At 42.9% G+C, this 70,916-nt stretch overlaps 4 protein-coding genes across 7 annotated transcripts; 2 read left to right on the forward strand and 2 right to left on the reverse strand.

Annotated features, from left to right (window-relative positions):
* Nucleotides 1-14,924: 14,924 nt before the first annotated feature.
* LOC146636502 (protein FAM43B) lies at nt 14,925-19,552 on the forward strand. Its single transcript, XM_085350860.1, has 3 exons — nt 14,925-15,239; nt 16,845-17,555; nt 17,767-19,552. Exons 1-3 carry the CDS (start codon nt 15,224-15,226, stop codon nt 17,850-17,852), a joined length of 813 nt encoding a protein of 270 aa, XP_085206986.1. The 5' UTR covers nt 14,925-15,223; the 3' UTR covers nt 17,853-19,552.
* A 387-nt stretch (nt 19,553-19,939) lies between these two features.
* Nucleotides 19,940-23,596, reverse strand: LOC146636503 (uncharacterized). Of its 2 annotated transcripts, XM_085350861.1 has the most exons (9): nt 23,582-23,596; nt 23,190-23,261; nt 23,040-23,111; nt 21,649-21,842; nt 21,324-21,393; nt 21,043-21,208; nt 20,590-20,787; nt 20,328-20,416; nt 19,940-19,978 (listed from the first exon to the last, which is right to left on the reverse strand). In XM_085350861.1, exons 1-9 carry the CDS (start codon nt 23,594-23,596, stop codon nt 19,940-19,942), a joined length of 915 nt encoding a protein of 304 aa, XP_085206987.1. The 2 variants fall into 2 exon arrangements, with proteins under 2 accessions (XP_085206987.1, XP_085206988.1); XM_085350862.1 differs by lacking the exon at nt 19,940-19,978 and having other exon boundaries at nt 20,301-20,416; nt 21,324-21,387.
* Nucleotides 23,597-24,343: 747 nt separating this feature from the next.
* Nucleotides 24,344-30,671, reverse strand: man2b2 (mannosidase, alpha, class 2B, member 2). Of its 2 annotated transcripts, none has more exons than XM_085350864.1 (19): nt 30,493-30,671; nt 30,252-30,398; nt 30,011-30,116; nt 29,476-29,648; nt 29,269-29,384; nt 28,988-29,165; nt 28,237-28,435; nt 27,917-28,107; nt 27,595-27,766; nt 27,298-27,434; nt 26,474-26,727; nt 26,176-26,367; nt 25,788-26,031; nt 25,598-25,708; nt 25,318-25,510; nt 25,018-25,164; nt 24,817-24,929; nt 24,596-24,713; nt 24,344-24,498 (listed from the first exon to the last, which is right to left on the reverse strand). In XM_085350864.1, exons 1-19 carry the CDS (start codon nt 30,625-30,627, stop codon nt 24,398-24,400), a joined length of 3,027 nt encoding a protein of 1,008 aa, XP_085206990.1. In that variant the 5' UTR covers nt 30,628-30,671; the 3' UTR covers nt 24,344-24,397. The 2 variants fall into 2 exon arrangements, with proteins under 2 accessions (XP_085206990.1, XP_085206989.1); XM_085350863.1 differs by having other exon boundaries at nt 27,298-27,437.
* A 129-nt stretch (nt 30,672-30,800) lies between these two features.
* smim20 (small integral membrane protein 20) lies at nt 30,801-32,563 on the forward strand. 2 transcript variants are annotated; one of them, XM_085350866.1, is made up of 4 exons: nt 30,801-30,965; nt 31,521-31,577; nt 32,194-32,281; nt 32,434-32,563. In XM_085350866.1, exons 1-3 carry the CDS (start codon nt 30,857-30,859, stop codon nt 32,235-32,237), a joined length of 210 nt encoding a protein of 69 aa, XP_085206992.1. In that variant the 5' UTR covers nt 30,801-30,856; the 3' UTR covers nt 32,238-32,281; nt 32,434-32,563. The 2 variants fall into 2 exon arrangements, with proteins under 2 accessions (XP_085206992.1, XP_085206991.1); XM_085350865.1 differs by having other exon boundaries at nt 32,194-32,563.
* Nucleotides 32,564-70,916: the final 38,353 nt, after the last annotated feature.

Below are 70,916 nucleotides of genomic sequence, written 5' to 3' on the forward strand. Positions count from 1 at the left end.
GTGGCAGAGAAAAGGACATTAAAGAAACTGATGGACATTATGGACAATGCTGGGCATCCTCTGCACACGGCCATAAACAACCAGAAGAGTCTGTTCAGTGACAGGTTGCTTCTCCCCAAGACAAGAACTAACAGACTTAAAAACTCCTTTGTCCCACACGCCATCAAACTGTTTAACTCCTCTCTGGAGGGGAGAGGGAGGGGAAACAGGAGGACAAAGGAGGGGGGAACAACTAAGCTGTAGTGCCTCTTCACCTCACTGTACAATACCTTGTGCAATACTTTTTGTAAATAGTCAACAGTGCAATAGACTCAATACTTGAAATGTGCAATTCACTTGTATTTTTATTTTTTATTCCTATTTATTCTATTTATCCCCTTTGTATATTTTATTTATATTTGTCTCTGTATTTATATATGTGTGTGTGTGTGTGTGTGTGTGTGTGTGTGTGTGTGTGTGTGTGTGTGTGTGTGTGTGTGTGTGTGTATATATATATATAACAGTTCTGTAACTGTAACTTTGGTCGTTGCTGTGCTTTTTTTGGAAGTCGAATTTCCCAGAGGAACCCACCCGAGGGATTAATAAAGTTCTATCTTATCTTATCTCTTATCTTATCTTAAAACATTCCTTTTAAGCTTATCTTACCTGCGTTTCACACAGACTACACAAAAACTACAGCTGGCTTAGTCAAGTGTGAAATCTGGTTTGAGCTAATAATTAATGAATGATTCAGAGGTCATCTCAGCGAGGCTGCTGTATAATCTCACATTAAGGCTTTCTGAGCCTATATGTTAACTCTTTGCATGCATTACAGTATAAATAAAAGCGACTGTGGTTTGCTTGAGGGCTAAAAATACATTTTGTTAGTGATTTGTCACAGTACACGGCTCTATGCGGAGTAGTGGGTGGGGAGGAAATGAGCAGAGAAAGGGGGATTTTGTTGGGCTGGCTTCAAATTTGTTCTCCTGGAAAAAAAAGGCAGCCTATGTGTCTATTAATAGCTGTGTGGCTCTTTAAGGCTGACTAACGTACGACGCAGGGAGAAAAGCGGAGCGCTGCCAGCGTTTTCATCAGCGGCCTCTCTGGAGCTGCTGATGACGTGCTTCAGACGCCACTGACCGTTTTTACAGACGCACTTGAGGACTCACAGGCAGTCAGAAGCAATAACACTGCATTAGTCAGTGCAGTGTGAGTGGGAAAGAGGCCACTGATTGGGCTCTACGCCGCTGACAAATGCTACAAAAACCCTGAAAAAAGCATTGGTGGTGCGCAACAACACAACTCTCATGTCATACTTATTTAGCTGTAGGTTACTAGTGGTGTAGAGAAAGTAATTATACAAAAGCAGTATGCAGTGTCTTTACGTCACAGCATTTTTTTTAGCTTGGTCCCTGCAGCTTTGGCCAGGAGCTGCTTATCTTAGGAGAGATTTGTATACTTTCTCTGCCTAAAGGCAACAATATTTATCTATTACAACATCTAAAGCTCATTTAAATTACATGTTTGCTTGCTAGTCAGGCCAATATCCTTTTATAGGCAAGTCCTGAAACTTGGTAGCCAATTTGGATTAGATTTAGGCAGTCATATGAAACTATAATGTTTAATTTCAGAGGTCACTGGGACACAAACGCATAGAGGTTTCAGTCAACATATCAAGGCATGATTTGAACATGATTCTTTAACTGGTACCTTTTTCGCTCTTGGATTGGCTCTTTGGGGACAGAAGCAGTACAACTGCCATCTTTAGCTTTGTAGATTTCTTTCTTATCAGGTTTCTTCGAGTGTCACGTCTCATAACGTGCATTTATACCATCTCCGGTCAAGCTAGCTGTTCACCTTATCGTCATTTGTTATGCTAAGCTAAGCTAACTGGCTAGAGAGATAAACACAATCTTCTTCTCAAATAGTTCATGAAAAAAGCAAAAAGAAACAAACAATTTTTCCCAAAATGTCAATCTATATCTTTGAACATGAGTTAATTCTTGAAGTGTCTTCATAAGGCTTTGGATACACACACCCACAGGCCTAGAGACTGGTTAACGACTACTGGTTATAAGAGAAACACATGTATTCTGCAATTAGTCGCTACAGTTTTCTGGCTGTCACCAAGAGAAATTGATCAGAAAGAGCATACCACCAAAAATCTTCTTGTAAATGTTTTGGTTGCTAGCAGACTGCCACAGTCGACCTGACTAGCCTGCAAAAAACTCTCCATTTGCTCACTGAGCTGTAGTGAAACTTGAAAAAGCCTTTAGTCTTTATTTACGGTTTATATCGCACTTTTCACAGGGTCAGTACTGCTTACTGAATAGTTTGTGAACATTTGGACACTAATCGGTGTATTTCATGTAAGCTACATGTGGCTGTGCCAATCTGCTAGCGACCAAAGCAGATTGCGGCAGCACCTCCTTTCAACTAATTTCATGGAGGCAACAGCAAACAGTTGTGAAATATACACTTTTTCCTAGTGACCAGCGTTTAGTCGGGGCTCCCTGACCACTTGTAGGCCTGTTGACTGAGGCTTTAGCAATGTATATCACACAAACGCTTGCTAACTGCAAGGAGGATGCTAGATGGTTGCTGTCTGGTCTCTAGGCCTGAGTGACATCTCTTAAACTCCACTGGTGGCATGAACACCATTTTTCCAAAAAAAAATCCCCTCATTAGGTTTACATAACAGTGACTCACAGCTTGTCCTGCTCATTAAACCATTTAACTCTTTGTCGTCCTTGAAGAGGCTGCTCACATCGAAATGACGTTTGTCATCATAAGACAAGGATGATCACTCAGACCAACTGTATGTGGTAACGTGCTTCCCTGTAAGGAGATAAGTGAAAACGATCTGCTAAAAGTACCACCCCACAGCATAACACAGTCACAAGATACCCTCGCTGCAGGAGTCAGGCTATTTTTTTAATTTGTGGCTGTCAGTGCAGACATTTGAAACATTTTCCATTTTCACTTCACCTCCTTCAAGCTCAAATTAAAGTCAAGCAAATCTAAAAATGATGTCATACGAAAAGGTCAATCAAAAAAAGGAACAAAAAGAGGAACATTTTTGGTTATGACCAGTGAATGACCAATTAAAAAAAAAAAAAAAAACAGCGGCTGCACAGAATTTCATAACTGATCTGCTGATGGATCATCAAAGGGATGTAATGCACCAAAACACAATGAGCACTCACTGAAAGCTCCTTCCTCTTCAACGAAATCCTTCTACTGACATATTACTGCCATATTGTGTTACATTGTGCCACATTATGCCAAACAGTCCTTTAGAAACAATGACATAAATAGAGATGGTTGCATTGATTTTGCAGATATTTTTAGATAAAGTGTCAAAGACACATTTCCGGGAAGTTGTTTAATTTGGGCGATATCCAGAACATGTCTATCATAATAGCTGGCGCCAAGCTACAATAAGGGTTTTGATCTCTTATGACCTCATTTTAAACAAGTGATGCTGAGGTACAATTTCATATTGGAACAATGTAATTATAATAGTTATAGTGCATCCAGCATCCGTCTGGCCACTCTACCATACAGGCTTGATTGTTGGAGTGCTGCAGACATGGTTGTCCTTCTGGAAGGTTCTCCTCTCTCCGCAGAGCAACGCTGGAGCTCTGTCAGAGTGACCATCGGGTTCTTAGTCACCTCTCTGACTAAGAGCCGTCTACCTCGATGCTCAGATTGGCTGAGTGGTGCTTCCAAACTCTTCCACTGAGGCCACGGTGCTAATTGGCCACCTTCAGTGCTGCAGAAACTTTTCTCTACCCTTCCACAGATCTGTGCCTCAATACAATCCTGTCTTGGAGATCCACAGACAATCCCTTGGACTTCATGGCTCAACTTCATGTGCTCTAACATTCACTGCCAGCTATGAGACCTTGTATAGACAGACGTTTGCCTTTTTAAATAATTTCCAAACATTATAATTTATTACAGGTGGACTCTAATCAAGATGTGGAAACATCTGACCGATGGTGAGGGGAAACAGGAAGCCCCTGAGCTGACTTTTGAGTGCCATAGCAAAGGGTGTAAATACTTATGTACATGTTATATCTTGTTTTATACTTTTAATAAATTTATAAGAATGTTATGCCAACTTTTATCACATTATGGGGTATTGTGTGTAAAATTCTGAGGTGAAAAATAAATTTAATCCATTGTTGAATAAGTCTGTAACAAGTGAATACTATACTATACTTTCCTGATGCGCTGTATGTACTTCTCCAAAGTGATTACTGTGGAAAAGTACCATCTTTTATGGCAAATACACCTTTTGAGACAGTTAAAAACTTTCATTCTTTTTAACTGGTAAAATTGTACCATTTTTAATAAGGACATGATGCAAAGTGATGGTGTTAACCGTCACTCGCTGTCATCCAGCAGTCACAAGCACTAGAAGAACCCAAGGTCTTCTGTTTAGAATAATGAATAGAAGACGTCTTACATAACACTGACATTATTCACACCCCTGAATAAAAAGAGAATTGATGGCATTTTTATGCCAACTTCAGAAGGTCAATATGGAAAAAGCTTTACAGTCAAGTCCTGTTAGTGTCATTACGCAACCGTTTTAAGAGGAAGGGAAACATTAAAAATGATTTCTAATGGGACATTGAATATGTTGTAAGTTGTTTAAAGATGTCATGAACTCAGACAGTATCCTGTTCAGGGTGGAACAACACCTTTCAGTGATAGTAGCCAGGACAGGCTACAGCTAAAAATCTACAAGCAGGTGGGCTTTGACAGAAACTAATCTTGGCTTTGAGGTAGCGACTGAAGCAATGAGGGTGCAGGATACAGGAGGGTTATTGACATATGACATGGTAGTACTTTCCTAGGGTTGCCTAGGCAACTGGAACTTGCATATCCGCTAGTGTCCAACCATCAGCTTTAAAGATAAACGCAACAAATGAATCGTTCGCTGTGTAGATGTGGCTTTAAGGGCAAAAGTATGGCATTGTGTAATAATCCCATCTTCATTCTCACCAGCTTCATCCCTGTCTTACTGATATTTTGAGAATTTTCAGACCGTGACTCGTGAGGTTCAATTATTTTATGGCACTGCTTCTGCATTTTGGTTTAGCTTTGGTTAAATTCTGTCACGTTTTGTTCCACTGACTTTATATTGACCTAATTTCAGGATCAGACGATTTTTTTTAAATAAAACCTTATAACTGAAGGAGGTTGTACTTTCTTTTTTCCATGACTGTATACGTATAACGCTTTAAGCCTCAACGAGTTGTGATAAACATGGTAACTTTCGCAAAAACGTAATCGGTCTGATGGTCTAGAATTCAAAATGGTTATCACAAAGATAGCTGGACGTGTTTTTCTATAAATGTGCTCACATTTTGTTTCCTGTTTCCGGTGACCAATGACTTCATTGCTCACTCATGTGGTTTGGATGGGTGGATCTTGAGAAAAGGGCAAAGAGTTCTTCCTGCACAAGATCAAGCCCAATCACACACACACACACACACACACAGGCCTTATGAACTAAACATCATAATTGCCTGTCAATACTAGCTGTTTCCCCCGTCCTCCCCCATCTTCATATCTGGGACTTCAGATCTGGAATTGATCTTTTAATTCAGCTCTAAGGAAGGAAGTGAAGCTCGTTCAAAAATGTTTACTTTAACAGTTCAAACGTGGGTCTTAACCATGTGACCTGGATTACGTTTCAAACAGTAAGACAAACAATAGCTTGATGAAATCAAATTGTCCCAGTACACTGGAATTCAGTTACACTCCACTCACAAATAACGGTAGCCAGAACAGGAAGCCACCTCCTCTTCCTGTTTAGTCTAAATTCTGATTGGTCCCTGAGTTTAAGAGCATTTCCATAACAAAGCAGTCAACACCATATTCTTCAAGTTCTAAAAAAGAGAAAAATAAGCAACGGATGCGGCTGAAATAAAGACAAAACAAAAGAGGAACCAGAGATTAAACATGCCTCCTTCAGCTTCCATAAACTCCATTTTTGGACTTTTTGTGTGTGTGTTTTCAAAATAAGTGCCCTCAATAATAAGCTCATGAGAAGGAAAGCAAAGCCAAGTTCAGGGAAAGTATTGTGATAAAATCTATTCAAGTGGCTCAGTGTCTTTTGTGGTGCTTATCATGAACAGGTAACTGAGAAGTGTCTCAAGTTTTATTTTTTCCGGGATGTTACATAATTGGCCAATCTCTCTTTTTGGTATAAAGTTTCATGGTGGACCAAAATGCACAAGAAAGTCTTGAAAATACACCTCATGATATGAGGAATTCCCCCAGACAAACCCATCTTCCTGTCTGACCTAGGGGAGTTAGGCTTAATCTGCACGAGTTTTTTCAGACTGAGCAGGGAAGAAAAAGGAAATGACATCATCAGCAGACTGATGTAACCCTCATATAAAAGATTACTAGGTGAGTAAAAAGCAGACATGGTGTCATTCCTTCTGCTCCACACGGGCCCATTAAAATGCCTTATTAGGACATCTGTGTCGGAGCGGTCAGCTGGCAGATGTTGGTTTTTGTTGTCACTTGTTTTTTTTCGGTCAGCCTATCTTTCCTAACATCCCTCACACAGCCCTGAGTCATGTGATTCCTGTGAAGGTCAGGCGACTTGGCTACTTTCTCGCCATGGGACTCTCGCCTAGTGGGATGTTCGGTAGAAGATTAAACAATAGCCCTGCAGGTTCATTTTCGGGAAATGATAAATAGACAACTAGCTTTCCTGTAAATCAGAGAAAGAAAGGGATTTATTACTCTGGCGTGCCTCCATGCCAGTGTCCAGGTAAAGATGCAATTATAGCTCCGGGTTTCACATGGTAAGCTCCTGGCAAACCCTAAATCTGTGCTGTTAGTCTGGGATAAATTACAGCTTTCAGTCCCAACACAAACAACTAAGTGTTATTTATAGACCTGAGTCTCATATGTCTAGTCCAGTGATAACTCTTCTTTAAACCTCCCAGCTTCCCTTTCTGATCCCAGGTCTGTCAAGAGGTACATTTCCTGTCACCGTTTCATTCTTAATTAATAGTCAAAACCGAGGTCTACAAAGTTTACAGTCAACAGCAGCATACGTAAAAATGTATTGCTAATGCAAACATGCAAACTGGCCCTGCTGTCAAAAATGTTAAGCAGTCTCTCATGTTTGCACACAAAGGTAAACCTGATAAAACTTTGAAACAACAAACTCTCTGAATTTGTGTGTTGTTGCTAATTTATGCAGCTTTTACAGTGCACTAAAAATGCCCACGAATAAAAATATAGCAGGCCACAGCATTTAAACCACTTGCCTGAAATAGTGTAAGCCCCCAGCCTCTTTTTTTTTAAAAGGCTTGATGCTTTTTAAGACGTTTACACAGAACTTCTGGGTCTAACATTTAAAATTAGCATGTCGTGTTAGCATTTGTCTCAAAGCACTACTGTGTTTTAGGTGAGAGTGTAGTTCTACATATAGGCACAGTTCTCACAATGAAAGAGTTAACATACTGATATTTAGCAATAATGTTTACCGTTTCTAACTATCTTAGTTATGTTTGTTAGCATGCTAACATTTGCTAAATAGCACAAGTGCTACATCACAGAGTAGCATGTAGTAGAATAAGATGATTTTAGAGCTTGGATTTAATAATGAAACAGCTAGATTTAATGGTTTTGAAGCATCTGCACATCTTTATTATCAACGACTATGTGAGATATATGACTTGGTTATTGGATAAACAAGCTGCAATAAGTTAATACATTTCAATCTGGCTTTTATAGAGCTCACTCCAATGAAACAGCTCTTCTTATGGTTTCCAATCAACTCTGCTGAGACTGGACCCCAGCGTTTGATCATTAAACTGTGCTCAATTGACTGACGTACTGGGTGTATCAGCGTTAGCTTTTGAGTGGTTCTAATCATATCTGCCTCACAATTTTTTCCTGTAGCTACTCCTAAGTTCTCTTCCACTTCCCTCGTCTACGGTGTGCCACAAGCTTCTGTTTTGGGGCCTCTACTCTCTCTGTTACATCTGCTCCTTCTTCAGCATATTTGGAGTGCTTTTAGAGACATTTTTTATCACTGCTGTGCAGATGACATTCGATTGTATATCTTTTTTAAGTCCCAAGATGTGCTTTGACTCTATTAAAAGTTATGTGGCTGATAACTATCTCCTGCTTAATAAAGAGAAAACAGAAGTCAATGTTTGTGATCCCAAATGAATTATGCCTTAATCTTGTTCTCCTTGCTACGTTTGCTAAATCTTCTTTAAGGAATTTGGGGTAAACACTATTGCTTGAGCTCTATTGTATCTTGCTCTGAAATGGAAAAACTGTTATTTGTGCCTTTATTTTGCCATTCTACATATTGTAATTTATTGTTCACCTGTCTTAACAATGTCTGCAGGTTATTCAGTACTTGGATATTATAAAAGTCCTTTTAGCCACATTGGTAGCCATCTTGGTAATGTCTTTATTTTATTTGGGCAGCTCTTTTTAATTCTTATTTAAATTTCATTGGTTAGTAGGACATGGAGCAACTTGTAGAGACTGACCAGTCAAATATGATCCATACTTTGCTAGCGCTGTCCCAAAATACGATTTTAAGAAGACTTTTCCTCCTGGCTGTTATAATGCCATGTGAGACTTTAGACATTTCTCTGATCTTACGCTACATAAAAACTATATTTTATTGCATTGTGGTATTAACCTAGCAAATACCCTGCTATTTTCACAGACTACAAACAGTAAACATCAGCTCCATAAACATCCTGCATTTCCATTAAAGCTTGCATGAGGCATATCTTAACTACAAACACACTGACTTACATAAGCTAAGTAACATCCTGAGGAAATTACCTCTCCCTTAAAACCTACAGTATGGGTGTTAGCTTCAGGCCACAAAAAAAGAAAGAACTAAACAAAGAAAAGGGATTTGTGTGAGGTTAAATAGATTTTCAACTGGCTATACAACAAATATACAGTATTTTAGCCTCCTCAGACTATACATTTGTGATGTTTCAATCCTTGTCATATGCTGAAACACCTCATTTCTTCTCTTCCTTCTTCTTAAACCATTTCCTTTAGTTTTGGTTAAATAACAGTAAAACCTGACTGTGAAGCCAGACTGTAAAACAAAGCCCCACCAGTAACTTCTTTTGAAAAACAGAGTCACTTCCTTCTGAAACCAGAGGCCTGTTTCACTTGTCCGGGAAGGTGTGACCTGAAGCAGATAAAGGATTTTTTTTACCTCCTGATTAAATCACTCTGAGTGAAAGACCACCTCTCGTCACTTAAATGTGTCAAACCCATAAAAGTATGTAAATAACTGTTGGACTAATTGCTTCACTTTTATTGCGCCACAGAAATTCTGTGTTATTTATATTTTTCATGAGTAAAGTTAGGCCATGTTACTGATACTAATTACCTTTCCAAATATGTGATCACTGTAGTTTTGTAATAAAAAATGTATTTAATATTTGTATTTAATTTATGGTTTTGTTGTTGTTATTGCATTGCATTGCGTTGTGACCTACATAGGTTTTAGGTTTGTATCTTTTACGTTATATTAATCTTTTATGGTTTAATTTTATACCAACCAGGACTTCTGAGAGTAGCAAAACATAAGGGGACAACTGGTCGTACTGTTTATGTATTAGCCTATCAAATAGGGCTGCCACAAACGATTATTTTGATAGTCAACTAGTCACTGATTATTTTTGTGATTAGTCGACTAATCAGATCATCATCCATTGGAGGTAAAACGTACAGCTTATTGCACCAGCAGCATCTGCTCTTATATAACTATCATTAGCTTACAGCTTTAACTGTTTAAGGTATGTGCTAACTAAAAATAAAGACAAGATGATAGTTTATTAAATTTTAATGAAATTTGCAGATTGTTTCGGTGAAGTTTAATAAACTCCTTGCTATCTAAAATATAACAGGACACCGGAGTAAATTCTCGAGCATCTCACACTTCTGATGATCAGCTGTCTGCTTGACGTTTATTCAGCTGTGTAAAAACTATAACTTTAATCTCAGCCAAACCGATTTACTCAGGAACAAATAAAATACTAAAAAAGCCAAACAATAACATTTTAAGTTATCTAAGTGACTCATATATCATGTTTAACCTGAGTAGCGAAAGACGGCGGTGGGTTTGAAAAAGATTTGCCGGGAGTCCGGTGTTCTCACGGCTCTAGTTAGCCTAGCCCCCGGCTAGCTATCGAGCTAGTGGGTAACAGACGTCTCCGAAAACGTCGGAGCGCTTTTGAAAATATGCGGTGTCTTGATAAACTGAGCAGATATTTGAGGTTTACACAGCTACATTCTCGCCTGAAAATATGTTAAATGTTTATTTTGTGACCCAGAAAGAATAATAAGAGCAATATTAAAACTAACTAGCTGCCACCATTGTTGGAAACTGCGCTGGGCTGCGCTATGAATTCTGGGACGCTGCTTCTTCTTCTTCGGGGTTTAACGGCAGCTGGTATCCTTGTACATGCAGTGCTGCCATCTTCTGTTTCAGTCCGTTATTACACTCTTAAATCCTGCTACTTATTCCTGCGTTTTTCAGGATCTTACAAAGCTTCAAACGACGCGTCGACTATTAAATCAGTCGTCGACGATTTTGATAGTCGACGTAATCGTGACTAGTCGACTAATCGTGGCAGCCCTACTATCAAAGCATATGTCCGAGCTAACAGTACATTTACACAGAATATATAAATTACCATTTCTATTTCCTTTCCTTAAACTCCTTCCTATAACAATGTAAACGAATGGTGTGTGTGATGGTGTGCATGAAGAAATCTGAAATAATCAGTCTTATCAGTGTCTACAAATTGCTGATCATGTCTTAACGTGCCAGTATTAATGTCTAGTCATGCTTGTTGCAGTCAGTTCTCACCAAATGAGCGAAGGTTAGAACCAACACCTCACCTTTCCATACCTAGCTTTAGTTTTGTTATTGTTTGCTTTTAGAAAGATATGTTTTATTGTTATTGGCTCCATGTATAGAAAGTACAAGATAATTGAAATTCAGCTTCTCTCTCACCTTAATATAAAAAGAAGACTTAAGAAAAGATAAATGATGTTTAAGGGAATATATAAAAATCAAATCTATGTACAATAGTGGCAGTAGTGCAAGTGCAGTAGCAGACATTTGCATGGACAGTAGTGGAAACGACCAACAGCAGCAGGAATGGCAGTGATGCAAATGGTTGCAGTAAAGTGCCAAAGATAGTCGGCAGCGTTAAAAGATTTGAATGTGTTGATTCCTTTTTGAGTCCATTATGTAGTAGCATGCTTGCTATAACCCTCCACTTCACAGGCACATCATTTAGAGCAGCTATTCTAACATCAAGGAACACAAGTTGTTGTTTTTCTCCGTGCCATGACCCAGCCCATTCTCAAAACAACTCAAGAATGACAAAGTTATGTAAGGCGTCTCTGATGCAATTACAAAACATCACTGTGCCTTACTTGATCGCACTCGTCAAACGGGACACTTGTCATACCATACATGGACAAAAAAATCTACCCCTATCATGTTGTCTATTGTAGCAGATGTTTCGCAACACAACAGACGACCCATAAATCTATAGTTACCATTCCTGTTTTCATAACTCCACGCCTCAACCAACTTCCCCTTACAGGTGAACTTGTTTATCACTGAACACAGTTTACCAATGCGTGTGGCGCTCGAGTAAGAAAGCGGGCAGAAAAAGGCACTGCTGTCACACTGACATGATGCTCGCATTTGGATAAAATGGATTTCGAAGGTTTTTTGGAAGCATATGATGCGATTCCTGGTCAAGGACTTAGCAACAAGTTGCAAACGACAAATGTGATACAAAGTAACAGATACAAGGTACAATATATTTCCTTAAATGTAAGTATAACGTAAATACAGAAGCTCTAAGTTAAATGTATTAATGGCATTGACATTTTGTCTTATATAGACTTTTGAAACAACCAAATAAATAAATAAACAAATAATTTGGTAGGCTAATTAAAATTCTCTGCAACCATATTTTGAATTACTCCCCCAGTAAAAAGACGTCAGTGGTACCTTCTGTGCTCTATGCTTGTTTTCATGTTCTGAGTCTACTATTGATCGCTTTAGTGAAGTATTTTTAAAAAGACTTAGAGTCTACCACCATAATAACGGCTCTGTGGGCCTTCATAGGAGTATTAGCATGTCAAACATCAGCATTAAAGGTGTCCACCGGGAGCTTCTTGTAATGGGTTTTCATGCCTGAGCAGTTCTTATATTTGTAATTTGCAGGTGGCCCAGTGATTTTGTGCATATCCTCCGCATGAACTTGAAGGTATTAAATAAAAATCTGTCCTCAGTAAATTTCATAGAAATCTATTCAGCAGCTTTATGGAATTCTTAAAGCAAAACTTGAAACACTGAGTCACTGAGCATCATTTTTCATATCTCTGGGTCACGTCAGCACGTTATTCTGTTTCTTGTACCTGGAGGGTTTCAGCCTTGACGCCAGACTAACAGGTAGGTTACTTCAGGCCAATGTGATGCTCGGCATCTGACAAGGATCGTTTTAAGGTAAAAGTTCACAGCATTCTTTTTAGCGTTCTTTTTATAGTGCTTGCTGCGATAGAGGCTGGAGGAACCGCTATCGCTTCAATGGGACTCACAGATAGCAAACTGGAATGCAGCCTTCATTGTTGAGCGCTGCAGATAGGCATCAATAAATGGCATTTGATTTAGAGCACTTGGAAAAAGGAGAACTGGCCATAACACAGCTCTACCATGAATGGATTCAAGTTTACAGTGTAATTTTACTTCCTTAAAAGTTTTCTGCTTACTGAGTTTCCAACTACAGAGATGGTCCATCTATCGTTTTTATGAGGCTGCATGACAACCAGGACAGAGGTTACAAAAAATCCTGTAAATAAGAGGGCAACTCTCATAACAATTTGTTCCCAGTGACCACAGAAACCTGTTCTTTGGAACAAAGCCTAATTTCAAGTTTCAGGTTCACTGGAACTGGAATGGCCTTCAGGTCTGGGTCACTCATTATCCATTTCTATAGCTTCCACACCTTGGCTCAGGCGATTAGAGGATCATCAGGGGGTCCTTTTGTCCCTCTGTGGGGGGTTACTCCCACTAGGTTTATATCTGGGACTCTCCACCATTTGACCTTAGAACTGAAGAAGCTTCTCGGATGAGAGGTGAAACGTCTTCAAGTAATTTAAAGAAGTCCAGACGCTTTTCTTTGCAAGCTCCTTTGACTGTCTTATTGGAAGTGCAAATTCCTGAATCCTGTCTTGGCTCAGCTGTGAAGAGTGCTGACTTTGACCATTCGAGCAGCTGTTTTGTTAGTGAAGTGTTGCAGTATCTTGGACTGCCCGTTCTCCTGAGGATGCCTTTGTTTGCCAACAATTACTTATAATTACTCCTTCAAAGACTCGCTAATTGGTTTCAGTCACAAGCAGGAGTCGGGGGATTTGAAATAAGAGGCGCCAACTGGTTTTTGAAGAACTGGGTGTGCCTGTATCCACCAGAGCCCCTGGTAATTATGTGGCTAATTGTAAAATCTAAAGAATAATTTGTCTTTGACTGCTGGGGATTGTCATGCTTTGTGTGCTGCCCCATCCTCTCAACTGGGGGAACAAAGAAGCAGTCTCTCCAATGCAACATGGTGCAACATGCCTTTACATGCTCAAGGACTGCAGCTGCACCCCTTCCTACGGGACGTCTTGGATGGATGCTGAGTCTGTTCTTGCCTCCCGGTGTAACATACGTAGGTGGGTGGGTGCATGTCTGAGATGATCCATTATGTCACCAGAGCCCTAAGAATAGTTTCTGTGTGTCCCGCTAAGGTACTGAGGCAAGTGTGACGTCCAGAACTTAGCTGTTGTTGGGCCAAACCCAGCAGAAACAGAGGCCCTACTGTTTCACAGCGTCAGGCACACCCAGCCGCACACACACACGCACAAATGTACGGACACATGGAACCGTTTAAAGTTTTCCTCTGCCACTGTTCGAAATGCCCCCAGAATAAACACCCAGAGCAGATCTGAACCAGCAAGGCCAACGATCCTCATTAGAGAGGCTGTGACGCAATGCGATGGTAACGAAAGTTAGTGGGTTTCAGATGTTTGCTCAGTGTGGTATTGCACATGTGGTTAAATAAAGAAATGTGAAACTGCTGGAGGAGCACGGTGACACAAAATATCACAACTTTTTCTTTTTTTAGTTTCACCTACTTTTGGAGAATGACAAGAAATATAGCAAGTCTTAATCTTCTTCTTCTCCTTGGATCATCTAGCTCCATATCAACCGCTGTCACACCAGCCGTCTGCGTGTCCTCATTCACTTCCTCTAGATTCCAGCAAATGAAAAAGGCAAGACTGACAGAAATAAAATTAAAATTAAAAACAAGCTGTGTGAAATACCTATTTCAAACTGAATATCTATGGATGTTTGACCTTTACTTGGACGAAAGGAGCTCTCTAAAAGTGAGAACCTGGACCAAAAAAGGGAAATTTAGATCATCAGATCATTAATTTCCACATTTCGCGACTAAATGTGCAGGATTATATTTGCATGATAACAAACTGGGTCAGTGGATCAGGTTGCCTGGTTAAATAACGCTGCTTTTGATTACTCTGTGCACTGTAGAGCTTTTTTTTTTTTATTGTTGTCACCCATATTCTATATAATGTGAAAATATTATTATTTCTGGAGAAGTGTGTGTAAAAATGACAATGCTTCCCGTTGTGAGAAAAATATAAAAGAAAATCCAGGGTACTTGACCGCCCTGATACTACAGTGAAAATGTAAATAAGTCATAAATTAAGACAACAGTTCCAGTAAGTGAAAGCGGGTCTATTGTTGCCCGCCCCGTCTTTCCTGTAAATCCCTCTCTTATAAATCATCGCTACTGCCCTGTGGCCCCCACCACAGCACCCCCGCTCTGCTCGGACGCAAACGCTCGTTCGCGTGTGACGTGCTCGCGCCTGCGCTGTTTAAAAACGGCGGTCCCACGGGCGCTCGCCTCATCCAACGTTTCAGAGAGCAGAGAAGAGAGGTGCGAGTCAGTCAGTCAGTCAGTCAGTCAGTTCTCTAACCGCACAGAGTTCACACAGAGAGGAGCTTCGGAGTTGCTTTGCGGTTACAGACAGCCGCACAGTTCTGTGCAGGATTGCAGAGTTTCACCTGCCCGAGATCACGGGACGCTACGGTTCACCTGAGCGGCACCAAAACGTCGTTTGCATGAAACTGAAGCCAGGTAAGTTTCACGTCCTAACAAGTAATTTGGTTGTCGTGTAGCGCTCTAAACGATGTATAGAAAACAACAACAGTTTGATAGGTGTTGAAAGTCTGCTGGGAATATCTGCTGAGCAAATATAGGAGGGTTTTCTCAGCAAGTTTTAAGCCCAAGTTTGGAGACACGTCGGGTCTAGCCGAACCCCGCAGCAAAATCAGCTCTTTTAGAGTTATCTCGTTTTTTCTAATAATATTCACTTCGCACGCTAACTTTGAGTTATTTTCAATCATCTTTTAGATTTTGGTTGTCAATTCGGCTTGGATGTATTGAGCGAGGAACTGAAGCAACTGCTTACTGACAGTCTTCTGTTCTTATTTTCTACAAACGAAAGCATCACAAAGCGTACGTGCCACTTATTTTGGATGGAGGGTTATTCCGGGCATCTATGAACGTGTTCTGCGTGAAATAAACAGGCTCACATGCTCGGGGTAAATGTAAACAAAATGTTCTTTCCACTTCCAGAGATTGTAGATATTTGCATGAGCTAGTTTTATATTTGCGTGCACGAGAAAACGACAGTGTATTCTGATGCACGTGAAGTGTTACCTGGATGGAAATTTGGGATTACATTTCTCTGATTGTGCGTCAGAGACTTCGGTTAAATGCAAAAGTGTGTGTGTGTGTGTGTGTGTGTGTGTGTGTGTGTGTGTGTGTGGACCCACACAATTAACTGTACCTGTCCATGTGTGCACTGGTCATATGTAACTGTACCAAAACCTGCAGGTTTGGGCTCTACCTTTGCTGTGCTGTAGGCTGAACCTGCAGCTCTTTCATGAGATGACACACTTTTCATAAGCATGTCATTGTGTTGCGGGAAAAATGCTTAGGTGGGGGGGGATGCAAAGCTGTTTCCTGCGCAGGGGTTTGAGCAACAATGGCCACCACCTTAGAACAGTCGGCGGTTCTCTGTGCGAGTCACTTCTGAGGAGGGAGCTAGGATGTTGAAAGAATGGCCAAGAAAAGGGAGAGGAAAAAATATAAGGAGCAACACAATGGAGAGCAGGCAGCTCTGTCGGTATGTAGGATAGGAGAGACAATGGGTGGCCAGATGTGATTGCATAAGACTTTTTTATTTTTTATTTCTCTGCAAGATCACAAAAGCCTTTAAGTCCTCCAGAAGTGGTGTAATTGAGTTTGCAATGCACAGTTCGTTTTGAACATGGCCCTAGTGTTTGCCTGTGTCACTTTAGCTTTTTACAGTAATCTTCCATTTGTTCTGGCACGTTTCCAGTTCCATCATTGTGTTTGTTTCTTAAGAGTACAGTGACAGCGAAGCCCAAGGCAAACCTGTCTGTAAATATTTAATGGGTGCTGTCTGTCTGTAGGGACTGAATACTTCACTGACTGTGCAACTTCTGTAACCAAACCTGTTTGGTGACTTTGTCTCTTTCCCATTTGCGAGTTGTGATGACTTGTCTCTTTTTGCATCATAAGTGCAACCTTGTTTTTGTTACTTAATTTATTAGAAAGTACATAGCCTCTCATTTTGCCTGATTTATCCCCTGCTCGGCTTATCGGTCGTCTCTGGATTTGCTAACGTCACCGTCTTCGTCTGCCTCATTTCAGATAAAAGCAGTGGATGCAGCCACGCTCCATTTAAAGGAGGGTGGAAGATTGGGAGACGCGCTGACGAGAACCCGGTTACGACTAAAAGTTCCAAGCCCAGCCTGAAACGCATCATGTCCCTCAGCACCTTCCACCTCATGCAGACCCTGAAGAACTCGCCCGCCGAGCTGCGGCGCAGATTCCGCCGCGACCAGACGGAGTCCTTGTCCCACGGCGACCCTCTGTTCAAAGTGCACTACCTGGGGACGGAAAAGATCTTTTCTCTGGACCGGGAGCAAGCAGAGGAGGCCATTTCTCACTTGCTGGAGGGTATCGCGAACGGGAAGAAGCTCAGGAAGGACCACGCCCTTGTCGTGCGGCCCAGATACGTCGAGGTCAAAGAGCTGAGCACGGGTCGGCAGCTCACGAAGACCTACCTGCAGGACATTGCGTACTGCGCCGCCGACACCAACCGGCCCAACGTCTTCTTGTACATCTGCAAGCACCGGGGGCAGCAGCTGCAGTGTCGGGTGTTCTGGTGCAGCCGTGCGGAGCGAGCGCGGGACATGACCGCCTGTCTGGGACTCTCCTTCCAGCGGGCGATGAGCGACTGGCAGCAGACCGGCGTGGCCACGATGCCGTCGGGAGAGGTGAAAGGAAAACTTGCAGAGGACTCGTCCAATTCTCAAGTCAAAGCAAAGAGCTCCACGCTGCCAGCCGGTCTGGGAAAAGGTGAGAATTCAGCACTGCCACATAAAAGTTGAACCAGGAAGACTTTAAACTCAAGCTAGTCTTATTTGGTGCCAACTTACCCAAACAATCACACAGTGTGCTTCTCTCAGATAATGACAACCTAGGCCTGTCTAGAGGCTGGCTTTCACTGTTGATAATTCAGCTGCAGCAGCCAAGCCAACATCCCTGACTCTGTCCTTTTCCTTCACAGTTCGCTGGAGGAAGAGAGGCTCTGTATCCCGCAGCCCCATGAGAACAATCACCAGGAGAGGATCGTCCTCTGACAGCTTGAACTGAAACCTGTTCTTTTTTCTTTTTTTTTGTTGTTGTGGTCAGATGTGGGACCACTTTATTGACAACCTCGCTGAAGGGAAGCGACTGATTGAAAAATACAATGAAGACCACAGTGGATGTTAATGAGACATGAGAAAGGTCCATATTTGGATATAAGGACTGGTCATGGGTGGATGCTGCCGTAATCAGTGAGGACTTGGAGATAGGAGATTTTTTTCTTTTTGACTGGGCAGAGTTGCCTTTGGACTTTTGCAAGCGCAGAGTCCAACCGGGCACAAGATACTGAACTGTGACAGGCCGCAAGGCTGTGTGAGGACTAGACTGGGACATACCCAAACTGTCTGTCATGGGTTTTTAATTTTGTTTTTGGGCTTGTTTGATGTTCTGTTTGATGCTGAAGCCACCTAAGACTTTGATCTGCTGGAAAGAGACAGTTAAACCAACCAAGTACCTGCTCTTGGCCAAACAGTCCCCCGGCAAAACTGGAAAAGCACCACGAGAACCTGGAAGTCCTTTTTTTTTTTTTTTCTTTTTTTTTTCTTCTTTTTCGAGATTTATTTATATTTAAGTGACACATGTGACAGAGTCATGAAGTAGTTATTTTCTTTTTCAGCCTGTTCCATTAATGAGCATTTCTTTTTTTTGTTTTTGTTTTTTTTCCCTACTTTTGTAGTTGGATGAACAAATTTAAGACGACTAAGACAATGCGGGCATGTCATACCAAAGTAAAGTTTAGTTTGTTTTTTCCTTTCCCCACAAAGTCTGTGATATGCATAATTAGTCTGAGCACATTCGAGTCCTTTTTAAGATGATCTCACTCAGGAAATTGAAGTTTTATTGATATGAGGTCAGTTCTCAGTGTAATGCATGCCGGAGGGAAAATGGACATTATCAGAATAGAGGTGTTAATAATAATAATAATTTTAAAAAGTCTCTGCTTAACCTGCAAAACAAAAAAAGGTCCTAATTGTCTTTAGCAATAAATAATTAGCATTTATGTGAGGGGTGGGGAAGCCTCAGCAGTGACTTGCTGGTTGTTTGTGTCCCACACTGGGAACACTGTGTTCCTGTGTGAAGCCTGCGTGAGGAATGCCGGGCCATGCACCTGCATTCCAAATAGGGGGGGGGAACTTGAGATGAAGGGTGGCGGCGCCTTTCTTTCCTAGAAAAACCCCAAATTCTTCTTGTCCACCCGTGACTTTGCATATTGAGCAGCCTTGTCGGTAAACAGCACGCCGTGCTTTTTTTTTAATTGCTCCTTCACATCAATAAAAGCCATAAAAGGTGCCGGAGTCCATCTAGAGTGACCGTTCTGGTCACACACGTGTGCCGTGTTGCGTAACTTGTGCCATGATGGTAATTTTTTATCTCTAGGTTTACAAACATGAGAGACAGGAGGATTGTTGATGAAGCCAGAGGTTACTGTTAACTCCATTTTCTGTTTTCTGACCAAAACGAAGCTAAAAATGTCTTTTCTTTTTAAACAGGGAAGGTTTTTTTTTTTTTCCTGACTGATGTGCAACCAGGTTGTTATCGGTTAATTTTAACATGATGTACCTGACTTTTTAATTACAAACGGCACAAGCCTCATCTCAGAAAAGGCGTCGATGTGCCCGCTTTTAAGATGTATTTAACGAGTGTTCTGTTTTTATGTTGTCGTACATATTTAAATATGTATTTTATGGAATATTAAAAGTTTTTTATAAAGCATTTGTTTGCCTGTGCATTTTGTACTCTTACTACTCTGACCCTCGATTAATCATTCTGTTTCCAGGCTTCCAGTTTTAAAATGCTATATTTGGTCTGAAGAAAACCGATTTAAGTATGTGGGAGTGGGTGGAGAGGAAGAGATTGAAGGTTTTAGGGGTTACGGGGCAGCACGTTCAGATGTCCTGGGATTTATTTAGAATTTTAGTCATGTGACTCATTTCCCAGGGTTATTTCTCTAGTTCTTTAAAATTGTTAATATCTGACACCTGCAACCAAAGGTGATTCATCTCCATCTGCATGGGTTACTGCAGCGTTTGAGAATTTCATGCCTCACTTTGGAGGAAAAGTGAAGAAGTCCATATATTTTGGAGTTAATTTTCCTAATGATACGGAGCTCCCCGATAGCCTGCTTCTGCTTCCTTCCTATTTTGTACCATGGCATGATTTACAGTTCAAAATAATCCTTATTTCTCTCATACTAGGCTTCGTGCAGCCCCTCACCTCATCCTCTGCACCAACAAGATACTTTAGCCCCTCCCCCTTTAAGCCATCTTTCTCTTGATTGGCTGCCCCTTGCAAACAGAAGCACCAAGCACATAGAGCACTCTGATTTCTGAGCTTTTGGCTCACAAGGATTACTAGTTTTTTTTTTTTTTTTTTTTTTTGTTTAGTTTTGTTTTTGTTCCTACATTAATAAAAGGCCAGCTTGATGTAGCTCACAGTATATGCAAACAATCAGAATCACTCTTCTGCAGATGAGCCGTGCACCGCGGCGCTGCCGGAGCTCTCTCTAAGTCGCTGCAACTCGAGCAGGGAGTGTACATGAAGACGCCTGAGAGGCTTCACCTCTTCCACCACTGAAAGGAAGAACAAAACAAAACATCATCACGGACACTCAGCAATGCTCTTAAATGATTATGTATCCAAGCTAAGTATGTTAGGAGAAAGGCTTCAGGTTTCATGCCTTTAAAATATAGCTAAACAGCACCACCTGCTGGTATAGTAAACCAAGAGTGATAAAGGTTCGCACCTTTATCATAATGCAACTCGTCCCGGTTGCCGTAAACCACGTACATCTCCAGGAAGTTAAGGAGAGCTCCCGTGACAAGAAAGCGTTCGGCGAGAGGAAGACTTTTGATGTAACGCATGTCCAGGGCGAACGGGTTGGACGGAGAGGGAACGGTGCAGAGGCACACCAGCTCACTGACAACGTCCCACACACGAATTGCTGACGAAGGACAAAAGAAAGAAAAGTTTGATGTTTTTATTGTGAGATGTCATGCACTGCACATAAACATATATGCATTAACCAAAGCACTAGGAGCCTTTTTCCACGGCCCTAATCCACCGTAAATACTGATCTCGAGCTGCAGCACAGACACATCTGCATCTGATTTAGCTCATGGAAAATGGTGTAATTATTGAATCAGTGCACTGAAACAATAACTTTCTCCTGTTAGGATTCCACACATTGTTTCCATACCTCGCGTCTGCCAGTCTGCAATGGACTTGAGTTTCATGGGCGTGTCTTTGACCATCGAATCTGTGCCACCGATGTTGACTAGGCGCTCGTGATTGGAGCGTATCCACGCGTAGGGGCGTCCGTATTTGACGTAGCCGGCCAATAGAAACAGAGTGCAGTTGACCTCCTGTTAGAGGGGGACAAAGTGTGGGCTGCGAGGCTGAGTGAGCAATTTAAATAACAGAGGCAAGAGAAGAACGCTTATACTGGCTTCTGCACTTCGCCTCCTTGCAGGTACTTACGGGTACTGCTATCTCCCTTTCACTGGGAGATGCTGGGAGAAGATGCTCCTCGATGCAGGCCTCCCTGTGACTGCAGAAAGAGCTCCAATGATTTATCAGTTTCATGCAAACCTGGAGAGCCAGTAGGAAGTTTCTACTCATACTTCCACATCTAAATCCTCTTACATGTATCATTTTTTACCCAGTTAGGAGGAGATTACTTTCCACGATGCACAATAAAAAATATTGCAATTCTTAAAATGCCTCAAACAACCCAAGCTGCCCTCTGAACCCAAGCACATATGTGTTACTATCCACACGCACACACAAACTTGCAGTCAATCACCTGGCAGTCTGTGGCTGTGTCTTGGTATGTGACCGGGAGCCTCGTGGGCCCGGAGGCTCCCCGGGCAGGGGGGAGCTGCTACGGCTGGTCAGACTGGGAGAGCTGCTGCTGGGAGAGACATCACTGCTGTTACAGCTGCTGGTGGAGGAGTAGGAGGAGGCTCTGGACACCATAAAGCCTGGGGAACGCCAACCCTGCGAACAAAAATAAAGGGAAAGGGAGAGAAAGCTGCTGTAGAAGTCATAGATGTGCCCTAGATAAGACAGTGAGACTGGGGAGGTGTGTGAATGTTTCACTTGGACTGTACTGCCAAAAGTATTCACTCACCCATCCAAACCATTGAATTTTGTAAAAATCGAGCACCTAGGCATGCAGATTGCTTCTACAAACATCTGTGAAAGAATGGGTCACTCTCAGATCAGTGAATTCCAGCTTGGTACTGTGATAGGATGTCACCTGTGCAACCAGGCCAGTTGTGATATTTCCACACTACTAAACATTCCACAGTCAAGTGTTAGTGGTATTATAACAAAGTGGAAGTGGAAGAGCGGGTTCAACGAATGACCTCTGCACACCAACTTTCTGCAGAGTTAAGACGCGTTCTGTGGAGTGGCGATTCACGCTTCTCCGTCTGGCAATCTGATGGATGAGTCTGGGGCTGGTGATTGCCAGGAGATGGTACTCGATGGTGTCTGACTGCACTGTGCCAAATTTAAAGTTTGGTGGAGGGGACAATTTCATGCTTCCAACTTTGTGGGAACAGTTTGAGGATGGCCCCTTCCTGTCCCAACATGACTGCACACCAGTGCATGAAGCAAGGTCCATAAAGACATGGATGAGAGAGTTTGGTGTGGAAGAACTTGACTGGCCTGCACAGAGTCCTGACCTTAACCCGACTGAATACCGTTGGGGTTAATCAGAGAGGAGACTGTGAGCCAGGCAGTGTCTGACCTCACAAATGTGCATCAGGAAGAACTGTCAAAAATTCCCATAAACACTCCTGAACCTTGTGGAAAGCCTTCCCAGAAGAGTTGAAGTTTTTATAGCTGCAAAGGGTGGATTGACATCAGGTCTTTGTCTGAATTTCTACGAACATTATTGCTAAGGATTGTCTTATTGCATTGGAGTCACACTGGGTTAAATATGTACACTTGGGTTTTAAGGGGTATTTATTATTTTCTTCTTTTTTTTGGGTTGTATGGAAGCCCCAAACGCAATTTCATTGTTCTTGACAATGACAATAAATAAAATAAATAAATACTAAATAAATTTAAATGCTAGGGCTTTAGAACAGGATGACACTCAAGCTCATATGCCTGTGAAGACAGATGAGCAAATACCTTTTGGCAGTATAGTCTATATAATCACCCAGTTTCTCTACAGAAACTCACCAGATCCTCATTAACAACTGTCAGCAGCAACTCCTCTTTCCCCCTGAGCCAAGGCTGGAAGTATTTAAAACCCTGCAAAGGAAGCAATGTGATTTTGTGATTTTGCGAGAGGTGAGCCGAGCGTGCACGCGCATGCTGGTGTGGCCAAACCTGCAAGGATCCGAGCAAAGCAAGGTCACCGAGGAAGTGCTGCAGTTTCCTCTTCTGCTCCCTCTCTCGTTTCTGTTCACACATGCACACAGACAGCACAGCGATCTGAACATAACGATAAAAATGACGGCACCACTCCAGCGGGCATCAGCACCCTCTCCCTGCCTGGTATCATAGCAACACTTGCAACGCCTCCTCCTCACCCTGCAGGAGCACCCTGCACCCCCATCAATATTAGTGACAATAAACCCTCCGTTTGTGAAATGAGTCAAAGCACGGACACATGCTGAGAACAAAGAGTGGCATGCTGATATAAAAATGGATCGGGCTGCTCTAAAATCGCACCGATTCACAAACCCCTCACAGCTCATCGTGAGGTAAACGATACTCACACCGGAGCTGCTCATCTTAGGCCAAACTGCGGACGTCGTCGTCTCCCTCACAGGCGCGCACGCTGTGTTTCTATAAGCTGCTGCATGTCAGCATTGAGCCGTGTATTCTGCTGCTTAACGCCACTTCGTTTCTGGATGAACGCTTAGATTTGCACAAAGAGCCTCGGCTTTCAGCGGGTGTTGCCTTTCTTGGTCTGTCAGTAGCATCAATTTGGGGGAAACGAAGCCCCTAGCGGCCGTATCTGCGTACTGCAAGTAAGCTATAACTTTATAGAACTGATTCTTGAAACACACAAAAATAACTTAACTCAGTGGTCAGTTCATTAGGTACACCCTTTCGACTGATTGTTAATATGTAAGTATCTAATTAGCCAATCACATGGCAGCAACAGAATAGGTTTAGACATGCAGTTATGGTCATGGTGAGCTGCTGAAGTTCAAACTGAGAATCTAAAGGGGATTTAAGTGACTCTAAAAAGTCACGGTTGTTGGTCAGAACTGCTGATCTGCAGAAGCACTGGACATTTTCTCTGGAAGGAAATATTTTGTTGATGCCAGAAGTCAGAGGAAAACGCACAAAGGCACTACACATGGGCTACAGGACTTATGTAAGAGTGAAGTCAGACATTTGAACCAAAACAATCATTTTATTCTGATTCAACAGGCACAGCAAATTCACATCTGATCAACAAATCAACACATGTGCAAAAAGAGCATTAGTGAACAGTGCAGCAAAGGATAAAGAGGCTTTATATTGTGCTGCTGTGATTTAGCTAAAGCTTGGTGATCTTCACAGAAGACAAAGGAAAGCTCAGCCTAAAAGTTCCTGGAGACAAAGTGAACAAAGAAGGTCCTGATCTCTTTGGGGGAGATGGTCACAGTGAAATTGTCATCCCGCGTCCGCTGCTGTTTGTTGTCTGAAGGAGAGAGAAAGCAAAAATGGGTGAAGGGATTATTTTTGTTTTGTTTTTTTATAAAAACTGAATCAGTTCAGATATATTCTGTGTTTCTCACCGTTTTCCAAGTTATCTGCAGTTTTCCACTTCCACCTCTGCAGACTGGTGACATCCCAGGTCCCTGTCAGAGAACGCTCCTCCACACCCTTCACTTCGCCCATGCCTTGCAGAGCTTCCTGTTCACCGTTGTAAAAAAACAAAATAAACAAGAGTAAAAAAAAAAAAAGAAAATCTCAACTTTTTTCATTTGTCAATATTAAATTTTCTTTTTATCTGCACCTTTAAGTTTATGGTGACCGGCTTCGAAAGCTCGGGGTCCTCTCCCTCTTCGAAGAGATGCATAATTCTCAACAGGATCCGATCATAGTCTGGCTGCGAGTGCAAATCTTTACCTGGATGCAGGCCACACGGAAATTAAATCAAACAGTGGAAATCTGCAAAACGGTAATAAATACTAGCCCACAGTTTCTCACAGCTGACCTGACTGTATGTGGCTGAGGTGAACGCTGTGATTGGAGCAGTAGTTCCACCCGGGGACGCTGAGGCTGAGCAGGTGGAGGTTGGGCGGCAGAACAACCGAACGCAACAGAGAACCACGCTTGGGCTCCTTCACCTGCCAGGGCTTCTCTGAGTGTACAAGAGTTTGAGAAGTGGTGTGAAAGGTTGAAATTAAGCTGCTTGTATGGACATTTTACTGACGTGACAATGAAAACCACAGATGAGGATGATGACTCGCAGGGTTGTACTAGTGGCCCACCACTGCATGTGGTAAGCACTTACGAGGCTGGTCTATGGGCATGACGACAGGTCTGTGCTGCAGCTGCACTGCCTCCCTTTGGTACAGCTTTGAGGTGGCACTCACAGAGCCCAGCATCATCCACAGCGTGGGCCTCACAACAGAGCTGTCATTTAGAGTCAGGTTGTACCCGAGGTTCCACTGCAAGTTGTTCCAAAGCCGCCGATGGAGCATGACCTGGAGCAGAAGATGAGATGTTAGGTTGCCTTCTGGGTGAAGGGGCTGCACGGCCAGCTTGTTTGCACGTCTTTTTGTTTTCTATACCTCCAGCTGTCCGTCAGTTTGGCTCGACACACCGTGAGCTCTGTCGCTGACGAGCACCAGCCTGCTGAGGTCATCCTCAATGTAAGCCGTGCGCACCATAGGGAAGTAGTTCTGCAAAACGTGACATATATAGATTATTCGACATGTTGTGCTAGAATGTCTCAAGAAAGGCATTCCTGAAAACACCTACTCGTGCTAAAGTGTTGTTTGTGAATTTCCTGTATGTCCTCTTCATCATCTGATAGCCATTGTCGTCCGAGTACAGAGTCCTGTTGTTCTTCACTGAGGTGCTGGTCCTGAGTACGACCTCTGTGTTGAGGCTGAGTGGGCCCAGAGAGTAGGTCTGCTCCAGCCTGTGGCACGGCAGCTTGGTCCCAAAGCATTCTGGGACACGAGTGGTAATGGAGTAGGCGTAGTCTTTATCGCTCTCCTCTCTAGAACACGGAAGATTTCAAAATGTGAGCATGATCATAACAACTAGTGGTACTTTTAGCAGTAAGAGAAGAGCAAGATAACTCCCATAACAAAAAATATAACCTACGTAAATAGATGATAAACTACTCGTCACTGTTGCTCACCTGTAGAAGTACTGCCTGATCTCAGTGACAATCTTCCCTGGGATTATCTCCATTTCCACAGCCTTGTAGGCCCGCACAGCTGAACCATTAGCGCTGAAGATGTAGTTATCAGAAATTGGCCCTGCTTTTACGTCTCCATTGGCATCATATTCCCAGAAATCCTGTGTGATCATTACTCTCCTTTTCTCCTCACTGCCGTGTATGAAAAGAGTTGCAGAAATGTGTGAAAACAACTTCTGTTCATTGAAGTATGACAGCTGAACAAGAGTTATGAACTGATGGAGGCTTAAACCCTTACAGATAGGTGATGCTGTGCAGTAGATTGGTGTCCTGGTCGAACAAGAGTTCGTAACATTCGCTGAGAACAGGAAGTAGTCGCCTCCCTGCTTTCGCCCGGTCCTTCACGCTGCGTCTCTCGAACGAAGCGGCCTTAGCTTCAAAAGCCTTGGAATTCTCTGGGAATTTAATTAAGTATTTCCTGTACTGAAGGCCTCCAAGTTCCACTACGATGAAAAGGTCGTAGGTCGCATTGGAGTGTGCTGACCCCTGGATCTGAAAGAGAGAGGGGAAGAGTTGAGATTAATACATACAAATGCAGATAAAACTGCTCATTTAGGAAAAATTAATCACTTGACTCTTAGTTGGTCTGATATAATTAAAGAGGACTTGATGGCTGATGCTGCCAGCTTTAGCTATGCAGATGCTTCTATAGGTACTGATACACTCTGCTTTAGCATTGTTTACTATCAACATACGGTACTGTGCAAAAGTGTTGCGTGACTCCTCAAAGAGATATTAGCAGAAAACTTGGCACATCTCAACCTGATATCTTAAAGAATGTGAGGAAACTAATAAATGCAGGACAAAGGCCTTAAAAGCTTTCAGCAAGATGAAGAGTATCTGGAAATTACATCCTTAAGAAATATGCAAAAACCCCAGTAAAGACCTTTTAGAGCACCCGAGAGATGCATCAGGACCAGTATGTACTCCATCTATTGTAAAAGTGATGATACCCCCCATCATATACTGCATTTTCATGCATGTTTGCACATTTCTGTAAATCTCTGCACATATTTCCCATTCACCTATCAACATATAAAGAAACCATCAAAACAACAGTACCTGCGCAGGGACGGGCTGTCCATCATCATCAAACACGGCAGCGCTCGGCTGCGTCACGGTTACATTGACGATTGTGGTGATGTTCCACGCCAAAGGGTTATAAACGATGACATGCTGCTCCAAAGCCTGATCAACATCTGCTACAGAGCAAATCGATGAGCAGTTTACTTCCTTTTCGACTTTTACATGCGAAGACATGCACTGGCTAAAGTGCTCTGTTTAGCTCAGTTAATTACTATAAAAACTTTTTCTTTTTTTTAAAGTGGAAGCACTGCAGAAATATCAGATTATTGAAACCTTTTGTAGGGTAGTGCTCGCCAAGGGTGCTGGGACTCATGAGGTTGTGGGGCAACAGAAAGAGAGCAGCTAGGAGCTCCTCTGCTCCCATCATGGCCTGCAGGAGATGCTGCTGGTACATGTCAGCCACTTTGGGAGACTCCGTGCCAGTGATGCCATCGTGATGCTGCACCTGGAATACCAAACCACTCCAAACTGAATGTTCAAACTTAATTACAGAGAAGTATTTAGCATGATGATTGCTTTGCCTTCTAATCCGTATATATTTATTGGACCTTCAAAGTCTTGCAGTATTTGTTATTTCACTATTTTTCAGGAGTACCTCGGAAACAGCCCAGCGCAGCGCTCCGAGTTTGTCCAGGGCCCAGTCCTTGGCCACAGGTCCATCTGGGAAACTGATTCGGTAGCGGGCGAAGAGGGTCTCTGCTGCGTACAGCTTTGAGCTGGCATGTCGCGCCACGCCTTTCAGGACGTTTCTGGAGGCGTAAAACCCCGTCCACGCCTGGTAGGGCTCTAAAAAGTGCGACACATTTCCAATTTACATGAAGTTTGTACGAGACAGCGTGTCGTGTTTTCAAATACACAGTACTTTATGTGAAGAGGACCTCTTCACCGTTTCGTGTTAGGATATCGATTTGTTACCAGTTGAATATGGCAGGAAGTCTTCACTCCCACGCACCTCCCAGGTTAGATTTGATTGGTAGATGGCTTGGAAGTATTCACTCAGAGTGGCGTACTGGACTGTTACCCCAAACTCTTTGCTGTTCTGGTTGATGTACTTCATCAGAGGGTCCATGTTGTTAAACTGTACTGATGAGTTGTAGAACTGCTTGTCACAGCCCTAAAACGGGACGATCGCACATGTGAGTAGGCTGTTTCACAAAACTAACTCCTACATTTTGTCCCGAACCTTAGATACGTTTACCATAGACTGTATATAAAAGATGGACACTTCCACAGTAGAGTCCCACTTTGAAACTTCGTTTTGAAGTTTCCCATTTTTTCTTTGTAACAGATCATATTTGGAAAAGAGAGTGAAGTGGTAAGTCATCAGCTAACAATATCTAGCTTGATTAGGGTCATAGTCTCTCTGAACAAATAAAAGATTGCTTCTTTTATGGTTTATTGGTGCCGTTACCCACACCAAGCAACATTATTTGTCAGATAACATCTTTAAAAACAAGAAAAGAAGTTCTTTAGTTTTGTATTGCAAGCTTTAAATATGCTTCTAACCCAAAGTTTAACATTTCTACAAAGAGGTTCTCACTTTTTGGAGCTTGCCTTTTTTGGGGGCTTTAGACGAACTGCATTTCATCCCTTAAGATTGTTACTTGGATTTGATACAAGATGGATGGATGGGCGGGTGGATGATTTACAGTTCTTTTTGACTTACCCATGGCCAAAGCACATGATGAGTTCTAAACCACGCTGCTCTCTGCTTGATGTTCTCCACCATAGTCTTGGCGTAAGCATGGACTGTCTCCTTGGTCACAGGTAGGCTCATGTTGGGGTAAATTCCATCTTTAGGTGGGTCCGGAAACAAGGCAACTCCATTCCAATAGAAACCAGACCTGAGACATAAGAGGAAGAACAAGAATAGTTATTAAAGATATACCGTATTAATGACGACCACAAATGTAACATAAGGCACCAGAGAAGCTAAAAATGAAGCACCGGTTGGAGAATGGCAGGTAGGATGGAGTGCAATAGCTGAACTGGTCCATGGTGTGAGTGAAGATCTCTTGCTGTGATTTCAAAGAGGGAGAGCCTCGCCATACAAACTGCAGTTTCTGTGTTGGAAAACATAAAACTAGATTAGCTATAAATATTTGGAGCACAGATTGAGACGACCATGTGACTGTTGTTTTTATGCTGCGCTACCTTGTTTTTCTGCATGGTATCCTTAAGGTCATAGTCAATGCGAGAGATGAGATGTGCATTGAATCCAGCCAGGGCAAACAGTACAGGGGTGGTGGCAGAGGCTCCGAAAGGATCCACATGCCATGAGAACTGAGGACGCACCCCAAACGTCTCATACAGGAAGCCGTGACCCTCTGAAACAGCAGGGAGGTTCTCAGTTACTGTGGATTTTTCCTTCCCGCTGTCACCAAGCGCTTACTTATATGCTGTCACTTGATCATTGGGGTTTTCTCACTATTACTCTAGGGTTGTTACCTTACAATATAAGGCACCTTGAGGTGACTGTTGTTGTGACTGTGGTGTTATATAAATAAATAAAACTAAACTGTGCACACCCCTGTTAAAATCTCAGGTTTTTGTGATGGTTTATTGTGGTCTTATTTTTATTTTAACAACAGAAACCTGATATTTTAACAGGAATTGTTCACATCTTTAGAACCACTGTATGTTATTGCTGCAGCTGTGGACTGAAGGAGCAGGAAGTGTGTGGCGTTACCCATCATCTGCAAGATGTCATCGTCCAGGTCAGTTACAGCCTCATCGTGCATCACTTGACCTCCGATGATGAACTCAAGACGACCTTCTTTGATAAGCTGTCGTACCTGGAGAGAAAGAGAGAGGAGTTTGCACAAAAACCACAGCAGGGTTAATCTAAGAGAAAACAGCTGGGATGTTTAATTTCTGGGGCGTTATCGTGTACCCTCCATAGTCACGTAGCCGTGAATATATATCCTCACCTGTTTCTTTTGTGTGACCGAGGCCACGGTGTCCCACCAGAGACGGAAAAACTCCTGCTCCACAGCGATGAACCTGCGCTCTTTAACCTTTGACAGCTCCTCAGTCACACTGCTGTACACATTAGCTGCATAGGCGTGCATACTCTCCTGCACTCACATTTATAAACACATTTACCCAGATTAAAGCCCAATCTGCGCGTTATATGCATCTCAACTTTTTAGCCGGGTTAAAGACACCTACCTGGATAGTGTACACCCAGCCAACATCCATGTGACTGTGAGGGATCACAAACGTCTGAATCGGCTCTTCTTGCCCTGCCACTCCATGCGAGAACCAGCAGCAAACAGCAAACACGACAGCCGTTACAAATCCCATCTTTGAATCCCATACGAGAGAAGAGGGCTTAGATAACTTGGCTGACTTCCTTATTATTGTTGTGCTACGGCATGTGACTGTGACGACGGAAGCCCAGACAGGCCAAACTGCCGACTTGTCGTGTCGCCTTTTTTTTAAAGGCACCAGTGACCTTTTCACCGGAAGCAGTCAGTGTAAACAGTGCGCACATTTGGAGGTGAGAGCGATATTTTTCTACCCAGCAGAGAAAATGTCTAAAAACACGAAAATAATGTTGGTGTTTGGAGGGTTTGTGACGGCCGTTGCTGCTGCGTTTTACCCCATATTTTTTTACCCCCTCACACACAAAGACGAGTACAGTAAGTTGTCTTTCTTTGCTTTCATTTAGTTACACAATTAGTTTAGAAAGCCTGGCCTAATGTCGTTTAGAATTCTCCTTAGTTACGGCTGAGCTAAATGTCATTTTACTCCACCAATGATAAGCAGTCCGTGTAGGTTTGTTTAGCTTAGCTAGCATAAAGAGTGCCATTGAGGTAACTCATGTAATCTAACACATACATTCAGTTAGAGCGCCCGTTAAGAGTCAAAGGTGATTATGAACATTATTTGACTTGAATAAATCCAGCTACTACATTAATACTGCTACATTTCTTCCCTGTTTTAAAGGAAGTTATGTCAGCTAAGACAAATATAGTCCTTATCAGGTACATGGAGAGCTGTCGTCCTGACATACATGGGACATGAAGACAGTAAAGACTGGTAATAACCAGCTGTAGTGTTTAAAAAAAACAAAGGAAATTGTTTATATCAGTGACTTTAGCTGCAAGTTGTTGTTGTTTTGTTTTTTTTTTTGTTTTTTTTTTGTTTTTTTTAACAGATTTACCCAAATTGCTCTGTTATTCTGTCCTTGCTAGGAGAAGTCCAAAAGGTGAACCGGGCAGGGATCAACCAGGCAGATGTGCAGCCTGCGGGTAAGTGTGAGCTGTTATCAGCTTGTTTGTACAGCTTGCATACTGTACATACAAATTCATGAATTACAACATATATCTTAAGAGTAAAGGGGATCGCTATTGTTATATTTTCTCTCTAGTACAGTACTGTGCAACGGTCTTAAAACACTCCTCATTTCTTTATATTTTGCAACGAAAATGGGAAACGGCTTCAGTAAGTTATTGTGCAAACATACATGGAATTACAGTATATAAAGGCAAAAACAGAGTTTGTACAATCCTAATGAGTTTGAAAGTCACTATTTGGTATGACCACCTTTATTCTTCATCACAGCCTGAACACTCTTACGCAATTCAATTTTATTTATATAGCGCTAAATCACAACAGCAGTTGCCTCAAGTTAGCTTTCTTGTCGTTTCTTTAAGTAGTCTTCAAGAATAGTTCTCCAGGCTTCTTGAAGGACATTTAAAGCTCTTCTTTGGATGTTTCTGCCTTTTGTTCTGTTGTCTGTTAAGATGATCTCACACTGCTTCAACGATGTTGAGGTCCAGCATCTGGAGAGGCCAATCCATGACTGATAGACTGATTATTATTAATGAGAGCGCTCTGTCTCTGTGTCTCTTTTTTTGTCTGAAGGTATGAAGATATGGTCTGATCCATTCAAGGCTGCAAGCAAATGATGACCACAGTGACCCCTTCACTGAGACGCTGCTGCAGACTCTGAGTACAGAGTGTCTTTTTGATATGTGCTTGGTGTGTGTGTGTGTGTGTGTGTGTGAGTGAATGACTGTTGAGTGTTAAGTTACCTGTTAAATAAACTATAATCAACTACTTAAGAACCCAAACGTGGATATCTTTTTATTATATTGTGTTTAGATGGAGGACGGCTAGCTACACAGAAGCACAGATACAAAACAATGGCTGTTTTGTTTTTACCCTAAATTCAACCTAGAGCCACCTGCTGGTCTCCTGTTGCCCACATGAGGGCGCACCACTCCTGTGTGTTCCCGCTAAAGGCAGTGGACTGTGTAATGTCTTGTTTGTGTATCTGAGATATTTTGGAAAAACCATTGTATTTCCAAAAAAGCTTTGCTCTGGTATGCAGCCTGTAGGAAATTATAATAAAATGCAGTGGTTTGTTTACCCATCTCATTCACAGGAATCCCTTTTGACATTTTATTTTGATTTAGTTGATGTGAGAGTCATTAAATCGGTTCAGCAGATGAGGGACAATGTCCAGAAATGTGCGGTATCATCTTCCAAAATGGAAACAGTAGAGACAGAGTTATTCCAGGACACATCGCTGTATTATCATTTCCCTGTCACGCAGGCGGGGTTTAACTGTTGCTGTTTAAATGACATGTGACCGGCTATGTTTTGCCCATAGGCTGAAAGGACGGGGCACGGCTCCACCATCCTCTTGTTCAAATCCTACTCGATGTGATCCAGACTGGCTTTACAAGTCCACGGGTGCTGTAAAAGCAGAGAATTCCAAAACTGCCATTTTTTTCCCCCTCCTGTACTTTTGTGGTTTCCTGACATTGACCAGCTTCCCCCTTTCAGAGTTTGGTCCATCAAAGTCCTTCTGGAAGAAAGATAGATTAAGAAAGAACTAAAGCATGTGTTTATGGTCCTTCAGAGATGGGGCATATTTAAAGTTGCCCTTAAATCTTTCACAGTCCTCGATGTAGCCTGTACTTTCGAGCTTTTAGGGCCATTCGCGAGGCCCGCTGCCAGCAAAACTGACAGCGCAGGCCAGCAACGGCCACTCTCCTTCACAACCCCCAAATCAACAAGCCCCATTGTTTATGAGAGGTTGTTATTGTTGGGCTGCATTCAGAAACAAGAGAAAACTCATGAGCCCGGCTGTGCAGAGGCGTCCAAAGTAAAGAGAGCGAAAGGAGTGAGGGGGTGGTTAAGGAAAAACGAAAAGCAGAAATTCCTCTCATTCCCCACTGGTGTTTTCCAGATTCCTCAAGCGACAGCTCCTCGGCTGTGCGAGTGAAGTAAGCAGGCAGAGGGGGAAACTGAAGCAAACGGCGAGAGGAAGAGAACCACATTCTTGAGGGGACGCGTCACCTACACGCAGGATAGAAAGACACTCGATCTCTGTTTCTCGCCTGGCAGTGTGTAACAGGTTGTGCAGCATGTACCAGGCTTTTATGGCTGCTTGTTGTGGAGTCCTCTTTATGCTGCCCTTATCCCATGATAGACACCCTTCTCTATAAAACGTTCAGCAGGGTCACAGCGCACTATAAACCAACATGAACTCAACAATGTCGCCTCTGCAGTGCTTTTACTATCCAGCTATTAACCCATCACACAAATCTCTCTCAGCTATTGAGGGGGTTTAGGAAAGTGGTGGCACGCCGTCGGCCGCTCTGAGCACTTTGTTAAGCCCGAGTTTGAGAGCGGCCGATAATTGGCCAAGGTTTCTAACTAATTGCCATGGGAACAAGGGTCGACAGACAGGTCAAGGGGTTGCAGCGGCAGCAGCAGTGTTCGGGAAAGGGTGGAGAAGTATGTAAAATACGAGCAGCGAACACCTCGTACTATATCGAGTGTGGAAAACCGGAGCGAGAACATCAGAAAGCTCTCAGAGCGTTGCGATGGCACATATGACGACACAACTGTGGTATTTGTTTCTCTTTCAGGAAGTGTGACATTTTGGGAAGATGACTCCTGTTAAATGTTTCGCAGTTTATGCAGTACACGAGTAAACAAAGACGCTTACAACTCAGTCGAACCTCCTTGCAACTAGGAAAAATCGGTGGTTGCACAGTGATTGCTTGAATTTGTTCAGGTTCGGCAAATTGCAAATAGCTGCAGCACCCAACTGACTGTCCAAAGGTTGAGCACGCAACTGCCTCAACCTCTGGATGACCATTTTTGGAAGAGGTTAACTGGTGGGAGGCAACCTGTCTCCAAACAATTGGAGTCCAAGTTGGACTGACTGTTATCACTCTCAGACAGACTGGTAAATGATTGCCAGTAATTGCTTTTTAATTCATAAATTAGATTGCCAACACATTGCGATCAGTCTGAGTTTGTCTGCAACTTGACTTGATTAGTTAGCAACGTAGCTAACTTTCCATATGTTGGTAATGGTAATGGTGCATACAGATCAGTTGAGCAGTTACTAAATTTCACCAAAGATGATGCCAAATGTGAAAGGACAAGAATCTCCTTGTCAGATTATCACTTAAAAATAAATGTATCACACACTGGTACAAAAATACCCCCACAGTTAGCTTTATCGCAAAAAATTAACAGCATCTACATTTCACATCTCGCATATGCCGCTAAGCCTCGTAAAACAATGTACCCGAGTGCTGTCCGCATTCTTGGGTCAGCAGGCGCACGGCTGTGGAAACAGATAGTAAGTCTGAAGCAACGTCTAGGACAAAAGACGCAGGCCCGGCCCACAGCAGGCCGGCAGAGCAAACTGTCCCATGGACACCAAGACCTGTGAGCTAGTGTTACGTTTATTGCATGCAGGAGTGTATATGTATGTGTGTGCATGCATCTTTCAAGAAAGAAAGCGAAGAAGTTCAGCTAAGAGGAACCCAGAATCCCCCCGAGACTAAACTGTGGTTGTGGAACTTACTGGAACTCCAAACATCTTGTGTGTGCTTTTGTATTATGTTCTTTTTTGCCCCAAGCAGGACCACAAATCGATAATTATGGTTTGTTTTAGGTTGCATCCCCTTTGCCCAGTCGTGAAGGCATTGCAGTTCATTGCTGCGGTGTGTCAGTTCTTAGTTAAAAGGGGACGGTGGGGTTGTGCGCAGAGAGCCAATGGTAAAATAGAGATGATGCAAAGATGCATTGTCTTTGCATCATGTGTGCTTCTTGTTTCCTGCTGCAATCTTACAGGAACTGGTTATAAACAGACTGCATGGCCGTTTGGCCACCCAGCAGTGCACGTGTGAAAACATGTTCTGTGGTTTTTGCCACTTGCAGTCTGTTATTAGCCGAACTCATTACAAACATTCATGTAGTAATTAGTAACAGTTACATTTTGTGGCATGGTAATTTTCACATTATTCAGAGTAGTCATTAGCACAATTCATGCTTTCAACTTAAATGCACTTCAGTCATCCTGAGCTTTTTTTTTAAACATAGTTTTAGCCATGTTTAAAAACAGTGTGCGCCTCCAACCTGACCCCTCCTTAGAAAGACACCATTTTTAACTTCAATATATTTAATGAAGCCATGCGCAATTTAATCTTTGTATCAGTGACAGGCCTGAAAAGTACATAAGGGTTGGTGGAAATCTGGTGCTTTTGATTTGTCTTATTGTTTCCAGTAAGTTTTTGAGGCCTCGTAACGTACATGAGTGTTGAGGCATGACATTTTCAGAGCTCACAGTTTCTCAGCTCTGCTACAAACTGCAACCAAATCAATTTTACATCCACTTTAACTGTCACAGTCCAAAGCAAGAAATCTTGTTGTTTTTTTTCAGAACTTTTTTTTGTTTTTCTGTAATCAGCAAGAAGGTCGTAGGTTTGAATCCACTATCTTCACGTGTAATTTCTATGTGGAGTTTGCATATTTTCCCTGTGTTTGTGTGGGTTTTCTCCGGGTACTCCAGCTTCCTCTCACAGTACACTTAGTAGGGTTAGGTTAATTTGTGATTTTAAATTGCCAAAAGGTGTGAATGTGTTGTGTGTTAGTCCCGCAACAGACTGGTGACCTCTCCAGGGTGTACCCCGCTTCTCCGCCCATTGTATAAGTGGAAGAAACTGGCTCGATGGATGGATGGACCAGCTTTGAGCATCAGTATCATTGGATGAATAACAGTTTCAATGGCAAAACTGCACTAATTCAATATCTGGGATGATCTCTTATCCAATAATTCACCAATGACGACTTCAAAAAGTATTTTGGAGCAAAGCTTCGAGGGTACCTTTCACCATGTGGGGATAGCTAACTTGTCTAAACAATGCTCCCTAGAGTATGAATCTGCATAAACCTGTGATCCATCCACCCATTTATTTTCTTAACTGTTTATGAGATTTAGGGTTCACAAAGAATTTGCAAACATAAACTGACATTACTGTGAATTATATTCATGCCACTTTTATACCACATGTTACATTAAACAAGCTCAAGAAGATGGTAATATGGTGGTAATAAAGGCTGCTTTACTGCTGTAATTTAATGTTCAGTTCAGTTCTTTTTTATTTCAAACATATACATTCACCAACGTTTCATAAAACCATTCCATGCAGTTGTTTGAAAAGGAGTAGGCAGAAGTATATACTTATTTAGCCCTACCCCCTCAGGTTTACATCCTCATCATCTAAATTTAAACAACAAAAACGTATACAACGCCTTCAACTTAGAACATAACATCACAAAAAAAATATTTTCTCATAATGTAACATGGTCAGCAGCGATACTCAGGGAGGCCGCGTTGTTTAAACGCTCAGTTGGCACTAAGAGGTCTAAAGTGTGCCAAGAAAATATCCCCCACACCATCGCGCTACCAGCAGCCTGAACTGTTGATACAAGGCAGCATGGATCCAAGTTTTCATGTTGTTTATCCCAAAGTCTGACTCTACCATCTGAATGTTGCAGCAGAAATCGAGACTCATCTGACCAGGCAACGTTTTTCCAGTCTTCTATTGTCCAGTGTTAATGATCCTGTTTGAACTGTAGCGTTAGTTTCCTGTTCTGAGCTGACAGGACTCGCACCCAGTGTGGTCCTCTGCTGCTGTAGCTCATCTGCTTCAAGGTTCAATGTGCTGTGCGTTCAGAGATGCTCTTCTGCAGACCTTGATTGCAATGAGTGGCTATTTTGCTACTGTTGCCTTCCTATTCCTAGTCTGTCCATCCTCCTTTAATCAGCATTTTAACTGCCACGCACTGGATATTTCTCTTTTTCACACCATTCTGTGTAAACATGTACATGTGGGAAAATCCCTGCAGATCAGCAGTTTCTGAAATACTTACACTAACAACCATGCTACGTTTAAATTCACTTAAATTATGCTTCTTCCTCATTCTGATGTTCAGTTTGAACTTCAGCAGGTTTTCATGACCGTGTCTCCCTGCCTGCCCTGAGTTCCTGCCATGTGATTGGCTGATTAGATAGTTGCATAAACAAGCAGTTGAACAGATGTCCTTAATAAAGTGACTGTGAATGTACGTTTTTCTTTTATTGGCTAATATCCCCTGTTGCAAGTGTATGCAAGTCCAGTCGTATACAATTAGCTGATGTTTTGCTTGTTCTTGGATGTGTAAAACTGTAAAAATGACAAAGCACGAAAGCCTGCAAAGATTGCTAACTTACTGTGGGTCTCCGGGGGTTAAAGAAACACCAGTTGAACTTCATAATCCTCATAGTTTAACTCATTTGGGTCTTCTTTCTTCATGGCTATTCAGACAGGCAGTGAATGTGATTGAGCAACACCTCTGAAATGAGGTAAGTAGGAAATTCTCAAATGCGGCTCAAAGAGTGCCAAAAGCCCGCCGCTGTGGCTCCTGTTAACATATGGATCAGTGGAGGAAATGTTTAAGCAATTAATTATACGTTTAAGGTTGGAAAAAATACGCAAATTTCTTTTATAACATCTTTTTTTTGCAGAGGAGAGGAAAATTTTTGTTATGGACAGACCTCATCATCGCAGGCCATCTTTTCCTCTTTTGTAGCCCCATGTTCCCTCTGTTGATGTGGAAGCAAAACGCTGAAAACCACAATTACATTTAAATCAGTCAAACTGTCTGATTAACAGAAAACCGCACACACGCACACACCGCTTGAAACGTTACTGTCACCCATCCTAAACACACACCATTACGGCATCGCAGTCTGAGCCCGTGTGAGGCTCGGCCGTCAATCAAGGCATATAGCAGGTTTCCGTCTTTGAGTCCCAAATATGATATTCAGTATTTCTTATGCAGTAAAGCAGCGGGGCCACTGTTGACTTAGGCAAGGTTACTGACAAAGAGGGTCAGAGCTGTGAGCAATCATGCTGTTCTTCCAAGCCTCTCGGAAAGGTTTGGAAAAGAGAAAAGAGGGAGGGTGATTTATTAGGAACCTCAATATTTGACACACTCATTTGTGAAAATAAGTCTGCAGCCTATCAAAGCCATCGCTTACATTAAAAAACCCATGGAAAGCTCTTTTGAAACTACTTTTGTTGTTTTTTTTAACTGGGCAGGCCAGTTTTCATTCATATTTCCTGGCACGGCACTTTACTCCCTCTCCATCTGAGGGACTATATCAAAATAAACAGCTTAACCCCGAGACGGCATTTAAAAATTATATTGTGAACAATACAGAAGGTATGCCGTTTCCCAGAGCCCGCTTAACAGCATGTAATGCAATAAAGCTCGATTAAAAATGTGTAATATTATGATCTAATATAACCACTGAGTCTTTAGTTGGAGATGCCATGCAACGGGACCGAGTGATTCATAGTGCTGAAAATATTCACAATACCCTCTTATTTTTTCTTAATATTCAGCTACAGGAACTGGGTCTTATTATTAGTGGTTTACACACAATGTTAATTAATTCAAGGAGTCAAACTTCTATGCATACAAGTCACTGTATTAAAGTGAATTAAATCATTTTAATGGATATTAAATAACCGCAGGGGCGTGCGGTGAGTCATATTTGGAGTGTATTTTCATTTTAGTGTAAATGGCGTGTGGGTGAGCAGACAAGATCCTGCCCCTGTGCTCCCCGTGGGTTTTTATTAGGGCCTTGACAACAGAATATATGACTTGGCTTCGTATGGGAATTCTGGGAAAGTCATGGAATTTTGGACGTCTTGACGGAACACAGGCACACAGGTCTTGGCCCATTCCCTTGTGGAGATGGAGGAAAGAGGAGGAATCCTTCTGCAGTGTGCGTTTGCGTCCTTGTGCACATATACGGTGGCCCTGAAGGAGATCCTTATGGAGCTGACCCAGAATAATGACAGGTTTACAGCACAGCACCAAGCAGCAGGCCCACATGTGGCTGATATCAAACAAAGAGCAGGAACGCGCTGACGCAACCAAGTCGATCATCCCGATGATGATTAGAAAGGCCGGTGATCTGTATTACTGCCCAGGTACAGGATCTACTCTGTCTGTTTAATGCATTTATCTTCCTTTAGTCACAAAAATCTGCAAGCCTCGTAAAAAGACAATCTTCCATCTCTAAGGATTCACACAGTCTCTTAAATTTTGGAACAACCATGATTTAGATTTTTAACTACTTCAGTTTTCCAAGTCGAGTCACATTTTATTTATATGGTGCATTTTAAGTGGTTTACAGGGACACTCATTTGTAAAGCCAGGTCACCAAGAACCCAATTACAAATATGGGACTCACATAAAGAGACAACATAATACAAATAACATTTGAAAAGATATAAAAATAAAAGCACAACTGAAGTCTAATAATGATTAGACAACAGTCAAACCACGAGGGACCTCAGGCTTAACTCTTTACCTCTTGAAAGCCTACTAGGAATAACTCTTGAATCTCTGTTCTGACACGAGTGGTTTCTGTCATATTTCAGTCCTGCTGTCAGAACAAAGTCGATGTGTTTGCATCACTAGTTAATGAGAGTGGTCTCTGCCTATGCAGCTACACTTGGAAACACCTAGAAAATAGTCTTATGCTTGTCAACCAACATCTTTATTGATAGATACCGAAGTGTCAAAACTGTGTACATCGCTGAATGCAGTTAGGCCCTTGTTTTAAAGTCGTCAATCCACCGAGTGCGTGTCCTAATTTGTGCCCAGTTGTCATTCTGGCACGCCATGAAATAAATTTCTAAATGTCATTGTTGCACATTCTGCCATGTGGTGACACGGAAACTTCTGTAGCACCTCCGTTTGTATCTTTCACTTGACAACTAAAAATAAAGTGTGACTTTAAGTTTCACATCTGTGCTTGTAGGGTTTTAGACCTGAAAGTTCATTTGAGAAGTCAAACTGAAGTCACAAAACTAAGGACGTTTCAGCTGAGTGCTGTGAAAGTCCTTCTGTTGTCCTTAAAGCCCAAAGGCCGGAGACTATGTCTTGTATTAATATGTGTTTTCCAGGAACTCCATGCCTTAAGAACCAGCATAGTTTTTTGTCAGGTTTAGAGAGTTGTTTGTTACGTATTGGTCGCAGTATGATTCTGTGTTATTGGTAAGATATCGTGCATTATAATCATGATGGGCAGAATCTGTGGGCTGCATCTGCGAATACTCTCCGGCTGTCTCGTCGTAGCCCCTCCCGGAGCCACTGATGTCATCAGTTTCCAGCAAATTTGCGGCGTGTGCTGGCGGTTTGGCATCGGCGTCTTCAGCAGAAAGGCATTTAACAGCGTTCAGATTCTGCAGCGCTACGGCTTTTCTAGAAAAGGGGAAGATGAGACTCATCTCGGACCCGTCTTTAATTGCGGTGACTTAATGTGAACGTATCTGTCGGGACTTGAAAGCCTTGAGACTCGACTTGAGTGTTGCCGTTGCAAGAGCTGCAGCTTGAATGATTTTGTCATCGGGGATTCGCGATGTAAAAGCAGAAAGATTATTGCTGGGCTTGACGCTCGTCTCAAACTCTTCATGAGTAACTTTAGCTTCGGCTCGTCCCAAATCGTTTTTAAATTGAATATGACTTGTTCTTGGCCGCAACCACCTATGACTTGATGCGGTTCATACGAATTTGAGACTGCAGAGAAGTGATTCATAACATAGATATGACTTGAGGCTTGTCTTGGACTTTGATTTTAGTTTAGTTTTAATTTTAGTCCTAAGTAGAAGACTGACTTCACAAAACTAGACACTTCGGACTTATCTCAGATGAGTCCAGACAGTACTTGAAGGCTTTTTTTTAATAAAGAGTTCTTTTAGGATGTGCTATTAGAGGAGACCTTCAGAGAGACTCTGCATGTTATGTTTTCCCAATAGTCAAGCCACCAAGGACAGGTTCATAAATTTTAATTCAAGCCTGTGGAAATCCTATTATTGGATCCTTTCAAATCACTTTAAAGCCTTGGAAAGGCTTCACTTTCCACAACTGCCGAAGAACTTCATTATTTCCTTCATTTGTTCGCCTGTACGTGCAACGGAGGGTCAAAAATAAACCATGGTCATGTCATGTGCATAACCCTAAACCCAACCACAAGATTAAATAGCACCCATATGTCCTGATGTCAGTAGGAAATTTGCAAAAACGATTGAATTGCATGTGTAAACCTCATCCTCATATTCTGTCCAAAGGGTATACTTCTGCTATTTAATGCCATCCACAGAAGAAAGCCACCCTGACATGAAAGCAGAATCATATCCCACCTGAGCTACAAATGATCTCTCCCTTTGGGCTATGAGCTTACTTTGTGGTCTCCCATTTCCCTGCTCCCTGTTCTCTTCATCCATCCATGCCTCCGTCTGAGCTCCATTCAGAGAGAGAAGCAAACCACATGTTTCAGGGAGGAATCCTCAACGGGCAGCATCCCAGGCCAAAGTACCTCCAGTTCTCCTGCCCCCTGGCATCACTTAGTTCTACCCTGTCATTAAGGACAAGGCTGGATGATTTGTGTTGGAACGCAGCCCTTTATTAGAGCAGGATGGGTGCAGAGAGGGGGAACAGAGGAATGATGTCACCTCAGGTCGGGGCTGGAAGTGGGTTGAGACCTGCGGCGGCAGGATCGGTGTTGTCTTTGGGCTCCAATGCAGGAAAAGATGCCGCATTTGTCTGCGTGGATGGAGATGGAATGATGTGGAATATGGAGAACAAGACTGTGTAATTTGATATGTGTGTATTTGATCTGTATCTGAGTGAATGTGTGTCTTTTTCTGTATTGCGGGCACGCAAGTGTGTGCATGTTGTGTGCGTGTGTGTGTGTTTTTGCTACTCTGTGTGTGCAAAAGCATGCGGTTGGAAAAGTATAGGCTGTTTTATGTTGCATTCGTTCTTTGTTTCAGTGTTTCTTTAGTGGGCGGATGGTTGAATGAATCATTTGGACAGAGGCTGAGGTATCAGAAAGTGTGGTTTGGCTCTGGGGGAGAAAGGGGGAGACAAGAGAGAAGGAAAACCAACTTGTACTTGTGGCTTCTGGAGTCCTAATGTGCACTACTGCACAGTGATGTGTGTCTGCCTCCCGCTACCTACTGCATGTCGTGTGGAACGTATCACACAAACCACAGACAGCAAAGACTGAAACTAATTATGCAAAGCATTTCTGTGCAAGTATAATGGTTAACAGTGTTGGCCAATGTTAACTTTATATGAAACTTGTTATGTTAGAGGCAATTTATTGCGATAGTGCGTTACTGGGAGAAGTACCTCAGTAGAGTACTTTTTTAATTAAGAAAAATGAACGTCTCCTATCCAGTTAGCCATCATATGTTAGTTACAGTTAAGGTGAAAAGTTTACACCCACCCATCGTCGGTGGTAATTTGGGGCTTTTAAAGATTTTTTGAATTGTTCTTTTTCCAGGATGGAATGATTGTACGACATACATCTTTAATGACTTTAAAAAACAAGAATTGAGTGCACAAATTTGAATATATTCTGGATTTTCTCTAATCCACACAGTCTCAAGGATATACATACACCCCCACTAATATTTGTTCCACTTTCGGTAGTCATCGACAAGCTTCTGGAATAATTCTGGCTGGATGTTTGACCGCTCTTCTTGGCAGAATTGGTAGAGTTCATTTTAATTGGTTGGTTTTCTGGCACAGATAGATTATAAGCGTAATCCACAATTTCTTTAATAGGTTTAAGGTTGGGGCTTTGGGAAGACCATTCCAGAGGTTTAATGGCCCATTTCTAAAGAACTGCAGATTCAGACCGCAAGCAAGACTCCTTGCCTTCAAAGTAAAAGCTCCACTTTTTGAAATGTGTTGGTTGCAGCAGTAAGGCAAAACTTGTACTTTGACCTCGAATGTTGTACGTTTCTGGTTTGCATGACACATTTTGCTTCCCCCCCCCCAAGTTTGACTATTGCATAGAGATCAAATGCAGAGTGTTTGAAGACAAGTCGGCGTCTTCCATGTAAGCTATGGGTGGCCGCAACAATCTGCTAGCACCTTAAGCGATCACAAGAAGGTTTTTGGTACAGCACCCTCTTTGCCACCAATTTAATCAAGAGTCAGCCAGCGATCACTCACAACGACTTAGGGAATACACATTTTTCCCATGTGACCAATGGTGCCATGATGGTTGCTAACCAGGCCTGTGCAGCTAAGGCCTTAATACAGGGTGGGCTATTTATATGGATACACCGTAATAACATGGGAATGGTTGGTGATATTAAAGTCCTGTTTGTGGCACATTAGTATATCTGAGGGGGCAAACTCCTCAAGATGGGTGGTGATCATGGTGGCCATTTAGAAGTCGGCCATCTTGGATACAACTTTTGTTTTTTTTAATAGGAAGAGGGCCATGTGACACATCAAACTTATTGGTAATGTCACAAGAAAAACAATGGTGTGCTTGGTTTCAACATAGCTTTATTCTTTCATGAGTTATTTACAAGTTTCTGACCACTTATAAAATGTGTTCAATGTGCTGCCCATTGTGTTGGATTGTCAATGCAACCCTCTTCTTCCACTCATCACACACTGATAGCAACACCGCAGGAGAAATGCCAGCACAGGCATCCAGTATCCGTAGTTTCAGGTGCTGCACATCTCGTATCTTCACACCATAGACAATTGCCTTCAGATCCCACATCCTTGTGGGATGTGGAACCAAATAATGTATTTTTTGAGACTGAATCCATGAACATTAATCCTGTGGCCAGCTCCAGTGTTAATGGCCTTGATTATGAACTGCTAGGCAATGCTTCCATAGACAATGATATTATTGGCATTTTTCATGTACCTGAACTAAGTCATTCAAAGTCTGACACTCTGCCAGGGTCATGTGGTGAGCAGAGATGGGCAGTAACGCGTTACACGTTACTGTAATCTGATTACTTTTTTCAAGTAACGAGTAAAGTAAGGGATTACTATTGCATCCATCCATCCATCCATCCATTCGCTTCCGCTTATCCTTTTCAGGGTCGCGGGGGGTGCTGGAGCCTATCCCAGCTGTCATAGGGCGAGAGGCAGGGTACACCCTGGACAGGTCGCTAGTCTGTCGCAGGGCCAACACACAAGGACAGACAACCATTTGCACTCACATTCATTCGCACATTCACACCTAGTGACAATTTGGATTATCCAATTAACCTATCCCCACAAGCTGCATGTCTTTGGACGGTGGGAGGAAGCCGGAGTACCCGGAGGGAACCCACGCAAACACGGGGAGAACATGCAAACTCCACACAGAAAGACCCCGGCCTGGTGTTGGAATTGAACTCAGGACCTTCTTGCTGTGCGGCAACAGCATTACTATTGCAAAATCGGTAATTAGATTACCGTTACTTTCCCGTAGGAACGCTGCGTTACTGCGTTACTAAAACCGTGATTTTTTTGCGAGAATGTCTCATGACAGTGACGTAAGCGAGTGCGCCGTTGGTGACAACAGCTGTGTGCAGATCAACAGTGCATCATATATCGACTGTGGGAGAGAGTATGAGCGTGCAGCGTTTAAAGCGTGGAAGTATTGACCTTATTTTGAGTTTGATTCCATAAAAAGTGACAAAAACATTAGTGTCCATCATGCGTGGGAAGAAAACTTCTTTTTACAGCGAAAAAAACCCTAAACTTCCAAGCAAGCACTGAGTGCGCAACGACGTAATGGGAAACTCACAGAGAAACTCGCGGATTCTTCAACTGACCGCGGCACACCTGCACCAGCGTAAACCTCCGCCTACTCTACTCCTGCTTTACAGGTGAAAGTAGAGCAACAGGACCTCTAGTCTTTGACTTTATTTATTTTCTGCTGTGTTTTACTTGCATCTATTTGAAAGAGTGAGTGTAAACACAAAAAAAAAAATTTATGTGCTGGAATGTCCTGGCGCGTCAGCTGGAGGGTCCGAGGGACCCGTCCAGCATCATGTCTCATCAGCTGGGGGGTCCGAAGCGGCCGTCCAGCCACCTGGGCCACCACCTGTGGCCTCCACGCAGTTGCCTGCAGCGCCGACGCCCGGTCCTGCCGACGCCCGGTCCTGCCGACGCGCCACGTCCAGCGCTCCCCACGTCCGCCGCCAAGCCATGTCCAACGCTCCCCACGTCCTGTGCTCCAGCATGGCTGTTTCCAAGGCCTGTCAAAACAGCCTGTCCATGGAAACGCACCAATCCACCCAAGGGGTCATATCCACATCCACACCGCCGTCGACCATCAGCGAAGTCATCAAAGTTTGGTCATCCATGCCTGCTTCACCACCGCCACTTTCCACGTGGCCGGCCCCCTGATCTGCTCCATCGCCTTTGCTGGACCCGTGGCTGGCCGCCTGAACTGTTCGGTCATGAACTCCTGTGCTGTCGGCCTCTGGGTCGGCCCCTGAAATGTTTATGAACTGCTCCCTGAGCTCCAGTGTCTTTTGTGGACTTTTGTTTTGGACTTTTTTGTGAGCTCCATGTTCTCTTTTGCTCTGGCTTTGGTCAGTTTTCGGTCAGTTTTTTGTTATGTTTAGCTCACCCAGTTTAGGTTATGATTTAGTTTTTTCTTTGCTTTAGTTTTTCATTGCTCAAATCAGCCTTCAATAAACGGTTCGTTTTCAGTTAATAGTAAGTCTTGTTATTTTGCGTGTACGCACTTGGGTCCAACTTCTTCACTCCCTATAGTTTGCCTCTGCCAGACTGTGACAGCTTCTAAATAGCCATAGCCTCAAAATTTCACCTGACGACACTGATGGACAGTTAATATTACCCCGGAATGAAAAAGTACAAATGTTTTCAGCGTAACATCTATTCAAACATGAACAACAGGGATGTAAGTTCTTTCTCTATTTTTTTTTTCTCTAGTTGACCTCCAACTCTGAGCACAGTCAGTTTTTACTTTCGATTATAAATGTTTATTATTTCATTTTTTGCCAAGCCAAGAACTCTGAATTTGATTATTTTAGAGTAAAGTCTGTGGGGCAAAAACAGTTTGAGTCATGCCCCATCCCCCAGGAAAGTGTTTCATTCAAGTGGAATTGCAACATCCATGGATGCAACAGCTCAATCAGCCTCTTTCTGTTTGGTCTGAATCTGCGGGCACACTGAGTCTGCTCGACATTTAAAAAATGTAAGGCCAATACTTTTCAGACTTATATCTGAAAGCCTTATGTTTATTTATACAATACCAACGGACTTGCACATAGCTAAAATTGGTCCATGACTAAGGTCGACTATTTATACATATAGCACTGTTATTTGTTGTTTTGATTTATCCGCCATTATAAATGCAGATAAATATGGAAGCGTTCCACCACTGGAAAAATAAATCCAAATTTCAAGTTATCTTAAATATTTTTACTCAAAATTTCAAAATATTTCTAAGTAAGCTGAAATTCTCTATGTGTGTTTCCTAACTCTTCCTAGACACATTAATCAGTCTTGATGAAACTCAGTATATAAACTCCCTAGGGTACAATGATTATTAACATCTTTATAGCTTTTAGGCTCTATATTTATAAATTTAATGTAGAAACAGATCTGAAAATGGATTTATGTACGTTACGTATGCGAATGTTGTTGACATTATGTGCATTATAAGTGTACTTTGTTGACATGGCGCCTACCTTACATGTATATGTACATTGTGAACGTTACACCTGCGATACGTCTACATTACGTGCATGTTGTTAACATTACATGTATGTTACGTGTACATTGTTTGTAAATAAGTTTTGCTAAACACGTTAAGCCCCTGCAGGCTAGTTTTTCTGTGAAATAAATCAAATGACTATCCTCTTTTCCCCAGCAGTAGGGCTGGACTAGGACAAAAAATCGGCCTGGGCATTTTGACTAGAGACCGGCCCCCCAGGTATTATAGGAAAAGCCTTTGAATGAAACAGACGCTGTTGTGACAGTGATGTACAGTCTTGTTGGTATATGTATGATTTCTATACATTTTACGTCAGATAAAAACTTTGGTTGTAAGATTCAGATAATTATTTAATAACAGCTAGACATTTTAAATGAGAATAAGAACGCATTTCTTTGTGCCCCCCTTTCCCTGTTAATGCCCTACCTGGCCCCCTGGCAAAACTTTGCTAGACCCGCCCCTGCACAGTTACCAGCTGTCAGCTACTTAGAAAAGGATCCTGGTGTTATTTGTCTCTCAGAAACAGTTCATAACTTCCCTTCAACTCATTCATGTCACCTAAAAGGTAAACCTGTTTCTCCATCACCTGTTCAGCTCTGATGATTCAGTAAGGACATCTCCTGGTTTCATCTTCACGTTTCCCTCTCACCAGATATACAAACCGATATCATGACCAGCAGCTTTGCAGCTGTGGCTCCAGCAAACATCAGCTGATCCTAGAAATTAATATTAAATAAATTCTAACCTGTTTAGCGTGACATCCGCTGGTTTCTTCTTTCTGGCGCAAAGTGGGCGATAAACAAACAAGAGAGAAAAGCCGATCAGCTGATCATTGATCAGTTTCATGATTGAAGTAGCAACAGGAGAGGGAGGGGGAGAGAATGAGCAAAGAAGAGGCAGCTGACAGCGTAAAGATAGAATAAATCCAGCTTTGTGTCTTTTTCCATCCTAGCTGAAGTATGGGACAAACTGTGTTCCTTTTCAGCTCAATACGAAACGCGTAATATTTTCTCTGAATGCGGGACGATTCCGTCTTTTTACGGGACGGTTGGCAACTCTACGGACTAACCTTATGAATAAAATAATGTTCACTATCAGTAACATCATAGCACCGACCCAGCTGTATAGAAACTCTGTCATGCTAGCTAATACGCAGTATGAATTATTGTAACTGGCTGTAAAAAGTCAGCATAACGAAAATAAACTCCACCTAAACTTGGTTTATATCTGACCCAGATAGACTGCAGGTCATAACTTCTTACCTGAAGTTCAGTTCACCGCCTCGGGTCTCTCCTCCTCCTGCCTCCCCTCTCCCTCATCTGGCCTCCACCACTTGCTAATGTTACTGAATCTGTGGAAGCTCCACGATGCCACCACCAAACAACCGAGTTATTTTTACACACCGGCCAGCATCTGGCCAATCCACCACCTTTCATTGTTTATACCGTTACCCAAAAAAATAAAAAATCATCGGCCCATAACAACGAAAATCCCCATGCCTGATGGCCAGTCCAGCTATGCCCAGCAGTAGACTTATCTGTTCACCTTTGTTGTTACTACAGTTGTCAGTTGCTTTTGCAGGGAAACCACGTCATTGCTGCATAAGGATGATGCATCTTTTGACTCTGAGCCATCTTTCAGAGCGAGCAATCAGATTAACCGTAAATGGAGCGCAGACAATTTAACGTCAAGGCCAACTTGACGTTGGCCTTACTTACACATCCTTACTGTGAAGCGCACTTTCGTTGACCAGCTTTACCAGTACTCACAGCCAACTGTGGCTTTTGAACCAGGAACTTCACTTTTACACTAACATTTTTAAGCCGCTCCACTGAGCCAGCGGTTACATATGTACCCCTCTCGTATTAGCACATTCATTTCAAATGTAAACGGCTAAGGAAGTGGACTTGCTGTGCACTCTCAGTGTTATTTCACATATTTATTGCAACTTTTTATTATCTCTGCCTCCAATAATATTTAGATGGAAGGGGACTGATAGGAGCAGAGTTCCAATAACAGAGATTAAGTGCTCTGGGGGTGATTGTGCAGCGTTTTTGAGGAGAGAGGCGTCTGCCTAAGTAAACTCAGCCTAACACTGAGGAACTGCGCTCTGGAAGGTGGTGGTGTAACCCGAGCACTGGTTTGGGAATAGCCCAAGGGAACTAGGCTCACTTTTCCAAAAGCCTCTATCTCCTGCGATATGTAGCGTGATTTGAGGAGAAGTGAGCTGTGTGTGTGTGTGTGTGTGTGTGTGTGTGTGTAACAGGGGAGGTGGATGGAGGGCTTACGGAACGGCTAAGTCAGGAAAACAACCCTCAGGAAACCTTATACTGCACTCTGGCACCGACACAGACGTTCTTTCTTTCTCTCTCTCTCTGTCTCACGCTTTCTTTCTGTCTCTCCGTCAGCCTGCCTGTCTTGCTGAACCTCTTCTCTGCCATTTTCTGCACTACAGGAAAGCAGGGTGAGAGCAACAGCAGAGAGACAACAAATATTTCACACTTGGTGCTGTTGAAACCTTTGTCACGTGTCAGCTTTTTCTTTTGCCCTTCTTACATCGATATGGAGTCTTTGGGAAGAAGAAAAATAAAAGTACAATCAAAATATGAGATAATTCCCAACGTAGCATAAGGTAGAGATCACATGGACACGTGATGGATAAGCAGTCATCCTTCTTATGCTTTATTCAATTTTACTTGAAGAATAGTAGCAGTAGGTGTGCATAGTTCCTAAAAAAAACCTGGCATATGGATGTCCAACAAACCTTGTATTCATGTCTGACAGAAAAATTTACAAGGAAGTCGAGCATCAGTTCAATTCAACTGAATTTTATTTATATATGGTAAATGGCCTGTATTTATATAGCGCTTTACTAGTCCCTAAGGACCCCAAAGCGCTTTACATATCCCGTCATCCACACATTCACACACTGGTGATGGCAAGCCACATTGTAGCCACAGCCACCCTGGGGCGCACTGACAGAGGCGAGGCTGCCGGACACTGGCGCCACCGGGCCCTCTGACCACCACCAGTAGGCTACGGGTGAAGTGCCCAAGGACACAACGACCGAGACTGTCCTAGCCGGGGCTTGAACCGGCAACTTTCCGATTACAAGGCGAACTCCCAACTCTTGAGCCACAATCGCCCCAATATAGCACCAAATCTGAACAGTAGTTGCCTTAAGGTGGTTTAACTTGTAAGGTAAAGACCCTACAACAATACAGAAAAACCCCAACAATCAGATGACTACCTACGAGCAAGCGCATGGCGACAATGGGAAGAAAAAACTCCCTTCTAACAGGAAGAAACCGACTAACCTCATGTTGTGCATTTGTGTCTCCCCATCGGGGACCCTTACATTGACTTTTATCATAAGGAAAAAGTTGACACTCATCCTCCATCTTCAGTTTGCTAATGTGCTTCTATTAACCTAAATATAGCTCTTTAGCTAGCAAACAGGTAACGCGCTATATGCCAGCTGGCCTAACTTCAGTAATCCTTCAGATACTGCTGCTGTTTAGCTCTGTCTTCATTTATGTCCAAAGTCATAGCCGAGCTCAACGTTTTAGGTTTTTAGAAACTCCTCAGTCAGAATATGGTATATCGCCTTTCAAGAGAAACTAGCAAGCTAACTTCCTGCTAACTTCAAACTCGTAAATCCTCTTTTTCATGGATAACATGACGTTAAATTTTATCCTAACACCTGGAATAGCATCCACACCAAACATTTTAACTCCCAGTGATTTGGTTGAGTGTTAGAATAGGAGAAGAAGTTAAATGTGAAAATGACGTCAAACTTAAAAATAGTTTTTTTAGGGCTTTTTGTCAGCGTAAACCAAAACAGGGTTAAAAGACATTGAAACCTGAAGCTAAGGAGTAGTACAGGCTCGATCGATTGATTAATTGGTGTTAAAAAAATAATAACATTAAAATTTTTAAGAATCTGCATGTTTTTACGAAGTGTTTCCCTCTGGATCTAATAGGTTTGTTATTTCTGTGCTTATCTTTTCCCAGCCTTTTATCCTTCTCAAATTTCCTGCTTTATCTATTCCTCTTGCCCTCTTGTCATCTCTCTATTGCCTCAATTAAAAAATACTTTGTATGTTATCACTAATGTAAACCACATTAGCTACCTCTCTTTCCCTCTTTGTCTCAGTCTGTTGTCCTCTCGGCCTCTCAAGCACACATGCACACTTCTCCCTCCTGCGCTCCTTTATCTTATCCCTTTTCCACTATGCTTAAAGCACTTGTCTGTCACCCCCCCCCCCTTCCTCTTTCCACTGCTTTTCCATTCCTTTCTCTATCTTTTCTCATTATTCCTCCCCTTTCTCTATCTCTGGACCCCTCACTCCACCTCCCACTACAACAAGCACACCAATGTATAACCCACCCACACCTCCCCTTTCCTTTCTTTCCATGTGTTTGCTGCCATCTTTTTTTCCTTACCCCAAACCTTCTCGACACATCATTCTCCCCATCTTTCTGTTTCCCCCCGTCGTTATCAGCCTCTGTTTTTCCGTGTCTCTCTCGGTCTCCATCCTTATCAGCTTGTCCTCTCTCTGCTCTATACAGCTCTTCCCTCCGTTTCCCCCTTTTTTTATCCTTCCCTCTCCAGCTCTCTCACTGTTTTCCTCAGTGTGTCTGTGGGGGCAGCGAGTGGTCAGGCCTGCCCGCAGGCATCAACAGCACAGGGCCACAGCCTCGAGCGATGTGTGTGTGTGTCTGCGAGGATGATTGGCACTCTGCCCAGACCCACCTCCTGTGGTGAAACTCTTTTTCTTTGCAGTCTGGACTGCTGCCCAGATTGACCCTCACAAACTCACGCACACATACAGACATGCAAACACATTCACAGATAAGCTGAGTGGCACACAGATGTGGGCCCTTATTACACACTGTGACACACACACACACACACTGAATGTAGAGCAAGAAGCTAAAGGTTTATAGTTTATCACTGAGAAAACCTCAATCAAGATCGCACTGACATTTAACATTTTATATTAAAAACTATAGAATTGCACAAAAGTCTCGAGCTAGCTCACATTACTTTATATATGCTAGGAAAATGCAACAAAAGGTGCAGTGATTTACTGAAAAGCATGTGCAAACACAAACGAAATACAGCATTTCAAGGGAAAAATTGAGTTTCTAGAAATCCAAGGAGCTTGAAAGTCAATATTTGGTGTGACCGCCTTTATTCTCCAACACAGCCTGAACTCTGTTAGTCAAGCTTTCTTGTTGGTTCTTTAAGCAGTCTTCGGGAATAGTTCTCCAGGAAGGACATTTTGGATGTTTCTGCCTTTTGTTCTGTTCTCTGTCAAGATGAGACTCTGCTTTAATAATGTTGAGGTCTGCAAAGGCCAATCCATGACTGACAGAGTTACAATGTGTTTTTCTATCAGGGTATGTTTTTACTGCACTGATATTCGTGCTAAAACGCAAAAGACACTGTTGCCAATCTAATAATTTCAAGATAGTATTACATAGTAGATCAAAATCTGATGGTACTTTTCTCCATTTATAATTCCATCAGTTTGCTTTGCTGCGACTGATTTTCAGTCCAGTTCTTGTGTGATTTGTAATACCCTGTTTCCCTTCCTTAGGATTGTCTTTTTGACAGCCACGCGTACACTGAGATCATTTCTGATGAGGCTTCAGTGAACAGTAGAGTCAACTGAAGGGCCAGATCTTTTTTCCTGTTTCTTAAGGACATGACTTTCGGATACTGTTCATCTGCTGTAAATAGTTTTTAGGCCTGACACTTCTTTTTTACTCCACTTGTCCAGTTTCCTCAAATCTTTTAAGGATGCATGGCATATCTCAGCAAGGTGTATAAGGTTTTAGCTGAGCTATGCCATGCCGATAGTACCTAGGGAATATTTGCACAAATATCATTTTATGTCTGTCAAACTGTGCTATCTTTGGCAGCGTTCATGAATTCAGCTAAAGAAATTAGAACAAATAATGCAGTTTTGTGAAAGTCTACAAGCGACAAAGTACCGAAAGATACAAATATGTCTTTGCTAAATTAGGGAGCCTTTTTGTGCCTGAATGATTCATCTGTTGGTGTTAACTGGCTTAACAGACAAAAAAGCATCCATCCATCCATCCATCTTCATCCGCTTTGTCCGGGGCCGGGTCGCGGGGGCAGCAGCCTAAGCAAAGAGGCCCAGACCTCCCTCTCCCCAGCCACCTCCTCCAGCTTGTCCGGGGGAATACCAAGGCGTTCCCAGGCCAGCCGAGAGATATAATCTCTCCAGCGTGTCCTGGGTCTGCCCCGGGGCCTCCTCCCGGTGGGACATGCCTGGAACACCTCACCCAGGAGGCGCCCAGGGGGCATCCTTGTCAGATGCCCGAACCACCTCAGCTGGCTCCTTTCGATGTGGAGCAGCAGCTGCTCTACTCTGAGCCCCTCCCGGATGGCCGAACTTCTCACCCTATCTCTAAGGGAGAGGCCAGCCACCCTTCGGAGGAAGCTCATTTCTGCTGCTTGTATCCGCGATCTCGTTCTTTCGGTCACTACCCACAGCTCGTGGCCATAGGTGAGGGTAGGGACGTAGATCGACCGGTAAATTGAGAGCTTCGCTTTTACACTCAGCTCCCTCTTCACCACGACGGACCGGTGCAGCGTCCGCATTACTGCAGCTGCAGCCCCAATCCGTCTGTCGATCTCCGGCTCCCTTCTCCCATCACTCGCGAACAAGACCCCGAGATACTTGAACTCACAGAAAAAAGCATTCCTGTGAAAATGCTCAGGTACAAGGACTGGACTGGAAATGAGAGAAAAGGCAACCAGTATCCAAACAAAAACTTCGAAAGACCTCCAGAAAAGCAGAAGTATTGCTCAAGATCACTTTAAAATATTACAAGAAAGCCTGGCTCCTTGGAATCAATATCGAAAGAAATGAGCGGTGACTCAAGACTTTGCACAATACTGTAAAAATGGAGCCTTTGAACAGAGTTTTCCTCAAAGGTAAGAAGTGTGGCTTACTTTACATGTTTACACAGGGTGTGGTTCAACATTTACATTATTCATATGTGCGTGTTTGAGAGTTTTCTTGACAGCCAGTGTTTGTTTCCATGCTGCATACAAGGTGCGGTCAATCCTCAGCACCCCCTGAGTATTTTGATGCGCTCTGGATCCCTGCCACTGCGTTGTGTTGTAACTCAAACGTGTTTTCTCTTTGCTGAAGATGATCAAGTCAATTCCAGGGTGGTGAGTGATGATTTTGTTGGTGTGGCCAAAAAAGTTCTGCCTTTTCATTGACACACTGTGTAACTGGTTTGCGGTAGATGTTTTGGCAAAGGTTACAGCAGAAGTCAGCATTTCAAGTCTGGCCCTAGGGGGTTGTTCATGTTCATGTTTTGTGTTGCACAGCCAAGTAAGGAAAAAAACAACAAGCACACTGCCAACCTGATGCACCAGAACCTTTTGATTATATCTTCTATAATACTTTTATGGTGTTTGAATTAAATTGCATTGTATCTGCAAAAAAGTGAAAAGCTCTTCTTTGCAATAAGTAAGAATTCCACCCTCAAATAAATACCATTCATCTGAAACCACCAGTGATTTCCCAAGTGTTACTGTCCAGTTAAGGATTCTTCCAAAGATTTCAATTGCTGTTTTCTGTGTGAACTTCTTGGCCTTATTTGTGGAAAAAACTAAGGTTCAAAATGCTTTATGTGCCTTGTAGGTGATTATTTTTAAAGTTAGCAATTTCCATTTCCAAAGTATTCAAAAGGCCTTGGCTGAAAGTGGGTCATGCAACAGGACAATGATCCCAATCAATTACTTAAAAAGGAAAGAACTGAGGTGCTGCAATGGTCCAGTAAACATCCAGACCTCATCCTGACTGAAATCCTGTTGTGGGATCTGAGTTTTATATGCAATAAAAAATAAAATGTGTCTGCTATCAACCTTCATCACAGTAAGTTCTCTACGGTTTTTCAATATCGACCCCTTACGTGAAAAAAAAGGTTTTCTGTCAAACATCACACTAACTGAACTTGAAGCATTGCGATGTGATATTGATTTTCTGTGTGTAAACAGGAAATTCACTAAACCGCACTACAATATAAGCGTTACTAAATTCTTCTTAACGTGTCAGAGTCGATTCTTTCATACGAGGAGAAGCTTGTATTTTATCAGTCCTCTGGCACATGTTGCACAGCTGTGTCACTCTTTCCGTGTCACGGTCAGATAGCATGTGGCTGCTGGCCTCCACTCTCCTGTAGCTGCTGCTCGAGGCCTTCGAGGCAGACTCTAAAACGCAAAAAGCAGTTCTGTTTAGTCTTTCTGTCTGCTGCAGCCTTGGCGCTGCCTTCTATTTCGTCCCAGTCGCTCTTTTCATTGCTCCGTATTCGTTCGCATTAGTTAATACTCGTTACACTTGTTTACACATAGAAAGATGGAGAGATAGACTGAGAGCTCCTGCAACTTATCCCAGATGCTTTCCCCAGCTGTGGTGCAAACGAAGGCCGGCGTCAGGCCACTAGCAACCTCGGCTGCTTGTTCCCTGACACTTGGATGCCAGCTCCTCTGTGGTTTCAGCCAATGAGCTCACCCCTCTTGAAAATAACAACAGTGACATCACCGTTTTGGCTCATCGCAGCTCCCACCCAGTGAAGAGTCCAAGGTAACCCGCAGCGCAGGGAGCAAGAGACTGAAAATGAATGGAAAGGGGAAAAAAAGAGGGGGAAATGTTTTTTTTATTTAAAGGTAATAAGGTTGGTTTTATAGGCAGAAGAAAGGGAAGGAAAAGGGAGAGGCCAGACTGAGGACAGACAACGGAGACATATAAATAGATACACATTTCTCTGGTGACCTAAAATGATGTTTTGGGTTCACTCCTTGTCTGCTTGTATTAACATTACATTTTTCTTGGTGAGGGTTTATTTCCAGATCATCTAGACTTTTACTTGCCTGTCGTTCTGTCTTCTTTCCTCTCTTTTTTAAAATTGCTGGCATAATATACACACAGCAGCTGCTGTTCACGACTCTTTCTGAAGCTGATCTTTTGACCTTTCAACATTGACCTAAGCTGGAGTCCCCATCCCCCCACACACACTTTCATTGTTAAAGCAGTAAATCTCAGTCAGACCACCTGACCCACATTTAAAAGGACACTTATCCGAAGTGTGTAAGCAAAGTTACATTGTGCAATAGAAATGTAAGGATTAAATTGCGAAAGGGTAAAACTGGGCTGCATAAGGGGTTAGACCACACTACAGTCCATCTATCAATGACTGTATGTGAGTTGTCAATAAAGGAACCAATAAATGATTTAATATCTGACAAGAAAATCAATGCATCTGACACTCTTACTGGTTTATCACGTGTGCAGATGAGCCATCTAGGGCCCCGCTCACTAAGACCTAGAGAGTATGAGTATTTTACCTAATTAGCCGGCGGCTGCTTGCCGGAAATCAGAGTGAAATCAATCGCTAAAGCCACGGTCATGTAGGCCTAGAGACTGGTCAGTGATTCCCACCCCTACTCCCCAGGCAACCACAGTTCCCTAGGGTGTAGTCCCCAACTAGTTGGCAAGTGGTTGCTGGAGGTTGCTAGGTAAAATTACTCGTACTCAGCAAGGAGGTCAGGGTGTCTGAGAGTGAAGTAAGCAAAGCATTAAAAATGAATGGTGCTGCTAGCTGGTCGCTAGCAGATATCCAGAGTTGCCCCGTTTGTAAGGAAGATGTTGACTTACCTGCAAACACTTTTCAGCTACTACAAAACGCAGCCTTTCAAAATGTGTTGGTTGCAGTGGTAAAGAGGCAGTTTGCAAAAAAAAAGCCAACGCCTCACCCAGCAGTTGCAAAACTGTGAAAAGCGCGACACAAACCGTAAATGGAGCCGGTTAACCTTCAAAGTCAACCTTTTGAAACATTGTGGTTTCCGGTTTAGGCACAACTTTTAGTTTGAAGGTGAACATTCTCGGTTTCTGGTTTACGTTGCAATTTTCCAAGTTTCACCACAGTTCGGTGGTCTGTAATATTTCACGCAAATCTGAGTCTTTCATGCAAACGTGCTGAGAGAACAAGAAGCCACTCGCTGAATGGGTGAGTAATGCACATTTTTCCTGTTCAATTTCATATTAATTTAATTTAATTTAAACAGCAACAAATCACAATTAACAGTCATCAGGCTGCCAGGTGTTTGTGAACCAGCGTGTTTCAGGAGTTGTGTCCCTTTGTAGAGGTATTTGCTTACTGGGTGGGTGGGGGGTTCAAACATGCTCCTGTGTAGTCCTCTAAAATCCCAACTGCTTGATGTTGTTGACGCTGTGTTAGTTGAATGCTGCCAAGTTGGCTGGAATACTGAAATAACCTCACAAAGTGGCTGTAGTGGACACTTTTCATTGTTTTTAACACTCGGTTTCACTTGGGGCTTTTTGTACATTATAACTTTGGTATTCTCAGCAGCTTGTTGATGGACCAGTAAGCAAGAGTAACCCACACAGCGGTTGTACCAGATACTTTGGACACAGCCCCCAACTGACAATATATGCTGTCTGCAAGCAGACGGGCAGTCCAAAGCTACCCACGGAGGAACAGCTTTACAGATTTAGCCTGAGGGATGAATAAGATGCAATATCATAGACCAGTAGAGTGCACAGTGGAAGGAGTTCTGAGCGAATGGATGAATCAACAAAACATTGGACTTTGACACAAGAGACCACTGTTTGTTTCTTGTCTCAAACCAACAGTCAGTGCTCGTTATGAAAACTGAGCACCATACATCGGTGTAACCCTAACATGCTTCTTTAAATACAGGCCAGAATCTTTCCCTTTCCCATGTCTTTCTTTTTGTGTGGCTAAACCAGTTTGGACCATAGAAAAATATAAAAGTCTCATCTTTCGACAGCCATTTGCAGTGGTTTTAGAGTTCACCAACAAATGTTGTGGCTATATATACATATATGTATATATAGTGGAGTGTACAGACAAATTAGGTATATTGTCAAATTTATCTTAACATCCATCTAAACCAGGAAACTGCAGCGTGACCATCTGAACAGAATATTTAAAGATGCTGCGATCAAAAAAAGGTTAACTGCTACCTGTTTTTAGCCTTTTAACGCTAACAGCTACTACATATAAAAACCACATACATCGAAGCATATTCTTCCAGCCCGTTGGCGTCAGCCCATACTTGATTCTGTTGCAGGCTTCACAAAGGAAGTCAAGTGGGACCATATTCGATTTTGGTAAAGCTTGAGGATTTCTCCAAGACGCCCGCCAACGTGATTTGAATCACCAACCTTGCAGTCACAACCTCACTTCATTAACCTTGAGAGGGTTAATGTCACCCTCTCCAAGCAGTGATGTCATGTTCGGTGATGGGGGGGTGGGTGGCAGGGCGCTCTAAAGGGGATCTGTGTGTGCGTGTGTGTGTTTGAACTTAGTAGTGGAGGAAAGGAGGAGGGGGATCCTATTTGTTTGTTTTGCCCTCCAGACGTGTCCGAGAGCAGATTAAAGGATTTAGCTTTGGGGGGTGGCAGGAGGGTTTTAAACTCCCCACTATCTACATGCATTGGCTGATGAACACTCACACACCCTGAGGAGGTCAAAGAAATCAGGAAGTTTTCTTTTGTTTGAGATAAAAGCATCAGAGGCTGCTGGATAGATGTGAGGTTAGGTTAGAAGAAATTTATTAGGAGATGAGGTGCTAGAGCTTCATCGCCATCTGATCTTCTCTTGTTAAACCCCAAACCCAACTTTAAGCACCAACACAATTAGGATCCCAAAGTCTAGTAGTTCTGCACGCTCTCGTATTTGATGGCTTTGTTGGTGAATGGGAACTCCCGTGACAGCAGGTAAAAACAGTCTTCTTATTACTTCATATATTTAAATTTTACTTTAAACTGCTGTTTAAAGGACTATAATTTGTTATGCTCACTCTAAAATGTCTTTCTGAGAGCTGTAGTCACATATAGTCTATTTAGGCCAACTGATTAATTGACTAATAACTGCCACCAGACATATGTTACGGACTTGGCTTTGTCCTTACAGTAAAATGAATGCAAAGCACCTCACCACCACCGCTACCTCCACGCAGCGCCAGCCTGCCACGCGCACATGCAGGCTGTGTATGTAATTTTCTGTGGGCTTCAGAGGAAGGGGGTGTGGTTGCGAAGGGAGAGGTAATGAGGGTGGTGGTGGTGGGTGGAGGGGCGCAAAGGGCAAACAAACGAATGAACGCCAAGCTCAAATTCAACCGCAGGTTGGCGAGGCTGAGCCCGGGGACTACCGTGGTGTGGCTCTTTTGTAATGTATATCAAGTTCAGCAAGGGCCTTTTCATCTGACAGGCCATTGTTAAGGAGCGCTAGCCAGCGTTCCACTCCCCTCTTAACCCCACCCACCCGACACGGGAGCAGGTTGGCTTGCAATTGTTTTATGGAAATGCACGCGGGCCTGGCCGGGTGTCTGTCAGGCGAGGACGGCAAGGGTGGGGTGGGGTTTGATTTTGTGTCTGTGGATGTGTGTGTGTGTGTGTCTGACTGTGAGTAGGTGGGGGGGTTGGCGAGGGGCAGTGGGGGTGGATGTGACGCCGACCCCAGCGAAAGCCCCTGACCCCGAGCAGATGGCGAGGCAGGGTCTCTCCGCTGAGCCAGAATTAATAGCGTGTGCCATGTCACATTGTCTGAGACAGGCCTGACTAAAACTCCCCCCCCCCACTTCCATCCTGATTTTTGCCCCCCCTCCCACACACACACACACACACACACACATATCTGTTTGAATATCTGCTTCACCATTTCTTTTTGCTTGCCCCCCTCCTCTTCCTTAAATGTCCCCTCCACCCTGTTCTCCTTCTGGATCTTTTTTTTTTTTTACCTCCAACACATCACTCGTCTCTTCCTCCTCCCCCCTCCACCCACCCATCATCCACAATCTTCTCCAGCTTCCCCACAGAGTGCTTACTCTTCCAGGCACTCGTTTGCTCATTCATTCACTCATTCATTTATTCACGTGCGCCTCATTCATCCCTCTTTTTAACAGACACTCATTCACAGGTTTGCCCACTCGCCGAGGCTTTATTGGAGGACAATTAAGGCACCTGCGTTTCTAAAGCTCCCCCACTGAATGCCTGCCACCCCATTTCCTCACCCGTCTGTTCACACTACTACTACTGTTCCCTCGCTCGCTTGTTCTAATATCCGGCCTCGCTCGCTAATGTACAGTGTCGCTGGCTCAGCCCAATCGCTCGCCGTCATTCAGTCACGCCATATAAAAATGCAGGCAGAAGATCACTTTTGGTCTTCCATTTATGCTGAGGCCACTGAAAGCTTTTCAAAGATGCATCCCAAAGTGAATACATCTGAAAGTGTTGGTATCAAATTGCCCTGCAGATGGGAGAAGTGGTGATTTATGACTGCCGTGTGATGGATTTATGAGAATCTTGATTTACTGGTGCATAAAAACATTTTTCGCAGTGAAAATCTACTTGCAGGTGCTGCACCAAGTGGCCTTCACGGGGCCAAAATGGGGATTAGCAATTTTATTATATATTGCAAACACGCACATTGCTCCAAGCGCGAGGCTGTCTTATCAGACCTTATCTGCTTTAGTTTGTCGTGCTGTACACATAAAAAAGGTTTCACCCCTCTTTTGGTCAAAGGTGTTATCTTGGACCGTTCCCCAGCTGGTTGCTGAGTAGTTGTAAACCCCAGTCACGGCTCGCCAGGTGCAGCATGCTTGTAAAGTGTGTATTTACTGTAAACAGTCTTTATTTGATGTTTCCGACTCCAGCCAGACAGCTTCCCAGTTGTCTTCCAGGTCCTGCCGTCACTGAAATGGGAAAGATCGTGATTACTAAATTCAACACAGCTGCCCTGCCAGCCTTCCCGGCACTGACTCGCACTGCCCCTCGAGTCTGCTGCACCACCCCTTCCCTGCAGCGGAGCCTCTGCCACAGTAGTGCTGGAAGTTGCTGTCTGTCACTTGGTGAAATCTGTGATAAAAAAGGGTCCTTGTTGCAACGACGACCGTTAATATTTGCCTTGAAGGTAAAAGTTGAGCCTTTTTAAAAATGTCATTTGCAGCAGTTTTTACTCTGTTTCCAGTTTGTGTCACGTTTTTATTAGTTTCACTATTGCTTGGCGAGCAGTTGGTGAGCGTTTGCAGACAAGGCAGAATCTTCCATGCAAACTACTGGTAACCAAAGCAATCGTAAGGAGGTTTTTGCCTCTTTGCAATTTAATTTCTCATCAGCGGGTTGCCGAATAATCACTTTTCCATAGAGACCAGTGACTATCAGGGGGTCAGTGACCAGTTTCCATGTCTGCATGATTCGGTCTTAGAAATCAGTGAGTACCACCATCTCCAAACCATCATAGCAGGTCTCATTACCTCTAAACCAAAAACAAGACTTAGCACTGAAGTCATCATGTTGACTGTTTATTGTGAAAATGATAACACCCTTTTTGGTTTAGTGTGAGCATGCTAAATTTAGCTCATTCGCACTAAACACAAAGGGCAGCTGGTGTTGCTGGAATTTTAATAGATTTGAAGGCATTGAACTTGATGCTAGTCCATGCAGCAGTTGTTAAAACAGAGTCTAAATCTGCTCGACTTACAGACCGACTGACCGGCATTGCCTTCCATGGAGCCGTGCCACTAGGTTGGCTAAAATCCACACCCATGCCGTGCTGTCTTTCAGAATGCGGATGTTCACTATCTAGTGTGTGGGTGTGGAACGATCACAAATATTTGCAGGGTCTTTCTCTCTCTTCTCTCCTGGAGCAGCAGGGTGGCTGCCAGGAATTGGACAGAGGGTCAGGGGTATGATCATCCCCCCCTCCGTTCCTAATCACCAGTCCTCTTCCTGCCCCTCAGCTCCTCTCCGACCCCTGCCTCCATTCTCTCTATCAGCCCCCAGACGGATAGCTGGGAGATGGAGGAGGGAGGGAGAAAGGAGCACAGGGTCACGGCCCCAGCGGTGCAGCCACTTGGCCAGAGATTGTTTGTGAGTGTGCGCGTTTGGATGCTCCATGTGTGGGCGTGTGTGCAGCTTGCACCGACTGTATCACCTCTTCCTCTTTGTGTGTCAGAGATTTTTTTTTTCCAGCTTAATTTTTGCGGACAAGGCAGGCGCTGCAAAATGTTTTGTGATGTGCGAATACATTTGTGCAAGCGTTCGTGTGGAGACAGAGAAGAAGAGAGAGAGAGTGTGGGCGTCAAGGAGGCAAAGGTCAAGGTTTGAGAGGTTCACTTGGCTGAGGTTTGTTCCCTCCAAAACCCCCACCAGCCAAATATGCTGCAGTTAACAAAGTAAAGCTGTCTGTCTAAACACGATCTACTAAACAATTGCAATACTAGCCCAGACTTTTTTAAGTCATGTAAATATACAATATATCATGTTTTACAAGTTCACGAGTGCACGAGGAAGAGGAAGCTGGGAGCAAACGTACACGGATATTGGTTTAAGAATCACTGGAGCAACTGATATTTTTCGTCTTGCAGCAACAATCCATTTGAGATGTCCTCAACAAACAAAAAATGCACTTCTTTGAGGTTTGGGCTGAGCTGAGCAAGAGTACTTTGTGCCCACTAATAACTGTCTATCAATCTTTTTGTCATGATATAATACCACCTGTCACTTGCTCTTGTTAAAGAAACATTAACATTGTGTATTGTAACATTATCGGGCTGCTTCTGCTATGAGCCTTCACCACGCTTTGGCCTTAGAAGTCTTAACTGACGAGGGCGGCAGGCCAAGCTAAACGAGTCACGGTCCTAGTTTACTGAATGTGAATATATCCCGGGAGGTTTTTCACAAAGTGGAAAGCCTTACTTTTGTTGGAAGCGTCTATTGTTATGACATTTTTGACCCTGTTCCTGATTAGTCTCTTAAGGGTTTGCATTTTGGAGACGTTTCGGCTCTTTTTCTGGCAAAGAACGTCACTGGCTTCCGGCCTAGCCGACCGTGATACTGGATCCGTAGGCTCAGAAGATGGTGTTTCAACCACATCCTGACAACAAACAAAGTAGCTCGTGTTGAAGTTAGAGAATTTTTGCAGCATATACTCCTTACATCTTCCATAAATCATGCTTTTGATCCACGCGAGGGGGTCAAGAAGAGATTCGTTTCGGGGCTGCACGCATCGATTCAGATTTTCTGAGGTGGAACGCGGCCATCGCTCACATCCATAGAAGCTTTGCATCGCAGCTAAATCGCCAAAGAAGGTGTTGTTTGGATGTTTATGACGAACATCCTGACGTTTGAAACAATTAAGTTGAGCTATTTGAGATTTCTGACTCCTATTTTGTTTGTGAGTCATTCATTGAAAGTTTTATGACTTATTACAACACACACATGATATTATTACACACACTTTTGGGTTCCTGGCTGTCGTCTCTTTACTTAACAGCTCCTCTTGAGAAACAAGGATTTATGCTTAATAAAACGGCTTATGGGAGTCTCAGCGGTAGTTGTTGAGGGGCTGGATTGCAGTACACATTTACTTTCCTCACTAACAGTCCCTTAGCTAGACTGAGAGCTGGAACCGGCAACCTTTAGGAAGCCTGCTTGGCTGACTTTTTTGATTGGTAATTTATTTCAACATGTGAACAATATACAAGTACATTTAGAAAAGAAATGAGAGAAAAAAAAATATACTATACAAATTACATACAAAAAAACATTCTGATTAATTTACATGTAGGATCTTGTGCTTGTAATCCCTAAAAGAGCAACTAAAATGTCAGCTTACTATCTTTATTTCCAAGAATGATATGATAGGGTAAATATTTATCCCAAAGAGATGGAAATTGGATATGGTTAGCTGAGCTTAGCATGACCAGAAGTAGGGGAAGCAGCTAGCCTGTCATTTTATCCACACAGGACAAGTATATTCCTGTCACTGATTAGCTTTTCCTGCTATAGGGCTTTGGAGCGTGATGTCACGGGGGTGGGCGTGGAAAGGATTTTGGCCCGATCCGCCATTTTGGGGGTCTAGCGCAAGTGAAAAGGGAGCGAAGGCACACACAACAGCCATGGTTCGTATTTGCTGTGTGGTCGGCTGCAATGTTCGATCGCACGACCAGCAAGAAAATAAGCTTGAAAAGGGTTTATCTTTTCATTCTTTCCCAACCTGGAAGCAACAAAAAAAAAAAAAAAAAAAAAAAAATGACAAAGGATGAACTGAAGCTCTGCCATCACGTAATGTCGCATACTGCTGTTTCTGATGTCATTTAGAAAAAAAAAAAAAAAAAAAAAAAAAAAAAAAAAGAAGCAACATGAGGCAGCTCGTGTATCGATGTTAGCAAACGAAGGCGTCCAGCCTGGATAGCAGCTGTGAGACGAGCTCCAGTTCTCTTCCATCTCCAAATATCTGTTGGTGCTCCTGACATTTTCATTCCGGTAAGTTCTAAATATGTTCATATCACTCTTTATAGCCTATTAGTTTCATTTTCAATGCACTCTGAGCTCATAGCAAATTAGAACAAACATCCTACTGAGTGATTTTGCAGAACTACCGTCTATTTATAGAGTTGCTAATTATTTGGCATTATTGCAGCAAACCAGCCGATGAAATGGATGAAACATCGTGACTGGGTCCCAGCGCTACACGAGGGACCTGCTTCAAACAAACCACCATGCCAATCAGATTACTTCTTCCATGTGAGGGTGAAGAGGTGACCCTCCTGGATAAGATGGTGAAGGTTTGCTGCGTTTGGTGAACAGTGTGATAATAAAACCAGGGAAGAATGAAACCTGCTCCTGTTAAATGTTCTTAAGTCTTGTGCTGTTATTTTTTCAAAAGATACAGTAAATAAAGTAATGTTAGTAGTGGGTGATATCATGTAAACACTCATGATTTTGTGTAAACATTTTGTCATTTGTAAACTATAAATGACATGGATTCTACACTGTTACTGATGTGATGCTCTATAAGGTGGTTTTAATAAAATAAAATAAAAAGAGGCAAAAATTAGTTTGTTTCTTTATTCAACTTTTGAACAGTGGGACTCAGTCAGTACATATTCAGTAAATGCAAATTATTTACACGGCAGTGCACTACAGGCATAAATCTAGACCCCTAGATAAAACATGATGGCATTATAGCAGTGACAACTCCTCCACAGTAGCTGGTGGGATTTTTCTGTTTTGAGGACGGCTTCTTTTACCTGTCACTACGGATGGTCTGTTTATGTTTTGATCAAGAGCCTTTTTTTGGGCAGCTGAAGAGGAGAAGTCTATCTTATGGCCAACCTCTGGCTGTATCTTGGTCACATTACCCAGCAAAACCCAGTAAGCAGGTTCATCTGTAACAGTCCTTGTGCCACGATCAAGACTGTTGCTTCTACTTTAAACAGAAGAGCAGCGACATGGCTGCAGTTCTCTGCGACTCCGGCCATACAGCTGCAGTGGGCGACTTCAACCTTCCCTGTGATGCTCACAGTGACCCATGGCTGCAATGCTGGTTCATTCAGTCTTTGAGAGTGCAGCACCTGAAACACACACAGACAAAGTTCATTTAAAGACAAGAACTAATGAGCCATGGCCGACATAAATGTGTTTTATCTACTTTATCATAAATGTAACAAAGTGTTTAGAAAGTTAGCACATACATGTGATTTTTCATTTCTTTATGTGTCCATCGCTGCATGTTATAGTGTAAATCTGTCTGTTCTCTGTCAGAAACCTGCCTGCAGAGAATGAACCTAAAGTATGTAATGCAAGGATGTCATCACTTTAGAGATGGGGAAAGCATAAAGTGACAATTATGAATCACTTAATATGATAAGGAGATTCTGCAGGTCATTAATCAATGTATAAAAGTAAAATAAAATGTATTTTTAGTGACACAGGATACAAACATGGAAGCAAGATGTATAATTAGGATTATTTATAATAAATATGAATAAATTAGTGCAATTTCTTTAACCATAAAGAATAACTAAATCCTTCAGGACAATGTCACATCAATGCACTGAACTCACTGTTATCCCTCTAACAGCCTCCACATGTTCTCACTGTAATTTCCCCTCATGAATGAATTTATGCTGCACTAATGTGAATGTTTGCAGGGAAATCAAACGCATTTCACACGCAGTACTCGAGCTGACTTACCTTTGTTTGAATGACGACTTGTACGCGCTGACTCCACAGACAAGGTACGAAAATATGTCAGGCTACGTCAGTAGCGCTAGGTGTTCGGGGTTTCTACTCCACGGCCGTATTTCATACGGGTCCACATTTCCAATGCACGCTATTTTCTGCAAGTACCGCTGCTTCGCCTCTGGACGCAATCGGTCTCTATACAGTTCACTCTCTTTTGAGCTGCTTTTAAGCATCTTTCTTGTAGTCGTCGTTCCAACACAGTGTGTTTTTTTGATTCGTAGACCCCGAAAATGGCGCTGCGCTCCCACAATGCATTGCGGCGTGACGTCAACTCCAAAGCCCTATAGTTTACCATTTTTCCAGCTTGCTGAATTATAATATATGATGATGTTTCAATCTTCTCAGTATAGGTGAACCAGTCAGTTAGCTTAGCTTAGCATGAAGACTGGAAAAGGGAGGAGAGGCCAGGTAGACACTCAGTAAATGCAAAGCTTCTCAAGAAATACAGGGAGTGCAGAATTATTAGGCAAGTTGTATTTGTGAGGAATAATTTTATTATTGAACAACAACCATGTTCTCAATGAACCCAAAAAACTCATTAATATCAAAGCTGAATGTTTTTGGAAGTAGTTTTTAGTTTTAGCTATTTTAGGGGGATATCTGTGTGTGCAGGTGACTATTACTGTGCATAATTATTAGGCAACTTAACAAAAAACAAATATATACCCATTTCAATTATTAATTTTTACCAGTGAAACCAATATAACATCTCCACATTCACAAATATACATTTCTGACATTCAAAAACAAAACAAAAACAAATCAGCGACCAATATAGCCACCTTTCTTTGCAAGGACACTCAAAAGCCTGCCATCCATGGATTCTGTCAGTGTTTTGATCTGTTCACCATCAACATTGCGTGCAGCAGCAACCACAGCCTCCCAGACACTGTTCAGAGAGGTGTACTGTTTTCCCTCCTTGTAAATTTCACATTTGATGATGGACCACAGGTTCTCAATGGGGTTCAGATCAGGTGAACAAGGAGGCCATGTCATTAGTTTTGCTTCTTTTATACCCTTTCTTGCCAGCCACGCTGTGGAGTACTTGGACGCGTGTGATGGAGCATTGTCCTGCATGAAAATCATGTTTTTCTTGAAGGATGCAGACTTCTTCCTGTACCACTGCTTGAAGAAGGTGTCTTCCAGAAACTGGCAGTAGGACTGGGAGTTGAGCTTGACTCCATCCTCAACCCGAAAAGGCCCCACAAGCTCATCTTTGATGATACCAGCCCAAACCAGTACTCCACCTCCACCTTGCTGGCATCTGAGTCGGACTGGAGCTCTCTGCCCTTTACCAATCCAGCCACGGGCCCATCCATCTGGCCCATCAAGACTCACTCTCATTTCATCAGTCCATAAAACCTTAGAAAAACCAGTCTTGAGATATTTCTTGGCCCAGTCTTGACGTTTCAGCTTGTGTGTCTTGTTCAGTGGTGGTCGTCTTTCAGCCTTTCTTACCTTGGCCATGTCTCTGAGTATTGCACACCTTGTGCTTTTGGGCACTCCAGTGATGTTGCAGTTCTGAAATATGGCCAAACTGGTGGCAAGTGGCATCTTGGCAGCTGCACGCTTGACTTTTCTCAGTTCATGGGCAGTTATTTTGTGCCTTGGTTTTTCCACACGCTTCTTGCGACCCTGTTGACTATTTTGAATGAAACGCTTGATTGTTCGATGATCACGCTTCAGAAGCTTTGCAATTTTGAGACTGCTGCATCCCTCTGCAAGATATCTCACTATTTTTGACTTTTCTGAGCCTGTCAAGTCCTTCTTTTGACCCATTTTGCCAAAGGAAAGGACGTTGCCTAATAATTATGCACACCTGATATAGGGTGTTGATGTCATTAGACCACACCCCTTCTCATTACAGAGATGCACATCACCTAATATGCTTAATTGGTAGTAGGCTTTCGAGCCTATACAGCTTGGAGTAAGACAACATGCATGAAGAGGATGATGTGGACAAAATACTCGTTTGCCTAATAATTCTGCATTACCTGTAGTCTGAGGATTAGCCCGATTAGAGGCTTAGTGAGGCAGTTTCAGGTATACCTGTGGGTTTTATGAAGGTGGTTCACTTCTTATTGGGATACATCAGAATGTAAAATAAGCCAGGCCAAATATATACTGGGTATGCTGACAATGCAACATTATTACATTTCAGTTCTTGCATGGATTGAACATGCATCCATCCATCCATCCATTTGCTGTGGCCACAGCAGTCTCAGCAGAGACCTTACACCAACCTCTCCCCAGGCACTTTCATCAACTCTTCCATGGAGTCATCAAGGCACTCCCCAAGCCAACCAAGAAATGCAATCTGTCCAGCATATCCTGGGGCTCGTCTGGCACCTCCTCCTAGTAGGACATCCCTAAAACACCTCACCTAGGATGTGCACAGCAAGCATCCTAGTCATATGCCCACACCACCATAAATTATTCATTTGATGGTTCCTAAAAGACCAAGGTCTTTACACTCAGTTACATAGAGTGGGTCTACCAATAAGGAGGCTGATGGATTGATCCCCAGCTCTTCCAGTCCATCTGCCAAAATATCCTTGGGCAAGATACTAGATGCTACTATTCGGGAAAGATCAGGTTTCCTCCAATTTTTCTATCCGATAGAAAGCGTGACTGGGCGAATGAGACACGAGGGGGCTCACATTGGTGCAGCTTGCAGCCCACAGTGAAGCAGCAGGAATGAGAATCAGCGCCTCGAATCAGTGACAAAAAAGGCTGAATGTCCCCAGAGTGATCTGCCTTAAGTGGGGGAGTTTAAGTATCTTGAAATCTTGTTCTTGAATGATGATGCGGAAAGTGTAACAATCTGTTGTGGCAAAGACAGAGATGAGAACGACTGCTAAGCTGTATTTAAAATACAGATTAAAAATGTGTTCAATGCTAATTAGACTGGTTGTTACATAGCCACCCTTATTTTCGTACTAAGCTTTTGGTTGATGGACTTTTTCACTGTTTGAATGAGGCAGACTAGTTATTATCACCATTAATGTTAGCCTTTTAGCTAAATGAAGCTAACTAAATGCTATTTTCAGACAAACGTGTGAGATCGGAACAACTTTCTTTTATTAGTACGCATACTTAGGATCCTTTTATGCTTGAGGAAAACTTTAAAGGTGTGTAAAAGTGAAAAGAACTTGCAGGTGATTTAAAAAACCTTTTTCCTTCCTTAGGCATATGAACAAATAACTCGACATGATGAATGAGCTACATTTTCTGTTGAACGTAGCCTACAGTAGCCTGACCGTTCCCATTATGTCTTATTTAGGTTGCTGCAGAACTCCTTCAGCATTATTCTGAGTAGCAATAATATGTCATTATAAAATGTGTTTCATATACAGAAAAGGGCAAAATTTATGTTTGGCTGCTTTGATTAAACCCATTGGCATGCATCAATATTCCGAATATTCCCCTCTGACATTGTCACGTTTTCCACCGGACAGTCTTGACTTTCCATAACATAATGCATTCGGCATGTTTTCAGAGCTCACAGTCAGCTCTGCTTTTTTAATCAAAGCACAATACCCCGAGGCAAATGCTGATTTAAAAAGATGGCGACAAGAAACAAAGCCAAGCCGGCCCAGAGCGAGGCTCACATAACTTTTTATGAGAAAGCCTTCCCTCTGGTGAAAACAAGAATGAAATCCGCTGTGCGTGACCCACAACAAGATGATCATCAAAGTGCCATGGCTGCAACGGTGATGTAACTCCTCAGGTAACGGAGCGAATGCGCTATTTTTACTGATAACCATCGCACTAATGGATTTATGGGTCTTTGTGATCGTGTCGTGCTTGTGAAAGTCTGTAATCTAGCTCTATTACAGCATGTGCGAGAGGATAATTAATGAATACACGCTGTGGATTTCTGTGATCGCTCTTCATTATAAATTGGGAATATGATCAGTTATCAGACAAACAATAGATCATAAAGGCTCTTATTAAACCCATAAGCCCTGGATTGTGTTTCTTAAAGCAGCGGTGTAAGTCAATCATATAACATTTCTTTTCTCTTTTTTTTTCCTATGTGATATCCAAGCTGTGGGTTAAGGAAGTGTCAGAGCTGCCAGATAGCGTGCCTGTGCAGTTCTCGCCCCACATACGTTTGGCAGCTTGAACTCGCCGTGAACCGTTCAGAGTCCAGGAAAGGGGAAACGTCTCTTTCCTCATGCCTCCCATTCGCCTCTTTCTTTCAGAAGAGCGGGCTTGCAAAACAGGCCCTTCAGCTCCCTTGGCAGTCTGCAAACTTATCACCCTGTCGTTCTCTGCAAAAAGCAGTTGGGCACTGCGATGTCTTTGGGACCTAATTGTAATGACAGTCATGTGATAAAAGTGAGGAGGCTTTGAATGGAAGGGCGAGAGGGGGAGAGAAGGCGCGCCCCTTACTCGGACACATCGTCCTTCCCATTTGTCAAACTGTCTGCCCTCGTCCGCCCCAGGCTTTTCCCACGAGGCCTCGGCAGCGAGACAGATGGACCTGACGGATGGACGAATAGACAGGGAAGCCCTTTTCTGCCGTGAACTCAGACTCACACGAGCCAGAGTTGATCAGTTTGTAATTTTTATTCTTA

The sequence above is a fragment of the Diplotaxodon limnothrissa genome, linkage group LG3 (assembly GCF_057381915.1).
Source record: "Diplotaxodon limnothrissa isolate DT_005_m linkage group LG3, D_limnothrissa_male_GT1.1, whole genome shotgun sequence".
In the NCBI taxonomy this organism is placed as follows: Eukaryota; Metazoa; Chordata; class Actinopteri; order Cichliformes; family Cichlidae; genus Diplotaxodon; species Diplotaxodon limnothrissa.

Coding starts and splice junctions, on each gene's coding strand:
- LOC146636502 (XM_085350860.1), top strand. Junction 17,556..17,766: donor GCCAGCCGGTCTGGGAAAAG/GTGAGAATTCAG, acceptor TTTCCTTCACAG/TTCGCTGGAGGAAGAGAGGC.
- LOC146636503 (XM_085350861.1), bottom strand. Junction 21,394..21,648: donor ACACAGCCACAGACTGCCAG/GTGATTGACTGC, acceptor CTCTTTCTGCAG/TCACAGGGAGGCCTGCATCG. Junction 20,788..21,042: donor TGCAGACTGGCAGACGCGAG/GTATGGAAACAA, acceptor GTCCTTCGTCAG/CAATTCGTGTGTGGGACGTT.
- man2b2 (XM_085350863.1), bottom strand. CDS start 30,627: ATGGGATTTGTAACGGCTGTCGTGTTTGCTGTTTGCTGCTGGTTCTCG. Junction 28,108..28,236: donor CTTCCTGCCATATTCAACTG/GTAACAAATCGA, acceptor CGCACTTTTTAG/AGCCCTACCAGGCGTGGACG. Junction 26,368..26,473: donor CTGCACAGCATCACCTATCT/GTAAGGGTTTAA, acceptor CATACACGGCAG/TGAGGAGAAAAGGAGAGTAA.
- smim20 (XM_085350865.1), top strand. CDS start 30,857: ATGTCTAAAAACACGAAAATAATGTTGGTGTTTGGAGGGTTTGTGACG. Junction 30,966..31,520: donor CACACACAAAGACGAGTACA/GTAAGTTGTCTT, acceptor TGTCCTTGCTAG/GAGAAGTCCAAAAGGTGAAC. Junction 31,578..32,193: donor GGCAGATGTGCAGCCTGCGG/GTAAGTGTGAGC, acceptor TTTTGTCTGAAG/GTATGAAGATATGGTCTGAT.